This window comes from Silene latifolia, chromosome Y (assembly GCF_048544455.1).
Source record: "Silene latifolia isolate original U9 population chromosome Y, ASM4854445v1, whole genome shotgun sequence".
In the NCBI taxonomy this organism is placed as follows: Eukaryota; Viridiplantae; Streptophyta; class Magnoliopsida; order Caryophyllales; family Caryophyllaceae; genus Silene; species Silene latifolia.
The window spans coordinates 234,605,171-234,677,259 of record NC_133538.1 but is presented as its reverse complement, the minus strand read 5'-3'; the positions used below and the strand labels follow the sequence as shown (position 1 = coordinate 234,677,259).

Below are 72,089 nucleotides of genomic sequence, written 5' to 3'. Positions count from 1 at the left end.
ATTAGGAGTTAGATTAGTAAGACATTAAGGCTATTAATGTGGCTATGTTGGGGTTATGACTTAGGACCTATATATAAAGGTCACTAGTCATGTTGGAAAAGAAGTGAGTAGATGCTTAATATCCCGAGTTGAACATAGATTGAAATCTTAGTTAGTATCTAAGTGTTAGATGATTGAGATTGTATTATTGTTAGTGTTTGAATAATAATACAAGTTGGGTTGTGGGTTAACCCCATAACAAAATAGTGTGCCTTTGCATTTTATATTATTTGTATCAAAAACACCAACGAGGGGTAGGACAATTCATGAGTTCTTCCAAGCAAACACTTGGTAAACAACCTAATTTATTTGACAGAGATGCCTTTGATTTTAGGAGCTGTTCTTCAGTATTTGGATACTAAGCTGTCCTTCATAAGGGCACGCCTTTTACGGATTTTTACTTCCTTCAGGTTTTCTTTTATAGAGTGGGCATAATTGGAAGCAAAATGTGAGAATGTTTTTTTTTATTATTATTCTCATGCCCCTATAGGCTAGACCATGAACGCATTTATTAAGGTTTTTAGGTACAAAATTAAAACATAAACAATGAAAAAACGGAAGCAAAGAGGAAATGTCTTCAAGCACTCCATTAACCAGATGCTGACACATCTCGATTCCAGCAATTTGAAAGAGATTTTGGAGACAATCCGACGAAACATCGAGATGTAGCATTCTATGAGCGAAAGCCCAATCAAGAACTACGGATACCCTACTTTAGCTTGTAGAGCTGACTCCGCCCTGAATTTCCCCCCTCCTTAAAAAATAACATGACCTTCATTATCATAAACAACCCAACTTAGCAGCATCAAACTTATCGAATCGACTGGCATCAACCTTAATTCTTGTAGGATTACACGTATTGTCATTGCCGATCAGAAAAAAAGGATAACAACTTTTAATTTTGTCCCTAACAACATCTCTTAGATCAAATTCTTCACCAACTAAGCCCTCATGATTTTGTTTACTTTGTTGATCAACAGTAATAGCAAAGGAAACCGACTGAAATACAATCTTGTAGAAAACATCAGGGACAAACTGTGTTCCTTTGAAGATTATGTTGTTCCTAAAAATCCATATATGCCAAACTATAGCCAAGAAATGGACTATTCTGGTCTCAAAATCTTCTAACTTACCAAGATAATATATATATACAATTAGTAATTCATTAACCAATAATACCACACGAATTATTAGGCGTATAGATACCCAGAAAAGAACCAGCCCATATTTTAGAGACTAAGCAACAATCCCTAAACAAGTGGTCTAAGGATTCAATCTCCATACGGTCCTTGCTACAAAGATGACAAAAAGGGTCAACATTAATATTTCTTTTTACGAATTCGAAACCGACCGGTAGTAATTTGTAATAATCTTCCACACCAGGACTTTCCACACTTGAGGTTCAGGTAGATGCCAAAGCCTGGACTTAACACAATTTTTTGCAAATAGCATTAATTCTTGATTATCTTTTTTCACAGCCCTTTTAATAGCATTAAGATCCATATAGGATTTAATAGCAATACTATCACTTTTAATAGAATAATCACCAGTAGTATAATTCCAATAAATGACGTCCTTCTTGCGCGAAAAACAGATAGAGATTGCCAAAATTCTACAACGCCATTCCTCAGGTAAAATATCTTTATTCAAGTTATATATCATTCGATATCCCATTGCCATGACATAAGTTCCTAATTCTTAAGTTCATCAACTGAGTGCTGGTAGAATTCACAAAGGTATCTCTAGTACAAGGATTTTCACATTAACCCAATTTGAAGTCCATATGTTTAATTAAGAGTTAATACCAAGTTGTCATCCAAAGTTTTGTAAAAATAAGATTCATACCATGGATAATACTCATAAAACCTCATGACGACAAGTTACAACCCTTTTTTAAGGAAATCTCTTCGGATAAACAGTTTCGTCTTACAAGTTTATCCCTAAAAACTCGGCAAAAGACGAAATTGTGATTAGACACCAACTTCCTTGCATGCTTAGTGTAAGGAGCAGCATTTTAGCCGCAATTCAGCTTCATAATTCCTAAAATTGCGCGCGCGATTCGTTCACTTTAAACCCATTGATTTTTATTATGCACTTATGTATTTTCGTTTCTGTTTTTTTATTTTAGTAATACTCCAAGATTATTTCCCGTGTGTCGAGACCTTGGAGCTAGCTATTTAGTTTAAGATACGTTTTTAGACGTTTATAAAACATATAGCTATTATGCACAATCAATGTTTCATGCTATCAAACATGTAATATCAAATTTGCCTCTATGGGAGGTACTAGTCAATCAATCTTCTTCCCATCAAAAGCTTTCTTATTTACTCGTTGCTTGCATTCTTATGAACTGTTGCCTTCATTGAATTCAACTTCACCATAACCAAGTCACCAACATTGAATTCACGGGGTCTCCGGTTCTCATCTTCCCACTTCTTCATACGGCGGGATGCTTTCTCCAAGTAAGCTCGGGCAATGTCGGCATTCACGTTCCATTCTCTGGCAAACTCGTGTGCTTTCTTTGTTCTGCATGCACAAGTATCTGCAACAGTGGGAGGCAATAGCGACATTTGACCTGTAACAAACTCAAACGGGCTCTTATTGGAAGAGGAGCTCGTTTGGGCGTTAAAACAAAACTAGGCAACATCAAGGAGTCTGACCCACTCCATCTGAGTTGCACCCACAAAGTGTCACGGGTATTCCTCAAACATACTATTAAAGCGTTCTGTCTAGCCATCCGTTAGAGGATGATAGCTAGAGGATATCCAAAGATTCGACCGAAGCAGCTTGAACAACTCCCCTCCCCCCCCCCCCCAAATAATCCCGTGAAGCGAGCATCGCGATCACTGATTATACTCTAAGGTAGTCCCCAATACTTCACAACATGCCTGAGGAACATTGTAATTATTTCTTCGGTGCTAGAAGCCTTAGGTAAGGGAATGAACGTGGCATACTTCAAGAATCGATCCACGATGACAAGGATCACACTTAGCTTCCCTACCTACGGTAACCCACATATGAAGTCCATGAGATACTCTCCCATGGTCGTCTCGGTACTGGCAACGGATTTAGCTGTCCTCTCGACTTCTGTTTCCCCCCCTTCTCTTTTTGGAAAATGAGAGAAGTTTTTGTGTACTCCATCACATAATCCTTCATTTGTGGCTAATAGTATCTTCTCTTCAATAGGCATAAGGTTCTCTTCTATCCCGGATGATCCGCCCACAAGGTATCATGGCATTCTTGTAGGAGAATCTTTGGCAGTCCTGCCGTTTTCAGAACAAAGATTAGATGTCCCTTCATGAATAGATGTCCATCCTCCATCTAGAACTTGCGAGTCTTCCGTTTAATGGCCACTAGTCTCATATTACTCGTCGTGGGGCCTTAGTCAAGGTGTTCTTTCGCCTTAGCTCGAATATCTGTGGCCACAATGGTGGTGGATAGATGAGCAATCATATGCAGCACGGACAAATCGCACCTACGGCTTAGAGCATCAACGACCCTATTTGCCGCTCCCAGTCGGTCAATGAATTCCACATCGAATTCCGCCAACAATTTCTGCCATGTAGCTTGTCGTTTGTTGAGCTTGGGTTAAGTCAAGAAATGCGAGGTTGCGGTGTTGTCAGTCTTCACAACGAACTTCGACCCCAAGAGATAGTGTCTCCATTCCCGTAGGCACTAAACAATAACTAGAAGCTCCTTCTCTTGGATAGCATACCGAGTCTCGGCCCCATTCAACTTTCTGCTCTCAAAGGCCACTTGGTGACCCTCTTGAAGGAGTACCCCTCCAAGGGCATAATCAGATGTATCTGTCTCGACTTCAAAGGGTTTTGTGATATCTGGCAACGTTAAGACCAGTTCTTGTACCATCACTTCCTTGAGCCTCTGAAAGGCCCTTCTCTTATAGATGGACCACTCCCACTTCACATCCTTCTTCAACAAATTGCTTAGTGATGCGGCTATTTTTGAGTACTCTCGTATGAATCTTCGATAATAGTTTGCTAACACCAAGAAAGAGCAAAGCTCAGACACCTTTCTTGGGGTGCTCTAATCCTTGATCTTTGTGATCTTCTTCGGGTCCATTCTAATTCTCCCCTTCCCAACAATGTGACCGAGGAAATGGACTTTAGGTTAGACAAACTCACATTTCTCTCTTTTGACAAATAAGTGGTTGTCCCGAATTTTCACGAATACAAGCCTCAAGTGTTCTACATGTTCGGTTAAGAAGCGGCTATACACCACGATATCAACCAGGTATACCACCACAAACTTGTCCAAGTACTCATGAAACAGATGATTCATTAAGGTGCAGAAAGTTGCTAGTGTGTTAGTCAAGCCAAAAGGCATAACCAACCATTCAAAGGACCCATATCTCGTCACATAAGCTGTTTTTGGCTCATCTACTTCGGCAATTCGAACTTGATGATAACCAGATCTCAGATCTAAATTGGTGAAGTACATAGCACCTTGTAACTGATCAAACAAGCCATCTACCAAGGGAATAGGGTAGCGGTTTCTCACCATCAGCTTGTTCAATGCCCGATACTCGATACACAATCTAAGACTATTGTAATGTTTCTTTTGGAAACGTACCGAGCCTCCAAAGGGAGCTTTAGAAGGTGGAATATACCCTGAGCGGAGCAGATCATCTAGCTGCTTTCGAAGTTCCGCTAACTCTGGGGGTGCCATCCTGTAAGGCCCTCGAGCGGGAGGTCTGGTCTGTGGAAGTAACTCAATTTGATGATCTACCGAGCGACAGGGCGGCTGTTTCATAGGTAGATGATCAGGCATCAAGTATTTGTTATCCTCTAACATTTTCTTCACTTGTGGTTCCAACACCACTCCAACGGAGGTGTCGTCTTTCATAGACACGATACACAACTAAGTCGGTTCACACTTTTGAACTCCTTTCTTTAATTGCATCACCGACAAAAAAGGTCCCTTCATCTTGCGATCTCTTTCGACGACCTTCACTAAGCAAGGTTTCGAGCCGACCATCATAAGGGAACTATTATGGGGTACCAAGAATGTCGGTGTTCGCTTTAGAAAATCCATTCTGAGGACGATTTTGAAGCAACCATCGGTACGCTGGTGAAGTCAAGCTTTCCGCTTCATTCGCCCATCTTGATCGCCACATCTTTGGCTAAACCATGAATTAGCTTAGCACTAGAGTTGACAGCCTTCATACTTCCTCCTTCTCGGTTTGGCATCATCCCAAATCGCTTCGCCTCATCTGGTGTGACGAAACTATGTGAGGCCCCCATGTTATCATGACACGAGTTTAGATCGCGGTAATTCTCACTTCCACGTACATGAGGCTGTTTGACTTGGCTTCGGAATGGTCCTTGCCTTTTCCCATCGAATAGATCATATGTACCGTGCCCATGTGCACCACTTCTCCTTGCTATTTGGACTCCTCGTCGTCCCCCATGTCCGCTTCGCGGTCCATCCCTTCGAGGCTTGATTCAACTGACTTATTAGACAAGTTCTTCTTGAGGATGTTGAATTCCCCCTGGTGCGGACACTCGGACATTCGGTGTGATCTTTTACATAGGAAACACGTAAACGGCTTCCTAGTGGTAGACGCTTTTGATGTGCTCCGCTTCAAGGAGATTGGGGTGGAATTAGTTTGCCCCCACCTTCTATTATCTCCTCCTAGACGGAATATGCTGTTTCCCATAAGAAGAGTTTAAGCTTGGGAAGTGTTTCCTTCAAATTTGGGGTTTCCCTCACTCACTGCAGGAAATCCCTTCTTTTGAGCAGCTTTACGCTTGGCATAATAATCGACCAGTCTCTCGGCCGCGGTCACGACAACGGAGAAGGACTCGGGTCTCTGTCGCATGATCTCTCGTTGAGCCCACTCCTTTAAACCAACAATGAACTGGAACACACGATCTTTCTCGGTTATATCAGTTATCTCTAGCATACACGTCGAGTATACGTTTACATACTTTTGGATAGAACTCATATGCTTCAACCTCTTGAGTTTTATTCGAACTAAAAAGCCGGTGTTCTCCGGGTAGAATTGTTCCTTAAATAGTTGCTTGAAGTCATCCCATGACTCCAACACCACGGTCCCTGCTTCAATCTCGGTGTATTTAGAGCGCCACCATTATTTGGCAACATCGATCAGATACATACTCGCGGTAGTGGCTTTCAGCGTCTCGTCGAGCGCACTTGCTTGGAGGAATTGTTCCATGTCGAAGACGAAGTTATCAACTTCTTTCTAGTCTTTCGCCCCACTATACTTGTGGAGTGCAGACGGCTTCGCCTTCGGAGTCCCAGCAAAATTCTTGTCCATGGTCGTTTTCATCAATGTATTACACATGTTCTCGAGTTGTCCAAGTCTCTCGTGGACATAGCCAATCTCTTCCGCGAACTCACGTGGGATTAATGCCTTTACGGCTTCAAAGCGAGCCTCATACCCCTTTATCGTCTCGTTTATGGATTCAAAGCGAGCCTCATGCCCCTTTACCGTCTCGTCTACTGCTTGATGACTGCTCCCCAGACTCACCACGAGTCCTTCCAAATATGGATTTTTCTCATCGAGCAACTTCTCTACGGCCGACACCCTGGCCTCGTTCCTCCGTTTTTCCCACTCGGTTCTACGGTCTTTCCTATCATGGTATTCAGCAGTCCGTGGTGAAGACCGGGCTCTGATACCAAATGTCCAAATGTCACGTTCTGGTACTTTGAGCCAGAACGTGCCGCGCACCTTTGTCTAATTTCGCGAAAAGAGTGCAAGCGAGAGCGTCAGGCACTAGTGAGGGATCGCCCACTAGTGAATTCGTAATCGGTCTCGGTTTGCATGTGTGGGGATCCTAGTCTCGATCATCAACGGTCGACACACATATGCTTGTTATCTGGGCCTAAAGATGGATAGCGATTGACGTCAACCATGCCACAATGCTTTCCCATGTTTGTATCAAGGGCTTTCACTACTCGAGGAAATGGACTAGGAACCGACCTTACTCATGTTTGGCACGGACCTCTCCACAAACCCGGGATTGATTGCTTGGTATGGCAACGCACTTTTTAAACCAAAACCCCTATAAATGCACTCAGTAACCATTATAATGCCTGTATGAATGCTTGTATCATATGTGATCATCGTTTTGTAAATAAAACCAGTACGAAATTTTGTAAAATAAAATCCTTTTGAAAATGTAAACATTTTCAAAACATCGCAAAATAAGCCGAAACTCTGTCCAAATGTCAAGTTAAACTTCGGGCCTCAATCCCATTTCAAAAAAAAAACGTAAAAATAAAATACAAATAGAAATAAAAGCAAAAAAAAAGAAAAAGAGAAAAACGTTTTAATCAAAATATTTTCAAACCATGTAAATGTAAATGTGTAAATTCAATTGGGCTAAGTTAGAGTCAAAGTTCAAACCGACTATGTCCTAGTCAGAACTCTATCGAGTCATAAACCCGTATTCCTTTACACTTTGGGTCTTTTCAAATTCAAGTCAAGTCCTAAGGCGTCACGCCGTCATTTTGGACCCCCATACCCCAATTCAGTTAAGAAATCTCTTGGAAGGAATTCTTCTTGAGCAATATGACTCAACGATTTTTGCTTAGGCATATTGATAGGCAATACACATGGTTTGACCACTGTTTCAGACTTGTTCTCCCCATCAGACATGCAGGATTTCATCTTCTGTGATTGCTTTCGTCGATGATGGACATGTTCGAATGCTTGCCATAGTTATTTCTTTGTCTGCTTGCGAGTGACTAAGGTCCACCCTTCGTCATCATCATCTACATTCTTCTCATCTTGAGGACCTAATCCTGCTTTTGGGGATATCGATGAAGATGGCTTTTGAAACCATATAGCAACAGGTTCAAGGCTTCCGAATTTCAACATGCATACATCCCACCCATGATGCATCGTTGGCTCCTCGTGTTCCTTATGCTGCTTCAATACTACAGTAGTTTGATTTGTAGCTACTGTTTCATCCAAGTCAAGGATAATTTTATTTTTCCGTCTCTAGAGAGCTGCATAATTTTCTCTTTTAGTGTTATACACTTTTCAAGAGGATGACTTACCAGTCTGTGATAGCGACAATAGTTGGGATCACTTGTCTTGTTAGCCTGGTCAGGTCTCGTGGACTCTGGCAGTTGTATAACCTTTTTCTCTAGAAGGTCATCTAACAGTCCGGCTAAGTCAGAGTCTGGGAAAGGGTACTTCTTAGCTTATAACTCTTTTAATGTGGGTTTGTCCCGCTGATAATTGTAAGCATATGAATCCTTCTTCTTTTCATACTTAGGCTTTGATGAGATTTTAATGGGCGAGCCTCTGGTTTCGATGACCATTGCCTCCTTTCCTATCGACTTGAAGCCTTTATCTGTATTTGTGAACTCCTTCTTTTCACTTGGCGTCTTAGAAGAGGTTGATCGAGCTTTGCCACGCCCTTTGATTGTAATTTCCATGTCGTGAGCAAGGGTTGCCAATTCTGGAAAGCTTTTCGGCTTGATCCCTTTCATTATATAAAGAATATCACAGATCATCCCGTTAATGCACATTTCCACTGCCGAGGATTCACTTAAGCGATCTTTGCATTGCAGACTCAATGCACGCCATCGATCGATGTAGTCGACGACAGGTTCATCCTCCCATTGTGCAGTGTTTGTTAGTTCACTCATGCTGAAGATACGCCTAGTGATGTAGAACCTGTTAAGAAATTTGTCTTCCATGCGACCCCTACTGTCAATTGACTCAGAGTCCAAGTCTGTGTACCAATCAAAAGTAATTCCTTTAAGGGAACTTATGACTTGCTTGACTAGACGATACCAAGAGTTCCAGCATTGTTGCGTGTCTCGATGAAGTGGGCGATGTGTTGCTTTAGATTTCCCTTCCCGTCGAACTGTTGAAACTTTGGAGGCTGATAACCAAGAGGCATGCGTAGACTGTCAATCCTCTTAGTGTAAGGTTTGATATAGCGCCCACTGCTTGTCGAACTTTCACCTAGTTGACTGTTGATTGTCTTAGTTATCAACTCCTGGAGCTTCTCTTCAGTGACGGCACCAATTTCATTGCCAGAAGTCTTTCCATTATCATCTTTGTCATCGTCCTTATCAGTATCATCATCCTTGTCAGAGTCAGTGTGCTTACTCGAGATATTTTTCTCGCGAAGCTCCTCCACCTCCTTTTGAAGTTCATCAATCTTCTTGTTCTTTTCTTCATTCTCTTTCATAATCTTTTCAAGGAGCTTATTCATGCTTTGGACTTGCTCCTCAAGTGTAGAACCAGCAATCACCATAACTGAAGCGCTGATAGAAGTGGAGGCATCCTTCTTTTTTGGCGACGCCCTAGGTTTGCATGGGGAAGCATTTTTGTCGACCTTAGAACTCCGAGTCTCTTCACGCGAAGGAGTAAAGGCAGCAAGGATAGCTGTAGCAGCAGCAGCTATGGAGGCAACAAAGATCTTGCGCGGCCTGGTAGGGACATGTGCAGAGCGTAGGCTAGTAGCAGCAGTGCTGATAGCAGCTTTCTTCACCATTCCTCTAGTGCAGATGCCAACTGATTGCACAGCTGGGGAGGTAGCAGCAGTGGGAGTGCCTTGCAGGATAGCTGCGTAGGTCTTCTTGGAAGCGTTAGGCGATGCGTCTTGCTTGGTAGACATCCTTTTTTAGTAGACTTGGCTTGTAAAGTAGTAGAGATGAGAGGTAGAGATTTTCACGCCGGGTTCACCAAATTTGTAACGACAAATTTTGTATTGCGATAACTGAAATACAAAACAAGGAAACAAAATGAGTTTTTATTAATATCAGAAAATGTAACACCCCCATACTCCAAGTGCCTTACCAGGACCACTCAGGTATAAGGATACTACCATCTCGGTTGCCCGAGGTAATGAATATCATAAGACAATAAAGAAACGTACTTTAAAAGTAATTATAGTTTAAGTGATTACATGTTCAAAACCAAAACTGATAAAAGGAAATACAAGCTCTCAAAACTATCTACTATCAAAATACTATCAAGCGTCAGACACAGCGGAAGACTTCTAAACTGCAACGTGGTGACTCATCCCAGCTATCCCATACGCATCGTCTCATACCTGCTCAATAACTGCTCACCAACCCCAAATGGATCACCACAGTTTTTACAACATTTAAACGGGGTCAGCACTATTTACATAAATTATATAACCAATAGAACAGTAACCAATACAGCTCATACAATCATACACAATCAGGCACTCCACTCCATCTCCGTCACCGACTGTCCACTGGACCAGCCCTGCCAGTGGGGGACCGCAGCCGTTCCCACCTAAGCCCCGCTCATCATACCGAGCGATAACCCTGTCCCATTAATGTGCACATCCCCTTCCGTGGCGGGTTCCACGAAGGGCGAAACTAGGGCGTGAAGCCACTCCCGCAAGTGACTCCACTCAGCCGAGAACGCATCTCGAGAACCACAGACAAACAATCACAATCGCAATATCAACAATCGTCTGAATCAACCAATTACACTAACTACAACACAATCACCACACATTATGTAAGTAATACCGAGTAGGGAAACCCTACCTGGAACAGCAACACAATCAGACGGTCTCAACAGCTGTATCAAAATTCCTCTTCTACGAATCCTCCTCCTAACATATAATCATGCAATTGCTACCAATCAAGAAACATAACAAAAATCCCCAATCCCAAAATTAGGGTTTAACGAAACTTAACGAAATCCTATAAAATTGGTATGTAGATCTTACCCTCGATGCAAGGATCACAAAGGTATAAAGAACGATGGAATCCGACCTCTCAAGCTCCGGGATTTGTCAACAACACGGATGAATGCGAAGAACGTAACTTGAATCTCCCTTTTAATGTTATCAGGTTTGTAAAGGTGTATTATGAAAGTGATGGAAAGATTTATATATTAATCCGTGTTATTAACAAAACCCGTCGAATTATCACCCGCTAACCGAGCTACTCCATCGAGTAGCTGAGGTACTCGATCGAGTGCCCCCTTACTCGATCGAGTATCAAGGTTACTCGATCGAGTACCCAACAGGTCAGAAACTAAGTTAAAACGCAACACACCCTTACTCGACAGAGTAAGGCCTACTCGATAGAGTACCCAGAGACTCATAAAACCGTAGTATTACAGTCTTCCCTCCTTAAAAAGAACTTCGTCCCCGAAGTTCAACCCATACATAAAAACAAACATACTAACTCGGTCAAGATGCAGCAAAGCTACTAAGAACTCAAAACAAAACCCCAACTTCTAAAACATGAAACCATGAACTCTTAACACCAACTCTACCAACTGTTCCTACCTCCACACATCGCTCACGATGTCGTATCAACTATATCATAAACTCTCCCGACACTAACTCCATACATAACCAACTACATAAACATCAAATGTAATGTTACAGAAAAGTTCGTGTACAATCTCTAATAATCCTCTGATTCTAACTAAACAAATAGCGCACGCGTGCACGATCCACGTAAGGGGTGCGCGTGCGTTTTGCAGGGGGTGCACGTGTAGAGGGTGTATGCACTCTACGCGCGACGTTGACTTGTATTCTTGAGAGGGTCGAACGACTTGAGTCTCTCTTGAATGTTTGAATGTTTGAATATTCGAGTTTGAATGTTTGCGTTTTCTTGCGCAGGCGACACAAATTTGTTGTGCTTGTTGACTGCTGACGATGAATTTCACGAGTTTTTCAGAGAGAATTCCAAAGCTTTTCTTTTCTTCTTCTTTCCTCGAGTTTTTTATATCTTCCAGTTTTTCTTCCTTTTTTTGAAATGAATGAACTTTGCTCTATTTATAGAGAAAAAGTTGGGTTTTCTCCAGCTTAGGGTTGCGGGCCCATTTCTCGGCCCGTTTCCATGTTTAGTGCAATTTCACTTCTGTTTGGACCTGAATAACTCCGAATTACCCAAATTTGATTTAAAAGGGACAAAAATATTTAAATTGAGTAATTTATTTATTATTAACTCAAATTAATTAATTTCTGTATTTTCGACACTTAAATAAATTTTTAGTGCCTACAAAGGGTTTCAGATTTGATGAGTGTAACTCTTATGTTGTATGAGTTTTAAGAGTGTAACTTTGATTTTTTGAGGCGGTTTTGAATGCAAAAAATTTGAATTTATACAATTTTAACATTTTACAAGTGTAACTCTAACATTTTACGAATGTAACTTTGAAGTTTTTCGACTGTAATTTTGATTTTGTTGAGACGGAAATTTTGAATTTATATAATTTTAACATTTTACGAGGGTAACTTTGATGTTTTATGTGTGTAATTTTTTTCATGACGGAAAATTGAATTTATATAATTTTAACATTTTACGAGTGTAATTTTGATGTTTTACGAGTGTAAAGGTAATATTTTAAGAGTGTAAATTTGAGTTTTTAGGCAATTTATTATATAAAAATTTGAATTTATATAATCTTAACATGCTACGAGTGTAAATTTGATGCTTTACGAGTGTAAATGCAGTATTTTAAATGTAAATTGGAGGTTTACGAGTGTAAATTTGAAGGTTTATGAGTGTAAATTTGATGCTTTACAAGTGTAACTTTGGCCGTTTATGAGTGTAACTATAGTCCGACCACCGACAAACACCACCACCATCCTCCATCACCAACCCACCCTAAAAAAAGTAGATCTGAAAAGAAAAAAACAAGATCTGAATTGTAATTTTACTAAAATAGGAGTGTAACTTTAATACAGTAGAAGTGTAAATCTGAAAAATAAGTGTAATTTTAATAAAATACGAGTGTAACTTTAATAAAGTACAAATGTAAATATGAAAATGAGTCTAACTTTAATAAAATACGAGTGTAACTTTAATAGAGAACAAGTGGAAATCTGAAAAATGAGTGTAAATTTAATAAAATACGAGTGTAACTTTAATATAGTACAAGTGTAAATCTGAAAAATGATTGTAACTTTGAAGAAATACGAGTGTAACTTTAATATAGTACAAGTGTAAATCTGAAAAATGAGTGTAACTTTGAAGAAATACTAGATTAAATTTGAACAAATACGGTGTAAATACCGAAAAAAAAACGAACTCGAAAAAGAACTAAAAAACCCAAAAAAACATGAAAAAGAACCCAAAAACACCAGATCTAAAACATAAAAAATATAGAAAACAAGATGATATTTAAAATACGATATATGAAAAATAAAAAAATAAAAACAAAGGAGATCCAAAATACAAGATTTGCAAGAATATATAACAAGACAATATTTGAAATATAAATAAATAAACAAGACGAGAACTTAAATACCCCCACAATATTTGAATAAATTCTGAAAAAAAAAATACTTTAAATACCCGCACGTTCTATGTTTTGAAATAACACCACATCCTTTCCTTTTAGATTAAGTAGTTTAAAAAAAATAAAAATAAAAAAAATAAAAGCATATAACACCACCGCACCACCACATGTACACCACTAACACCTTTCCCTCCATCCCAGCCCCATCGCCTTTACCCCCCATCCTAGCCGACACCGCCGACACCCACGTCCCTGACCTCCCTCGCCTGCCTACCACCACCATCACCCTCCTCTGTTGACTCCAAGCCACCACTACAACAACGAAACGAAATGAGATCTGATTGCGGTGGTCAGAGGAAGAGGAAAACCAGTTGGTGTGGTGATCAGAGGCGTCTAACGCCGTGCTGGTGGTGGCTTTTGGTGGCAAACAACCACGCCCCATGCCCCCACACATGACAACCACCTCACCGGAGTCCTTTGGCTTTTGAATTTATACTTTTTTTTTTAGATATACGTTTTAAATTAGTAGATTTGAGTTTTTTTTTAAAAAAAAGAGTTGAAGGTATTTGTTGGTGGTTGTTGATGGCGCTGTTGATGGAGAGGTTAGGTGGTGTTATTGTGGGTGGTGGCAGCCATGTGTGGGTGGTGGTGAGAGAGAAGGGTAGGCGGCAGTAGTGGGGGTGCGGTGGTGAGATTGGTGGTGGAAGGTGCGAAAGAGAGGTGGTCGTGTTGTTGTCGTGGAGTTGTTGAGGTGGTGTTGTTATTGTTGTTGTCGAGGTTTCTCCCTTCTTTTTTCAGATCTGGAGTGCGGTGGTGGGGAAGTTGTAGTGCGGTTCTGTGGAGGTTGTGTACGGTGGTGGGGAGGTTGTTGTGGGAGTAGATCTGGAGTGGTGGCGAGTTATGAGAAAAGAGGGAGGCGAGTGGTGTCTGTGTTGTTGTCACTGAGTGAGGAAGAGGGTCTGGTGGGATGGTGGTGGTGGGCAGGAAGATTTTTTATTGGGGGTTTTGAATTATTTTGATTTATTTGGTTTTTGATTTTATTGGTTTTTTTGAGGGAGAAAGTGAATGATTTTTGTGAGATGAGATAGAAGTGAGTATGAAAATAAACTATATATAGTAAATTAGTTTTTAATTAGTGATTAATTGTGTGATTATGAGAAAGAGTGTTAAAACACTCACTAATGACCATGAGTGTAAGTGTCATCTAAGCCCTCCGTCTTCCTCATCCAAGGGCTCTAGAGAGGACTTATCGACTCAGCAAAAAGAGGTGGACTCATATGATCTCAATATATATATATATATATATATATATATATATATATATAGAGAGAGAGAGAGAGAGAGAGAGAGAGAGAGAGAGTCCGGATCCGGTGAGGCCGTTAATTATGGAGAGGCGGCCGGACTCACCAAAATGATACATGTTGAGTGGACTGTGATATATTGCGCGCTAGTGGGCTTAGATCAAAATTGACCCAATTACATTATTACAAACAACGTTCTTTCTTCATCATCAAAACTCCTCTCAGCCATCTTTCCCAAATCAATCTCCATAACCTAATCAATTAAAGCAATTGTTCGTAGATTGCAGCGATTTTCCGATCAATTGTAGCGATTTCCCAATCAGTTTGATCTATTCCAGAGTTTTTTCAATCAATTTGATCAATTCCGGCGTTTTTTCGATCAATTTGATCAATTGAGCGATTTTCAGATCAATTGTAGTGATTTTCCAATTGCATCAATTCAACAACCACCAAATCGCCATCGCCTCTCGCCTCTCGCCGCCGTTGTTACACAATACACACCAGGGTTTACTCTGCCTTTGTTCCCTCCTCTTTGCTCACGACGCCTCTGCGGCTCTGCCCCCGTTTCTCTGCTCTTGACGCATTCATCGAGTAATAGCTAGAACATTAAATGTGCGCTTTACTACTTATCGACATATAGCATCTATAAGTTTTGTCTATTGCTTTTCTATATTATCAATTTCAGTAATATGTTGTCCATTTGGATATTCATCTCATACCGACTTCCCTAATTTTAAGATACTACAGTAGAATAGTTGAATTTTTGTGAACCATTTTGTTGCTATTTGAGTAGTTAAGCAGATTTTAGTGACCATTTTGGGTCTTACGCTGCTGCTGTTGTTATTGTATTCTACAAAAATGTTTTTATTTTAGGTTTTGGAATATGAAAATTGTTGGTTGCATGATAGGGTCGTTAATTGTGTATACATTTTGTTGTTGCCAATTGGGCATTTTGAGATTGGTTAATTTGTTGTTAGGTTATGCTAATGGTTTTGACAGGAATTGGGGATTACACGAGTATATTGTAAACCGATTAAATTTTATGATTGTGGTTGACTTTACTTTTGATATACTTTCTTTCTCTTAAACGGTGTTCAGCTTTGACTATTTGTTTTCCCAAGTATATAAACAGATACATTGTGGAATGCTTCATGGTTGATTTTTATTTTCATATTGTGCGTCTCTTTTTTGCACCACCAAATGCGCCAATATTGCTTCGATTCAAGATTAGGATGTGTTCATCGTTTTTAGTTAGATTTCTGTAGTGATAGTTGAGGAAGAGTTTACATGTCAGGAAGCTAGTTAGATTTCTATAGTAATAGTTGAGGAGGCTATTTAGTTTGTCAATGATTGCCATATTGGATTGTTATGTGTTGTGATATTTAAACCTTGTCGTAATTACTGTTAATATCATCTGTTGAGTGGAAATCTACTGACCAAAATTCGTCTATTAGCTCAAATTGCTAGAGCATTATGAGATTTCTGTAATGATCCTTAACATATAATGAATTCAAATGTACATCCTAGAGTCTTACACTTCAATTGATTGTCAAGTGTCAAGTGTCAACATAAACCTACATTTGAAGATTAAAACATGAAATTTCTTATACTCTGGTATTGTCAGTCTGTCACTTGAAGATTAGTTTGAGTACATAATTATGCATGGGATTGCTTTCTTCAGTATTCGGAAGTCGTTTAGGCAAGTTTGAGTAGAATGAAATCCTGTTACTCTGGCACTATATTTTGATCTTGGGCAATGTAATAGGTGTACCAATGTTGTCATCTTTCAAATTGGAGCGGAACACGTAACATTTGTGTTTCCATAATAATAAAGCAAAACTGAAAAAGCTGCTAATTTGGTCATATTCGGACAAACAAAGTGGTTGTTGATTATCGATTTAATTATGAATCCGTTTGGTTTTAATTTATCAAATTTTCAGGTTTACTTCTATTGATAAAATTTTGTTAAAAGTGATAAGAGATAACCTGTTTTGCTCTTCTCCTGATTTATTTTGTGAATCTCGGTCCTTATGTTGTGAATCCTATAGCTTGTTTTGTGAACCTGTAAGATAATTTTCTAAAACTTGGTCATTATAGGTGTTAGGAATAACCTATTTTGTTCTTTGCCTTATTTTGTGAATCTCAGTCCTTATTTTGTAAATCTCATACCTTATTCAGTGAATCTTAAGGCTTGTTTTGTGAAACTTGATCATCATAAGTGGTTAAAATCACCTATTTTGCTCTTTTCTTTATTAGGTGAATCTCAGACTTTGTTTTGTGAATCTCAGACCTTGTTCGGTGAATCTTAGAACTTGTTTTGTAAAACTTGGTCATCATAAGTGGTTAAAATCACGTTTTTTTGCTCTTTTCCTTATTTGGTGAATCTCATACCTTATTTTGTGAATCTCATACCTTATTCAGTGAATCTTAAGACTTGTTTTGTGAAACTTGATCATCATAAGTGGTTAAAATAACCTATTTTGCTCTTTTCTTTATTAGGTGAATCTCAGACTTTGTTTTGTGAATCTCAGACCTTGTTCAGTGAATCTTAGAGCTTATTTTGTGAAACATGGTCATCATAAGTGGTTAAAATCACTTTTTTTGCTCTTTTCCTTATTTGGTGAATCTCAGACTTTATTTTGTGAATCTCATACCTTATTCAGTGGATCTTAAGGCTTGTTTTGTGAAACTTGATCATCATAAGTGGTTAAAATCACCTATTTTGCTCTTTTCTTTATTAGGTGAATCTCAGACTTTGTTTTGTGAATCTCAGACCTTGTTCAATGAATCTTAGAACTTGTTTTGTGAAACTTGGTCATCATAAGTGGTTAAAATCACATTTTTTGCTCTTTTCCTTATTTTATGAATCTCATACCTTATTTTGTGAATCTCATACCTTATTCAGTGAATCTTAAGACTTGTTTTGTGAAACTTGATCATCATAAGTGGTTAAAATAACCTATTTTGCTCTTTTCTTTATTAGGTGAATCTCAGACTTTGTTTTGTGAATCTCAGACCTTGTTCAGTGAATCTTAGAGCTTGTTTTGTGAAACTTGGTCATCATAAGTGGTTAAAATCACGTTTTTTGATCTGTTCCTTATTTGGTGAATCTCAGACCTTATTTTGTGAATCTCATACCTTATTCAGTGAATTTTAAGGCTTGTTTTGTGAAACTTGATCATCATAAGTGGTTAAAATCACCTATTTTGCTCTTTTCTTTATTAGGTGAATCTCAGACTTTGTTTTGTGAAACTTGATCATCATAAGTGGTTAAAATAAATGGGGGTATGATTTTCTTTCACATTCTTTCAAGATGGAATGAACTAAAGCAGCACATATTCAAAAAAACCGCAATTAATTTTGTTCCTCAACATGAACGTGGAAAAAGATCAAAAGCTATATACACAACTATACTAGTACAAAGCAAAATACCAAAGTGACAACTATTTCTTTTCAGCGTTGCAGTTAACCAAAAAAGGGAAAGTTCCAAGGTAAGGACTAGAGCACACCTCGAGAATCAATTTCTTCAGTCGTTCCTCTAATGGCAGGGGGAGCAGAGATAAGGGAACAACTCACTTGATGAAAACTAGTGGAATGATTTAATTATTTTAAACCAATTAGCTCAAATGGCAGAGCGTTGTGCAATGCACAAGGTGTGGGTTCGATTCCCATGTTGGTTATTGACTGCTACTGTTACTTCAAAGCCTAATTGGTATTTCTCTAGTGGACTTTTGGGTTTTGGTCTTTTCTGTCATGTCCAATTGCACCCAATTTAGATAATTTCTAACATTGACTTTACAAAGGACTCAAAATTGTAATCCTTTGCTCCTTTAGTGGCTCTGCACGACGTTTTGGCTTATACACGCCGTTTGTGCGCATCTAAGTTTGAGCTTCTTCTACTCATCCTCAATTTTGCACATCTGAGTATGGATTTGGCTAACTCATCCTCAATGTTATTTTTATTTAAGTTTAATACACTAGATTCTTAAATTAACTAGGCTATATGAGATTCGAACTCATACCTTTGTGCAAGATTTGCACATTACTCTACCATTTGAGCTAAAAGCCGTTAAGATATACGAGTACATAACAAAGATTAAATAAGGGGAACCTTAAGCTAATAGCCTTTAGATATGCAACAATGAAAAGCCTAACCTGCGATTGATTGTCAATGTGATGAACAACCCTAGATTCATTACCATATGACTCCGTGATTGTAGAACGGGCATCAGAACGAACTTTCCGAAAGTCTCACATGAACAGCCCTAGATTCACATAATCTAGTCTAAGCTTCACAAAATCAAGTCCAGGTTTCACAAATCAGGTCTATGTTTGCCAAAATTGCAAAGTACCAAACCCACCACCTACATTGCTCAAACAAATATATCAAAAGCCACTTAACGACCATTAATGTAATCCTTGTTGCGATAACTCCCATACCTAAAGACACTACGCACCAGCAAAAACAAATTAGGAAGTTCTAACCATCATTAATGTTATGTTCTCGGAGCTGGACTGTTAGTCTGTTACAGCTCAGACATATATTAAACACCTAAAAATAAAATAAAACCAACTCCAGATCTCATCAAATTCCACTACACCTCTCTATAACCAGTTCATGCAATCACAATCCAATATAAGTTACGCTTAATGACCGTTGGTATAATTCTTGGCACGATGATCTCTGATACTTAAGAACACCAATATCAATCCAATACCACTAAACACAAACTGCGCAACTCTCGCCATCTTGAGCATTACGAGTATTATTCAAGCTTAACCATCTCACAGCTCAAACATACACTCATTTCCTAAAATATAAACTCAAGATCTCATCAAATTCCACTACAACTCTCTATAACCAGCTCATGCAATCACAACTCACTGTCATTACCGCCATAACTTGCTTAATTCCTCTGGATCACTACCTTCAAATCCGCTAGTCCACTAAACCACACAACAATCATTCGCATAATCACTCGCATTACACACGAATCCGAATTCCAAACCCTAGATCATTCCGATATTACACAACAACTCAAATAAACACACAATTCACAAAGATAACACAGCAATTAACAGTAACTACGGCTTAAAATATCAATCTAATGCCAGAATCATATCCTAAATTAAACTAATGAGCTCCTCTGGGCAGCAGAATTCAAAAAGTAAAACAGAATCCTAGAATTGGATGTAAACAACGCTAGTCATTGTAAGTACAACAAGAAGCAATAAAAAATAAAAATTAACATGAAGAAAATACAAGAGCATCATGATCGCATTAGACAGGTGTAAGGTAAGCTTTACATTGAATTTGGACAAAAATGCTTACATCGAACATTAGTGGATCGAAATTACCTAACTTTAGGATGATAATGGAGATCGAAAAGCTCGATGATAATGGTGGACTAAGCTCGGTGAGAAATGGCGAAAAATGGGTCAAGAGAGGGAAATTGAACGGAGTAAACGCGATTGAGTAAATGAATAAGGGGAAATCAACAGTTTGTTGGGTTATATAAAGGGACACGTGTCAACATCTGAGGCACTTGTAGTTGTTTAATCCAATGGTTTAGGATTCTGACCAAGTTTCACAATATAAGGCCTAGGATTCACGAAATAACGTCTATGATTCACAAAATAATAAAAAGAGCAAAATAGGTGATTTCGACCATTTTGTGACCAAATTTCACAATATTACCTTCTATTTTCACAAAACAAGCTCTAAGATTCACAAAATAAGGTATAAGATTCACAAAATAATAAAAGGAGCAAAATAGGTGATTTTGACCATTTATGACCAAGTTTCACAATATAAGGCCTAAGATTCACGAAACAAGGTCTATGATTCACAAAATAAGAAAAAGAGCAAAATAGGTGATTTCGACCATTTTATGACCAAATTTCACAATATTACCTTCTAGTTTCACAAAACAAGCTCTAAGATTCACAAAATAAGGTATATGATTCACAAAATAAGAAAAAGAGGAAAATAGGCGATTTTGACCATTTATGGACAAGTTTCACAATATAAAGTCTAGGATTCACGAAACAAGGTCTATGATTCACAAAATAATAAAAGGAGCAAAATAGGTGATTTCGACCATTTTATGACCAAATTTTACAATATTACCTTCTATTTTCACAAAACAAGTTCTAAGATTCACAAAATAAGCTATAAGATTCACAAAATAATAAAAGGAGCAAAATAGGTGATTTTGACCATTTATGACCAAGTTTCACAATATAAGGCCTACGATTCACGAAACAAGGTCTATGATTCACAAAATAAGAAAAAGAGCAAAATAGGTGATTTCGACCATTTTATGACCAAATTTCACAATATTACCTTTTAGTTTCACAAAACAAGCTCTAAGATTCACAAAATAAGGTATATGATTCACAAAATAAGAAAAAGAGGAAAATAGGCGATTTTGACCATTTATGACCAAGTTTCACAATATAAGGTCTAGGGTTCACGAAACAAGGTCTATGATTCACAAAATAATAAAAAGAGCAAAATAGGTGATTTCGACCATTTTGTGACCAAATTTCACAATATTACCTTCTATTTTCACAAAACAAGTTCTAAGATTCACATAATAAGGTATAGGATTCACAAAATAATAAAAGGAGCAAAATAGGTGATTTTGACCATTTATGACCAAGTTTCACAATATAAGGCCTAGGATTCACGAAACAAGGTTTATGATTCACAAAATAAGAAAAAGAGCAAAATAGGTGATTTCGACCATTTTATGATCAAATTTCACAATATTACCTTCTAGTTTCACAAAACAAGCTCTAAAATTCACAAAATAAGGTATATGATTCACAAAATAAGAAAAAGAGAAAAATAGGCGATTTTGACCATTTGTGACCAAGTTTCACAATATAAGGCCTTGGATTCACGAAACAAGGTCTATGATTCACAAAATAAGAAAAAGAGCAAAATAGGTGATTTCGACCATTTTATGACCAAATTTCACAATATTACCTTCTAGTTTCACAAAACAAGGTCTAAAATTCACAAAATAAGGTATAGGATTCACAAAATAATAAAAGGAGCAAAATAGGTGATTTTGACCATTTATGACCAAGTTTCACAATATAAGGCCTAGGATTCACGAAACAAGGACTATGATTCACAAAATAATAAAAAGAGCAAAATAGGTGATTTCGACCATTTTGTGACCAAATTTCACAATATTACCTTCTATTTTCACAAAACAAGCTCCAAGATTCACAAAATAAGGTATAAGATTCACAAAATAATAAAAGGAGCAAAATAGGTGATTTTGACCATTTATGACCAAGTTGCACAATATAAGGCTTAGGATTTACGAAACAAGGTCTATGATTCACAAAATAAGAAAAAGAGCAAAATAGGTGATTTCGACCATTTTATGACCAAATTTCACAATATTACCTTCTAGTTTCACAAAACAAGTTCTAAGATTCACAAAATAAGGTATATGATTCACAAAATAAGAAAAAGAGGAGCGGATAACCATTTTGAAAGCTCTTCCGCCTGTTTGTGGACAATAGTCTGAATTTGGTTCAGAAAAGTCATAACTGTAGACATAATCTCTTGCATCTGGTCCTTTTGGGACATGTTGCTCAATTGATTGCTAACTGATCTCAATCCCACATCCAGGCTAGTTTTCATCTCTTCTTGTCCTCGTTTCTGGTCATAGTTATTAACATCTTAAAACAAAGTTCTGTTCAAATGCTAATACTTCAAAGATGAGCAAAAAAACGCAGAAAAAACATAGAAAGCTAAATAATTTTCACCTGCAAGTGAAAGCTCTTTTGTTCCTTTATTGACTTGCATGACATTAGACTGAACAGAATCCAAGATCATGCCCAACCTGCTGACCAATGTTTCCATTGTCGCGAATTTATGTTCAAGTTCATCATTAAGTTGACCTGCAAGAGCCAACGGTTTAGATTCTTCCAACCACACGAATGAAAAAATTACACTACTACACTTCATATAAATCCACACATCTGAAGAACCAACTATTTACATACTTACAAACACATGTAAGAAAGAATTACACTACTACTCTATGCCACACTTCAGATTAGATATACCAAAAGCTTGTGGAGATAACAATGAGAACGCAAATAAGACTGATACTGATTTGCATTTAAAATAGGAAGGGGTAAACATACATTTCTGTTCAGGTAAAGAAGAGCTCCATCTGCGTGTTAAATTTGCGTACGACCGGATATCGGCAAGAATCGGCTTTCATCACGAGGGTAAGAGCTGGAGGCAAGGCAAGACAATCTTTTCACCGAGTTATCTTTCTCTTGTGAGCTAAATCTCTGCAAAATGTTACTCCGTATTATTTATCTGTGGAACTGTGGCAAGCACACAATTTCATTGTTCAACAATCAACTATAAAATAGGAAAGCATATTCCAAACTCTGACCAAATCAAAGACTAGTTTTCATTGCAGAATTTCATTGCAGAAAAACCAGAACTTGTTATGCACGTAAGACTATGAGAAATTCAGGACTATATTGGACCATACAACAAAATGAAGTTGCCTTATATGCAGAACAATCTGAATGAGATTGTCATATCCAACTTTAGGCCATGGCAAGAGGAACAATAAACTCATTCTCATGAAAGGATAGGCCTGACCGCCTGAAGAATTCATGGCACGTAACTTTGTTTTTTTTCGAACATCAAGGAGTCAAGGACTGACAAGTGATGAGTGAAGTTTAGAAATACATTTCCTGAACGTGTAAAAGAATATAATTACAGAATACTCTCCTCGAATCATAGAAATATTATGTTCTTTTCACCAGAATTAAGCAAGGGTAACAGTTTCTGTTTTGCATAATTACTTTCATCGCCTATTACATTCATAGCAGAATTTCATCGCTGCATCAAATTTCAGCGGGGTTCAACTGTAAAAAAATCACTATTCCATGAATAAACTAAGCCTCTACCTACTAGTTCATCAAATAGTGATAACCTTGGGCATGCAATTTCTAGCTTGTAACTCCAGTAAATTCAGATAACAATTGTCCGTATCAAAATTCTAACAGTATAGTCCAACTTCTGTCAAATAATTTAACAATAACTTTCGTCAACTATTCCACAAGCACATACTGAAATTCAAGCATTTTCTAGGTCGACGAATCTAGGTCGGATCTTCAGGTTCATTCCATTTATCCGCATGATCATCCATAAGCATCATGACAGCGCAGCGCAAAACACAAATTTGAACTAGTATATACAAAATCAAATTTACGCACTTCTACAACAACATATCATTGATTCACGGGTCAATCAATCAACAGCTTCCCCTAGCCGACTCACAAATTAGTAAATTAAATAAGTAATTAAACTAGTTGAGCTTTAATTTGGCAAATTAAATAAGTAGATCGAAAATTAGTGTGATGGATACGGATGAAAGCAGGATGAATCGAAATGAAGATAAGTTGATCGAAGTTACCTAATTTCAGGATGACAATGGCGGTCGGAAAGCTCAGTGATAATGGCGGTCGAAAAGTTCGTTGATACTGGCGAACGTGGAGCTCAAGATGGAGGAGCTCGGTTGAAGATGAATTGTAGAGAGAGAAAGTGGACGAAGTAAATGAATTGAGTAAATGAACGAAAAATGTGTGAGTTAGTTAATTAGAATTATATAGGGGACACGTGGCATTATCTGGTGAGTCAATCATTTTTAGATCTAATGGTTTAGGATGGATACAGCTGCCTCACCCTAAGAAGGGTGTCTCACATGATTCAATTTCTATATATATATATATGTGTGTGTGTGTGTGTGTGTGTGTGTGTGTGTGTGTGTGTGTGTGTGTGTGTGTGTGTGTGTGTGTGTGTGTGTGTGTGTGTGTGTGAGTGTGTGTTTGTGTGTGTGTGTGTGTGTGAGAGACAGAGAGAGAGTGTGTGTGTATGTGTGTAGGGTTGGGATCCCGTGCGAACTGAGTTACGGTGCGAACCGTACGAACTATTTAGATACACATATAAATACAGCTAGATACACGTATCAATATTACCAGATGCACAAATCATACATCTATCCAGATACAGTACTTCTTGTATCCACCCCCAAACTTTGAACTACCACCGCCGACGACTAATATCACCACCACACCACCACCGACTAACACCACACCACACCGGAATAAATGTCGGAAATAAAAGAACCACCAATAAGATCTCTCGTATCCATGCCGACAACAACAACCAACACCTTCTCCGACCACCGTCGGAGCTCGCCGACTCACCAACATCGGCAACGTTTCTCGACCTCTTGTACTAGATTATGCGCCACAATAACACGACAAACACCCCCACCTACACCCGTCGACCTCCCTGCCTAGCCATCACATCAATCCCATTACCCTTCACTGGCGAGGCTCGACATGAGCAAATACCCACGCAAAGAGAGTCGAACACCATGGTCATGCTCTGGTTGTGACACTCAGCGATACACGTATCAATATTACCAGATGCACAAATCATACATCTATCCAGATACAGTACTTCTTGTATCCACCCCCAAACTTTGAACTACCACCGCCGACGACTAATATCACCACCACACCACCACCGACTAACACCACACCACACCGGAATAAATGTCGGAAATCAAAGAACCACCAATAAGATCTCTCGTATCCATGCCGACAACAACAACAACCAACACCTTCTCCGACCACCGTCGGAGCTCGCCGACTCACCAACATCGGCAACGTTTCTCGACCTGTTGTACTAGATTATGCGCCACAATAACACGACAAACACCCCCACCTACACCCGTCGACCTCCCTGCCTAGCCATCACATCAATCCCATTACCCTTCACTGGCGAGGCTCGACATGAGCAGATACCCACGCAAAGAGAGTCGAACACCATGGTCATGCTCTGGTTGTGACACTCAGCGATAATCCGGAAAATATAACTAATAAATTTAAGCGAAAAATATGAAATTTTTATAAACTTTTTATTACTAGTTAAAGTTTAACATGCAGGAGTTACTAATAAAATGAAACAAGTGCAACGATAAGCAAACTTAGGTTATTACAAACCAAGTTTAGCAAAAAAAAAAGGGGGAAAAGATATCCCACGAATAACAAGTTTAAAAGGTGAGTCTAAGCATACCGATAGACAAAAATCCAACGGTCAAGGTACTCGCTAGCTCACACATGTCTTCACCCCAAATAAGTACCGATCTTTAACATGTTCATTCATTAAAAATGAATGCCACAGTCAGTGAGGAGTAACTCATGGTTCTCCCAGCCATATTTTATCAAAATGAACATAACAAAGAACTCAAATATAGCAAGGTATAAAAAATACGGGATACAATTCACTTGAACAAATAATCATGGGATCATTAATGTTAGAATAATAAGAGAAAGCGAGAGAGGATAGCAAATGAGCATGTCATAGGCATATTTAAATAAGTGAAGTAAAGGAAAGAACATAGATACAGTTAGTTAATCACAAGCACAAATTCCAATGAAATAGGACATATGCAACTATCCAAATTACATAAAACTAGTACTTAAGTCATGTGAGATAGATAAACGAGTAGTCAATCATCGCAATACATATAGTTAAAAACCATAGCCATTACTTTGGAAATCTTCCAACAAAACATTGCACTGGACGTGGCTTTTAACGTCACATGCGCACTCATGGCTTGCATCTCACCATGAGAACGGATGGGAGCATCAATCCCGACGATCATATCGCAACTAGAAGGCACGCATCTCACCTCTTGTGTCCGATAGGACCAAGACTCTTACATTCAACTCAACCACATAAGACGTAAACTGTCGTGAGAAATACATATGCCAATGACCATAACCAAGCAAGACATTTACTACTCTTAGACTAAATTTTCCCCATAAAAGACTAAGATAAAACTCACTTGCCAGAACAGCACAAGTGACCAAAACCGTACATGCCAGAACAGCACAAGTAGCCAAAATTGTACTTGCCAGAACATCACAAGTAGCCAAAACCGTACTTGCCAGAACAGCACAAGTAGCCAAAACCGTACTTGCCAGAACAGCACAAGTAGGCCAAACCCATACTTGCCAAAACAGCACAAGTAGGGTGCAAATATAAGTCAAGCAAGAAGGCATAGCATTATGGCATTTTCACAAGAGTACGACTCATTACCAGTAGTTACTTAGAATAAATCACTCATACTTGAAATATGATGAAAACATGAAAAAGAACAAGTAATAACCCATAAATGAAATATACTAAGTCATTTCATACTTGTATAACATGGCTAAACATTTTATTTCATATTTACAAGTTACTTGAGCTTAAAATAGAACAAGTGATAACAAATGAATTAAGTGATACGAAATACGAGGCAAAACGTAAATAAACAAATGAGAACTCAAATATGAAGTATATAACGTCATTTAATACTTTTCTAACATGAATAAACATTATACTCCATATTTACATGTTAATTAAACATAGTATAAATAAATGATAACAAATGAATTAAGCAATGCGAAACGCTAGGAAAAATGTAAACGAACCCAAACCGAACCACATTTAAGCTTAACAACCAAAACCGATGTTTAACATGTGAATGAGACATATTCAAGGGGCTCCAATGATAAAAAGGTATCAGCACACCATACACAAGTATTAGAACCAAGGTTAAGATGCATACCCAACAAGAAACGTATAACCCAATTTATAACAACAAGTTTAGTACTCGACTACAATAAGGATCAACGTCAAACGATTATAACTTGCATTCTAGACATGAAAATAAGGTGAAACCAAATGGAAGTGATAGTTTATCCTCTTACGGTTCTAACGGTAGGTCATAAGCTCAAAACAAACAGGTAACAAAGGAGTTATGTCCATTTTACGAAAACTGGTCAGGCTGAAAGCCGCACTGCGGGCTGCTTCCCATGACTCAAACAAGGCATGAACTTCATTCCCAATTCAATTTTATGATAAATTCACAACCCCAAATTAATCATATAACCAAATATCATCGTAACTACGACATACCCACCATATCTCAACAATAAACACCCACAACATGTAGCAAAGATCGCCGCAAACTACAAGATACATACAATATCTAAACAACACCTCATTCCTCACAAACCAACTTTACCCAAGTGATATTATTTGCAATAAGTTATCTCAATAATATAAAAATACATTTAAAATATCATCTAACATTAATAATCCAACAAATTCATCAATAACATTAAAGGTAGTAACTTTACTAGCTAAAGACTAAACTTTAACAATTAAAGCACATAATTTGATATAATACCGAGTAACCCATCACCGTTACCTTTTAGCTCTTCAAGGACACGATTCCGACTCAATACTACTCCGAAATACTAAAGCTTCCACCTAGAGATAAGTTTACAACTAAAAGGGTTAGAAAACTCATCTCACAAAAAGATGGATTTTCTAAAAGGTTCAAAAGGTAACATTTTTCTTACATAGAATGAAGAAGGATTTTCTAAAAGGTTCAAAAGGTAACATTTTTCTGGTGTTTTTTATTTTAAATAAAGAATGGCTTATACACGCAACTTTAATTTTTTTTGCTGGTTATTAAATATTTTATCATTTATAAAAATAAAATAAATATTTTAATTATTTTTTTAATAAATTAATTAATGACAAAAAGTTGATCAATCATAAATATCATATACTAAAGACAAATTAATTTGATTGATTTTTTTTGTTGTTGAAGTAACTTGATTATTTTCTACTAAGTATAATGTTCAATGAAGATTTATTTTAGAAAAAATGAAAGTAAAAGCTTCTGAAAAAAAAAGGAACTATCGAGTTTGTATTAATTTTCTGTATAATTTTCCATTTATTTCATCTTTAGTGTAAGATTGAATATATTTAATTTTTTTTTATCATAATCTTTTTAACATATGAATATAAATATATTAATAAGATTAATCAGAATAGAAACTGCGTTAATGAGAGGAGATGAGAGGAGAGGAAAGAGAGTAATTAAATGTTGTATAAATCATGGGGATCATGGGGGGTCCCATATGCAGCCAATTCTCACAAATCCATCAGCCAATCAGAAGTCAAAGAAAAACCCAACTTTTATACCATGTAGATATTGGTTAATTGCTTCGGTTGTTGATAGTACGTAATATAGTAATCATGGGTTGTTTAAGTGTATAACATACTAGTTATTTGGTCGTTCATCATTTTTTATTTAGTTTATTAATTAGTGAGTTAATTAATTAGATAGTTAATAATTAATGTATATTATAATTGTATGTGGTATGCTTTTTATGTAGGTTCGGGTTTTGATAAGGACCGTTGTTACTTATACCTTGCTTATTGGATTTGCGACCATTTCAGGTAGAAATTACCTACTCAATCTATGTTACTATTGTTGGATGATTGTTTTATATCATGCTGAAACAACTTTATACGCTAGTATTGATGTTTTATGGTTAGTTGAGATACTTTACTGTGTTGATATTATGTTATTGTGTTGTGCATGAGTTACGATGGGAGTCAGGGCATGTGATGTTGTAACGTTGGAAGTCAGGGTATATGGTGTTGTTAGGGTGCCAGTCAGGGTTATGTTGTGATGGATGTTATTCGGTGTCATTCGGGTTTGATGAAGGAGATGGCGCCGTGACACGCTAGGCGTGGCCGTGGTCCTTACTGTATAGTGTGCATGCTCTTTCTGTTGTGCTTTCTGCTATAGGTGTTAATATAATGTATTATTGCATTGTGTAAATAATTTCTACTCAACCTTTGGTCAATATTATTTGTGTCTTGTGTCAATTGTCACCCAATCTTTTTACTACTGTGGCCTATGATGATCCTTTTGTTATTTCCGTTCAAATAGGGAGCAGTTAATATAGCAGGTAATAAAGATTGAGCTAGATGCGGGGATGCGTGGCTTGGGGCATGTGGCACAGGGGAAACAGACCCAGTCTAGCTAACTGAGTGATGTGCTCATTGGAAATATACGGGTCAAAGACATGGCACTCAATCGAGTGCAAGGGGCCACTCAGCCGAGTGTCACCAGGTCAGAATGTTTTTGCTTCCAAAATCGTTTCTAATACATCTCTATTCTATCATTTTAACATAAATACTCCCAATGGTGATTAGTACACCACCCAACAATCAATTTTTCAATCAATGCTGCTTAGTTGATCAACTATTGCTGTAGAAAAAAGTCGATCGACCATGCTGCTTAGTTGATCAACTATTGCTGAGTTTGTATTCAGTCGATCAACTGATATTTTGGACGATCGACTGGTTTTCAGAACAGGTCGTGTTTGTTTAGTTTTATTTCGGCCCATTAGTTGCTTGATTAATAATTTTAACACATTATTATTTAAGGGGAACTCAGAACTTTATTAGGTTATCTCTTATTTTTGCAAAAACTCTCATACGTTGCTTGACTCTAGTATTTTTTGGATCTGAAACTTGTAATCACTCCCTTTTCAATCGGTAATTTAATTAACCTTCGTTCTTCAATTATTGTTTACTCTTATTTGTTTACTCTTCCTTTTTCTTCTTTATTTTATGTTTAATTGTTATTCTCATATTTACATCAAGTCGAATCTTATTATTGAATTAATCGTTATGGCTATCGTTTGTTTGAACATGCGTAGCTAAATTTCCCATGCTAGGATGTAGGGAAGCCATGTTTATAAGACGATCATAATTTGTTTATTAGGTCTTGCATTAATATTTATCGGTGTTGTTAATTGTAGCATCTAATAGCTTTTAGTTGGTTAAGTCGATGTAATTGATTATTTGACCCGGGAAACTTCGACCTAGATCGAGAGATTGGAAGAAGTTAGACATGCTACAAACAATAGACCATCCTAATTAGAGCAAAAGCTAGATTAGTACTCTAGGGCGAATAGCGGACCGGAAGGACCTTTTTATTACCCCTCAGACCGTTTTTATACCGACCGTTGACCTTACCTTGATCGTTGTTGACCGTGGTGACCCGAAATCCTAGCCTTTTCTCTTAATTGAAATTCTTTTCCTTAATTTAATTTCCTTTGCTTGCTACTTTAGTTAATAGACAAAACCAATCAACCCCCGAATTTCGTGACTCAGACAGACTTAAAATTGCAAATAGAATACTTCTGTCTCCTTGTGGATACGATCCCGACTTCCTTTACTGCATTAGTTTAGGCCAGTTGGTTTATCTTTGATAGGAGTGCGATTTAGCCTGTCATACCCCAATTTGATGGGTTTACATCGTAGGCTCTAAAAACACCCGAGTCATCACCCATATCGGTTCAATAACTTGGGTGGTGGGGAGGTTTCACACCTTGCCTTATTGCCGCTTTATGGGCACTCCTCAATACAAGGTCAATGTTTAAGCGGTAGGTGTGGTCCACCAAGTGGTAGCTATGGTCAAAAGTGGATTTGTATTTGGCGGTGTAAAGTGGAGGCGGCACATGCATAGAATAAGGAGGTGGTACATGCATCAAGGGAGATGGTTCTTGTATAGTTGAGGCTCGAGGTGGTGAAGGAGTAGGAGCTCGGGTTTCATTCTCATCATTAAACACAAAAAAATGATCGTGGGGAATAACATAACTTTGTGGCAAAGGATGGGATGGATCCACCTCTCTAAGGTGATCGGTATCGTGCAAGTTCCCTCCCGCGGGAAGTCTCATGTACAAATCCCGGTCTACCTTCCAAGCATATTCCCCTCCTCTCATATCCTTAAACCAATATATTCTTTTCATATAAGTTATGTCATTGTACAACACTTGGGTTGACAAAGGTTTATCCACCGTCCCGGTTCATAGTCCAATAACTTCTTAGCCAAGTGGGTCACAAGGGCACCCCAATCTAAAGAACACTTCTCTGGCAAGGTAATCCTTTCAAAAGCTAGGCATACCATGGACACGGCGTTAAAATAAAAGGGCTCCTCTCGGTATGGGTTCTAGTAAGAACTCAAAAGGAACACTTCCGACGAGTTTAGCTTACTCATATCGCCCCTTCCCTATAGGATATGGGTCATACGGCGTAAGAAGATCCTCTAAACCGGGTGTTCAACATCGTTTTCTCTCATGGCGCTCACTATGGTGTGGGCGTTACCCGTGTACAAGTCTATGAATTTGGTGGCTCTCATGCTTTTCTTTACCTTATCATGTTCAATGTCATTCCTCCTAGACACTTCCAAGTAATCCTCAAGATCATCACAAGTCATGTGGAAAGAGGTGTTCTTAAGCCTAAACCTCACAGTATGGTTCTCTTTATCATATGCAAAAGAGCATAAAAACTTTAAGGTTAAGTTGCGGTAAAACACCTTGTCTAGGTTCTACAACCCCTCAAGTCCAAGAATATCGAAGATATCATGCATCTCCTCCGCTATCCTCAACTCTCTCAATGCACCAACCGACACACACCTTGTCGGGTCCATGGGTCTAAGGGCTAGGGTGAGGAAGGCGTTCTCTTGGGGCTCACTTTCGAACTCAATGCCCAGAAATCTAGGGGCTTCAATCACGGGAGGTACTACGGGCTCTTGGCGAGCTTGCCTTGCACAGTTGCTTTGGGAGTTTCTTGATGGCCTTGACATGCTACAAAATCGATTCATATGACAAGTTTCTGGGCATAAAAGATAAGAATTTAAGACAAATTTGGGACAAATAAGGAAGTGATACGAAAATTACCCGAATTTTTGAAAGTAGCGGAAGCAATAATAATAATGTGAAAAAGAACGAACAAAAGGGGATATTTGCTCAAAACAGACCTATGCTTTGAACAATGGTGACCGATGTAGCAAAGCGCGTGCTAGTCGATTTAGTTTAAGCCTGAAAGCGCGTCAGACAGAAACCGTTTTGAAACGAAAACGCGTCGATCCGAGATAACAATTGGAAGGCAAAAGCTTAGGTTTTTTTTTATAACTTGAATGAATCAAATAACAATGCATATGACCCTTATTTATAGTCCTAAAAACCGACCTAAGGCCAGCTCCTACATGCCTAAAACAAGCTGAATTCTCAGCAACAATCTTTCCTAAAATTGACTTTCCTAAAACTGTTCTAATTGCCTTGCCTTATTCTGTAAATAACATAAACTAATTACGACACATGCTAATTATAACAATAAAATAATATAAGCTAAATTATTCGACTCCGAGCTGTACTAGGAGAACACGAGCTGAACTTGTGTTCGAACCCAAATAGACGAGCTGATTGGCGTGAACCTGTGTTGCTATCCCGTCCACCATTCCCTTAACATTGAGTACCACTTCGTCATTTTCATTTAAGCTGACCATTTTTGTATCATCCCCTCCTCCTTTGAAAGGAATTGTCCTCAATTCCGCAATCCCGTCATCATCGAGATAGGGCGATAAATCACCTACATTGAATGTCGCATGTACGCCATAATCTCCTGGAAGCTCGACCTTGTAAGCATTGTCATTCACCTTGGCTATGATCTTGTATGGTCCCTCGGCCCTTGGCATAAGCTTGTTCTTTCGCTTGCTCGGAAATCTTTCCTTCCGCAAATGCAACCAAACCAAGTCCCCTGGTTCGAACAACTTTGGTCTTCTATGCTTGTTCGATTTCCTTTTATAAGCTTCATTCACAGACTTGATTCGATCTCGCACCTGCTCATGTAACTTAACCATCGACTTCAGTTTAGACTCTGCATCCTTATGCACCAACTCGTCTTTAGGCAAAGGAATGAGGTCCAAAGGCAAATATGGATTCAGGCCGTACACAACTTCAAATGGAGAGTGCGTAGTAGCGAAGGTAGGAGAACGATTATAAGCAAACTCGGCATGTGCAAGCTTTAAGTCCCAATATTTCTGAGTTTTGCTTACCAATCCACGCAATATAGTACCCAAGATACGATTTGTTACTTCTGTTTGTCCATCGGTTTGAGGGTGATGCGATGTACTAAACAAAAGCTTGGTTCCCACCTTTCTCCATAATGTATTCCAGAAATAGCTTAGGAACTTCGAGTCACGATCAGAAACAATCGTTTTGGGCACTCCATGTAATCGAACTATTTCGCGGTAATATAAATCAGCCACATTACTCGCATCATCGGTCTTATGACAAGCCACAAAATGCGCCATTTTTGAAAATCGATCAACGACCACCATAATAGCATCCTTACCTCGTTGAGTGCGAGGCAAAGCAACGATAAAATCCATCGACACATCCTCCCAAGGCCTGCTTGGTATTGGTAACGGAATATACTCGCCTAGTTTAAAAGTACTTTTTGCAAGGTGACAAGTGATACACTTACTCACGACATTATGCACATCGCCTTGCATCTTCGGCCAATAGAAATGCTCTCGGAAAACATCAAATGTCTTCTGAACACCGAAATGGCCAGCCAAGCCTCCTCCATGTGCTTCTCTAACTAACAATTCTCGAACCGAATGCTTAGGAACACAAAGACAATTACCTTTAAATAGAAAGCCATCTTGCAACACGAAATCTTTGAATGCACCCGTCTTGCACTCGGCATATATCTTATGAAAATCCCCGTCTTCCACATAATAATCCTTCAAAGTTTCGAAACCAAGCAACCGAATATCGAGTGTATAAATCAAAGAATAACGGCGAGATAGAGCATCAGCAACAACGTTACTCTTACCATCCTTATACTTTGAAGAAAAATGAAACGATTGCAAAAACTCAACCCATTTAGCATGCCTCGGGTTTAACTTCTGCTGCCCGTTTATATGTTTCAAAGATTCATGGTCCAAATGTAAAATAAAATGACTCGGACGAAGATAATGACTCCAATGATCAAAAGCTCTCACAATAGTATAGAATTCCTTATCGTAAGTTGAATAATTAAGTCTCGCTCCTCCCAACTTTTCAGAAAAGTAAGCAATGGGGCGTTTACCTTGTATAAGCACGGCTCCAATTCCAACACCGCTACCATCACATTCAACTTCAAAAGGTTGTGTAAAATCAGGTAAGGCCAATACAGGAGCCTCACAAAGCCGCTTCTTGATCTCCTCAAATGCTCTTTGGGCTGCTTCACTCCAAACTAACGCTCATTTCTTCAAACACTCCGTGATAGGACTGGTTATGGTGCAAAAATCCCGAATAAACCTTCGATAAAATGAAGCAAGACCATGAAATGATCTAACCTCAGTCACGGACTTAGGACATGGCCAAGACTTGATTGCTTCGATCTTACATTGATCGACTGAAACTCCTTCTTTTGAAACGACATAGCCAAGAAATACCACGCTATCCACCAAAAACGTACACTTCTCCATTTTCCCGTAGAGTTGATGTGCTCTAAGGGTCTCGAATACTTGTCTAAGATGGACAAGATGATCCTCCAAGCTTCTACTGTAAATAAGAATGTCATCTAGATAAACAACAACGAACCTGCCCAAGAATGGTTTAAGCACCTCGTTCATTAACCTCATAAAAGTACTCGGAGCATTTGTAAGACCGAAAGGCATGGCGGTCCATTCATATAATCCATGCTTAGTCTTAAAAGCCGTTTTCCATTCATCACCTTCCCTCATTCGAATCTGATGGTAACCGCTTCTTAAATCAATCTTTGAGAAAATAACGGACCCATGGAGCTCATCTAACATGTCGTCCAGCCTCGGAATTGGGAATCGATACTTGATTGTATGTTATTCATGACCCTACTATCGATGGACATTCTCCAAGTCCCGTCTTTCTTTGGCACAAGTAATGCCGGAACAGCATATGGGCTTAAACTTTCACGAACATAGCCCCGACTCATGAGCTCATCAATTTGTCTTTGCAACTCCTTTGTCTCCTCGGGATTACTCCTATAGGCTGCTCTATTAGGAAGCGACGCACCTGGAATTAAATCGATTTGGTGTTCGATTCCTCGGATTGGCGGCAACCCTGGTGGCAAATCATCGGGAAATACATCTTTGAACTCGTGCAATAACTCTTTGACGGGTCCTTCATTTACAATTGTTGCAGTGACATCTTTTTTCTCATCAGCAATTAACGCATACACGGGCTCACCATCGTCTAGAGCTTGCTCAATTTCTCGTTCATTAGCAAAAACAGATAAGCTAGGTTTCTTAGCTCGCTTAGCACTCATAGCTCGAACATCTTTAGGTGACATTTGTCGTAGCACAATCTTCTTACCTTTGTCATGTAGCTCATACTCGTTACTCCGACCATGGTGCACAACATCTCGATCAAACTGCCACGGACGCCCCAAAAGGATATGGCACGCGTCCATTGGAATAACATCGCAAATAACATCGTCACTGTATGAACCCATTGCCAACCCAACTCGGGCCTGTCTGGTTACTTTCACTTTATTACCGTCATCGAGCCAATGCAAAGAATAAGGCTTATGATGATCCATTGTCTCTAACCCAAGCTTAGTAACCATCTCTGTTGATGCGACATTCGTACAGCTACCACCGTCAATAATCAAGCTACACCACTTGTCTTTCACCTGGCACTTAGTGTGGAATATTTGATCTCGCTGTTCCGTCACAATTGGTTCGGATTTAGCTTGCAAGGAACGAAGTACCAATGTGTCATAAATAGGAGCATCATAGGACTCAACGTCCCTTTCTTCTTCGTCTTGTATACTGAGATTAAACACGCCTCCCAACGTCCCATCTTCCTGCTCAAATAACTCGTCCCTAACAGCCATGGCCTCTACTAAGGTTATGTTTCGTTTATTCGGACAAGAATTCTGAAGGTGGCCAAATCCTTGGCATTTAAAACAACGAACCCTAGAAAGGCTTGTTTCCCTTGGAGGTGGAGTAGCCTTAGGAGCCACGGTTGTTGCAGGGGTGTTCTCGGCCGTCACCACCGTATTAGAATTTGATCCTGACACCATAGATTTGGATGGATCAGACTTACTCCAATTACTCGACCTACTTACTTCACTCGCCCCATACATGTTCTTTCCCTGCGCCTCAAGTTTCCAACACAAGCCACATAATGTATCGAAATCAGCATACGGATACATCTCAACGGAACTAGCAATACTTCGATTCAAGCCACGAAAAAATCGTGCCATCTTTTGCTCCTGATTTTATTCTATCTCTCCCATTAAAGAAAGCTTCTCAAATTCGTCAATATATTCATTAACACTCATCCTACCTTGCAACAAATCAGCAATTTTCTTGTATAAGGTAAGTCTATGCGTTGCCGGTACATATCTCTTCCTTAGCTTTCGTTTCAACGTATCCCAAGAAGCAAGTTTCTCCTTTCCAGCCCGTGCTCTTTGAGCCTTCAAATTATCATACCACAATGAAGCCCCTCGAGCAAGTTTGAGAATTGCATACTTACAACGTTTATTGTCATCAAGATCCTTGAAATCGAACAGCCTATCAATCTTTCGTTCCCATTCCAAGTAATCTTCAGGATCGGTCCCACCAACAAATTCCGGCAACTCCGTGATTTTGAAATCATCCACGGGTTTCTGTCTCGGCCCACTTCTGGGTCCCGTTGGCCTATTACGTAGGTAATCTCGTACTTCAGCCAGTATGGTGTCATCATCTAGCTCAGCCATCGCGATAGAAATAGAATATGTAACCTGATGCTCTGATTACCACTAATGATACGAAAATTACCCGAATTTTTGAAAGTAGCGGAAGCAATAATAATAATGTGAACAAGAACGAACAAAAGGGGATATTTGCTCAAAACAGACCTATGCTTTGAACAATGGTGATCGATGTAGCAAAGCGCGTGCTAGTCGATCTAGTTTAAGCCTGATAGCGCGTCAGACAGAAACCATTTTGGAACGAAAACGCATCGATCCGAGATAACAATTGCAAGGCAAAAGCTTAGGTTTTTTTTTTATAACTTGAATGAATCAAATAACAATGCATATGACCCTTATTTATAGTCCTAAAAACCGACCTAAGGCCAGCTCCTACATGCCGAAAACAAGCTGAATTCTCAGCAACAATCTTTCCTAAAATCGACTTTCCTAAAACTGTTCTAATTGCCTTGCCTTATTCTGTAAATAACATAAACTAATTACGACACATGCTAATTATAACAATAAAATAATATAAGCTAAATTATTGGACTCCGAGCTATACTAGGAGAACACTAGCTGAACTTGTGTTCGAACCCAAATAGACGAGCTGATTGGCGTGAACCTATGTTGCTATCCCGTCCACCATTCCCTTAACATTGAGTACCACTTCGTCATTTTCATTTGAGCTGACCATTTTTGTATCAGGAAGTTTCCCAACACTTCTAGCTTACGAACAACAATATGAGTAGAAAATTTGACATGGTTTTCCTTGAATTTAATCAAACCGAAAGCTTATTCAATACACAAATTTTCCGGAAAAATGAAATTCTTGTGAAATTAAAATAACATTTTAAATCCCAACTCAAGACAATGCACAATATTTTTTAGTAGTTATCAACTTTTGACATAATTAAATCCAAATGAAGCATAGAAGGTGAAAATTAAACCATGTTTTAAACAAGGATTGAAGCTCTATGACACAATTAAACCATGTTCTAAATACAAAAATCAAAATTTGGGCACATATGCTAGGAGTTTCGGAATTTTAATAAAAAATTTTAAGACAAGATTTCAAATGTAGGCAGGATTTAACATTACTAACAAAGATTAGAGCCTTTTTGGACGATTAAACTAAGTATTAAACATAAAAAACAAATTTTCCACCAACATGAAACGTAATTTCGTATTTCTCCAATTTGGGGCAAAATTCTGTGGGTCAATATCCGTATACTACCCTTTAATTGTAGGACTATAACGCAAATTTCATATGTAATTTTTAGTCATAAAACAAAATAACAAGGAAACGGTAAAGATTAGAAATCAACCTCGGGTCCTTTGATGCACGGCGTAAAGAACAGAAATCAAACGAGATTCCCTCCTAATTGTTGCACCCAAGACCTTGTCCGAGATATGCCCTTGTGCTAGAACGTGTTCTCCGATTGCCTTGCAATATTGGGAGAACTTGTTGTGAGTTTTGTTGGATGAGAGATCCGAGTTCTGAGAGGCACAATTCCCAAAACCCTAGTTTTGTTTCAAATGAATCAGTTAGGTCAAAAGGAGAGAATAGCTCTCCTTTTGTTGAGCTCGGCCAAACCGTGGGTTTGCTTAGGGAGGGAGTGGGCTTTCCACTTCCTCCTTATTAAACTCGTGGTCCGACTCATCTCGCTAAGTGTATATGACGCGGTCGATTATAAATCGTTATCGGTTATCGGAAATTAAGGCATCGCCTAATAATACGGGTTAGCTGAATTATTAATACGTGTCCGACAAAAAAAAGATTGTATAATTATATTCAATATACATTTAATTAAATATAAATTGTTTATATTTAACTTTATTAATTAACTGGTTAATTCACCTTAGCCCATGATATTTAATCCGTATTAAATATAATATCTCAACATCACATTTTGACTAATTACTAGTCAAATAACTCGGACTAACTGGTTAGTCAATTTTGGCATCTACATAACAGTATTTTCATACTGTCACGTCTCTCAAACGTATCCTATAGGTGTGACTTTTAGGGACCAGTTGATCACCGCCATCTGTATGACAATAACGTCAAACTTATCTAGCAAGCCAACCGTTATTGATAAACGTGGATCAACTGATAATAATACCAAAGTATGCCCTTTGATCCTTTTAGAGGTTTATAAGTCCTTGCACTAACTGTTAAGGACACCAACCCCAACAAGCTCCCACTTGTCCGTACAAGTGTATGTGCAATGACGTTATCCGCACTAACTGGAGGACACAAGCTCCAACAAACTCCCACTTGTCCGTACAAGTGTATGTGCGATAACCGATTCTCATATTCATTTAAAATTTCTCCCACTCAATGTAAAACAATTTGCAGATCTGGATCCACAAAGGTCGTATTTTACAATCGATCTATATCTAGAGTGGTTTCCCCGACTAGAGAGTAACTTAACTGATAAAAACGAATCCGTATCCGAGCATGGCCATGCATTTCAGTTACAGCTCCTCGAGTGGCCCTGAGAAATATCGAGTACCTGATAGAGGCTGAAAATTTCCTTCAACTCGAACTCCTTCCGTTCTAAGCACAGCATGAAATGACCCAGAAAAAATCTACTTGGCCCCCTGTTACGGATGACCGTGAGAAAGAAACCAAAGTCACCCAAAATCTGCCTTAGTCTCAAGAGACAGTCGATAGTCAAAAGAATCGACTCTTAGGATCACCATGGAAGTCCTATACACGACCGGGCAACGAATGTTATAAAACATTTAGGACTCCACGTCGATGTCACAATTGTGTCCTACGAAATATCCGTATAAATCGCCTCTGTGATTGGTCAGTCAACCGGTTGACTTATGGCTCGTTGAACCCACCATCAACCAACGTCACAAAATAATTGCCAGAGTTATCAGCTCAGGTGGGCAATTAAGGACTAAAAAGATATGATGTTTGTTCAGTTCACTTTGTGGTGTTCAAAATTGTCGTACAATTCCACATGAAAAACAAAATATATATTTATATAAAATATCAAAACGATGATGTTGTATAGAGTACAAAAGCGAATGAATCTAATCCATAAAAGAGTACTACAACTTAGGAACACGTTTAATTCCCATGGAATTTACATGCCCTTCATGCTTATCTTGTCGTAATGGTTTAGTGAGAGGATCTCCTATGTTATCATCAGTAGCAATCTTTTCTATCACTACTTCCTTTTGCTCCACGTAATCTCGGATTAGATGAGCTTTCCGTTGTACATGTCTAGACTTGTTGCTAGACTTTGGCTCCTTAGCTTGGAAGATGGCACCATTATTGTCGCAATAGATGGTGATCGGGTCATTCGAACTAGGCACTACAGATAGCCCATGTAAGAATTGACGCATCCATATCGCTTCCTTTGTAGCTTCAGACGCGGCATAGTACTCGGACTCGGTCGTAGAATCTCATTAAACAGTTTGTTTCGAACTCTTCCACCGATCGCAGCGCCATTAAGAGTAAAAACGAATCCAGATCGAGATTTCGAGTCATCTCGATCCGTTTGGAAGCTAGCATCTCAGAATCGGTTGCGCATAGCTTTGCTTTGAGAGCCTCCATAAGTCAATGCCCAATCTTTAGTCCTCCGTAGGTACTTAAGAATGTTCTTGACACCCAGCCAATGTGGTTCACCTGGATCTTTGTTGGAATCGAATTGTCATACTCAATGCATATGCCACGTCCGGACGTGTGCATATCATGGCATACATGATTGATCCTATAGCCAAGGCATAAGGAATCCGTGTCATGCGCTCTTTCTCTTCCGGTGTCTCGGTGCCCGAGATCGGCTCAAATGCACCGGAGCCATAGGAAGGAACCCCTTCTTGGAGTTAGTCATCCTGAATCTCTCTAGGACTTTGTCTATGTAAGACTCTGATCGAGAGATAACATCCGTCGTGATCTATCTCGATAGATACGGATGCCTAGAATTCTTTGTGCCTCTCCCAGATCTTTCATCTGGAAATGGTTTTCAACCATACTTTCACCGAAGTTAAGAGAGGTATGTCATTCCCAATCAGGAGTATGTCGTCAACATACAATATTAGGAAGACAATCTTGCTCCCACTCGACTTGATATATAGACATGGTTCCTTGACCGATCGAGTAAATCCATTGTCTTTTATCACTTGGTCGAAGCGATGATTCCAACTCCTTGATGCTTGCTTAAGTCCATAAATGGAACGCTTAAGCTTGCACACTTTCTTAGGATGTACTGGATCGATGAAACCTTCGGGTTGTACCATGTACAACTCTTCCTCCAAAAAGCCGTTTAAGAAGGCGGTTTTCACGTCCATTTGCCAAATTTCATAGTCATGAAAAGCGGCAATCGCTAAGATAATCCGAATGGAACGCAGCATGACTACGGGTGCAAAAATCTCATCGTAGTGCAAACCTGGCACTTGGGTGAAGCCTTTAGCAACTAGTCGTGCTTTGTAGATATCTTGCTGACCTTCCACAGAATGCTTTATCTTGTAAAGCCATTTGCATTGAAGGGGACGAACCTTAGCAGGTAAGTCAACAAGATCCCACACGTTGTTCTCATACATGGAGTCCATCTCGGATTGCATGGCCTCAAGCCATAGCTTTGAGTCGAAACTAGTCATGGCACCTTTATAGGTTGCGGGTTCACTACTCGTTAAGAGTAGAACGTCATCTATGTCGTGTTCCTCGACCATACCAATGTATCTGTCCGGAGGAATAGAGACTCTTCCCGACCTCCTAGGTTCCTCAGGAATATTCACCGCAGCCGGGATTGAAGGAACAGGTTCCTCCAATGGTTGCTCGGTGTTTGGTTCTGGAATCTCCGACAGGTCGAAGGTTCTATCACTCTTTGCATTCTCGAGAAATTCCTTCTCTAAGAATGTCGCACTAGCCGCAACAAAAACGCGTTGTTCGGTTGGCGAATAGAAGTAATGACCAAGTGTTCCTTTAGGATAACCTATAAAGTATGTCTTGACCGATCGCGGGCCGAGCTTATCCTCGTGTCTCCACTTGACATAAGCCTCGCAGCCCCAAACCCGTATAAAGGACAAGTTAGGGACCGTTCCCTTCCATAATTCATATGGAGTCTTGTCAACAACTTTAGACGGACTTCGGTTAAGTATTAGAGCGGCTGACATAAGAGCATAACCCCATAATGAATCAGGTAATATCGTGTGACTCATCATGGATCGAACCATATCAAGTAGTGTTCGATTTCTCCGTTCGGACACACCATTCAATTGAGGTGTTCCAGGTGGAGTTAACTGTAAGGCAATCCCACAGTCTTTGAGGTGTTGATCAAACTCGTGAGAAAGATACTCGCCACCACGATCTGAACGTAGTGTTTTAATCTTTCTACCTAATAGGTTCTGTACCCTATTTTGGTATTCCTTGAATTTCTCAAAGGATTCACTTTTGTGCTTCATTAAGTAGACATAGCCATATCTACTCAAATCGTCCGTGAAAGTGATGAAATATCTATAGCCTTCTCGTGCGGTGATTGACATAGGGCCACATACATCCGTGTGTACGAGTCCTAATAGGTCAGCAGCGCGCATTCCAACACCTTTGAAGGAAATACGAGTCATCTTACCGATGAGACATGATTCACACGTGCCAAATGATTGAAAATCAAAGGCCGAGATAGCTCCATGTTTGATGAGCTGTTTTACGCGTTTCTCATTGATGTGTCCCATACGGCAGTGCCATAGATACGTTTGATCTTTGTCACCAACCTTTAACCTTTTATTCATTACGTGTAATATTTCCGTGGTCTGATCTAAAACATAAATTCCGTTCATGGAGGCGCCTTGCAGTAAATCATATCGTGTAATGAGAAAATGCAAGTATTATTTTCTATTACAAATGAAAAACCAAGTTTATCAAGTGCGTAAACCGAAATAATGTTTTTCGAAAGACTAGGAACATAATAGCAATCATATAAAGACAACTCAAATCCGCTGGGAAGCTGGATCACATATGTCCCCTTTGAGATGGCAGCCACTCTTGCTCCATTCCCAACACGCAGTTCCACCTCACCCTTTACGAGGGGTTCGATGTTTTTGAGCCCCCGCACATGATTACACAGATGAGAACCACAACAAAGTATCAAGTACCCAAGTTCCGTAACTTGCGTGGTTAATCTCAATCATATGAATAAAAGTAGAAGAAGAGGAAGACATACCAACAGTTTAACACGACCGCCTTTAAGTCCTCATGATAAACAGGACATGTGCGTCTCCAATGCCCAGTCTTGTGGCAATGATGGCATTCCATGTTTTCATTCTTGCTCTTTGTCACGCCTGATGAGGTGCTCGACTCACCAGGCCCACTCTTACCTGAACCCGACTTCTTGAACTTCGCCTTACCTACTCGCTAGGTTTGCTCGAGCTTTGCCCTTACCCTTTCCTTTATTTGACACAACGAGAACATCCTGTTTCATGCTCCCACTGAACTTCATGTCCTTCTCGGTCTGTACGAGGAGGGAGTGCAGTTCATGTGGAGTTTTCTTCAAATCATTCATATAGTAATTCGCTCTAAATTGCGAATAACCATCGTGGAGTGAGTGAAGAATACGGTCGATAACAATATTCTCGCTGATGTTACAGTTAAAGGTCTCCAGTTTCTCGACATTCTCAATCATGCTGAGAATGTGTGGGCTAACCGGTTGGCCCTTCTGGAGTCTCGCATCAAAGAAGCGAGTGGTATGCTCATAGGTCACGATTCTCGGTGCTTTCGAGAATTCCTTAGTGAGCGTGGTGAAAATCTTGTTTGCACCATGGGCTATGAAGCGCTTCTGCAAATTGGGTTCCATTGCAAAAATGAGTACATTTTTAATCGCACCCGCTTCCATACAGAAATCATTAAACTTGGTGATTTCAGCAGCTCTAGCCGTGGGACCTGGGTTTGCCGGGATGGGCTCCAAGAGATATTTGAGCTTCCCGTCAGCAGCAGCAGCATTCCGTAATGCCGCCTCCCAGTCCGCGAAGTTGGATCCATCATTCTTCAGTCGAGTAGACTGATTCATCTGATTCATGAAGATCCGAAGCCAGGACTCACGGTCCAATGTGGCACTTGGCATTGGGTTTTCAGTAGAACCAGCCATTTGATGTTTAGCAGTTTAAAATACGTGATCTACGCTGAAAAAGAAAGAAAAACAAAAACGAAATAAGCAACTCATCGAGGTGATTTAAGTCTATTTTAAAATTCATTTTAAACATGTAGACTCTCGCACTTGCATAATTGATCTCCCTCAAGAAAGATACAAGTGATCCCAAGACTCAATTTCTGTAAATTGATAAGCCAACTGTTTAGCTCATTCTTCCGTAAGAACTCTCGGTCGATAGATTTCTGTAAATCCTATCTATAGTCCACCATGATCACAGGATCGTACGAGTGACCATAGTGTTGAGATAAAATAGGTCAATCGGTTCCAACTTACCCGACGTAGAAGGGGTCATATTATGCCTACCGACGAAGAAGGGACTCATTGGAGTTTGACATATAAAGACCGTTCTCAATTTTAGTTTATACGAGGAAGATCCCATCAACAAAATTATAATTCATTTTAAGTGAACGAATAACTAGCGTCTGTCGTGAATGAATTTATTTGGATGATGGCTTTGAAACGTGTGACATGAGAATGTCAATGAAAACTAACTCGTGACCTCTATATGTGTCAGTTTTCATGCAATAAATAGGTGGTTTGGTTTTTAGGCGGAATATGATGCATATTATCGTTGCGAAAAAAAATAAATGAATGCAATACGTAAATAAAAATTCCTAGTGTGGCCTATCCTAGTAAAACAAAACATAAAACAACTTTGGAATCCACCGTTGGACCCGAGAAGCTTGTCTTGATGTTCCATCTTGATCCAAGTAGCGGGAGTGAGCATCCGGTCTCAATCTTTGGTCTTCTCAAAATTACAATTTTAAAAATACAAAATATAAACCTATTTACATTCTAATTTAAAACTGTAATTACAAGTGAAAAATCCCAAAACGGAGATACGAGATCTCAAAATACAACCAAGACCGTGTTCCATCATTACGGTAACACGTTCTACTAAGGCCACACTAAGTTACAACCGTTTGCAAAATAAAATAAAATAAATACGTAATAAAAGGCATTCACAAGCATTTAAAATCAACGATACGTAATAAAAATGCATCAACTAAAAACAAATTCATTCGTGACATAATTCCGTAATTATGTTAAATTTATCCAAACCACCTTTTAATGATTAAAATTCATGTGATAAAACCGCTTCTATCATTTAATTTTAATCCAATACAGTCCGTTACTTTAAATACACGATAAAATAACTTAATGGTACGTGTGTGAACCGTTTCACAATCATAGCGAGTGTACAATATCCGTATAAAGTACATATTATAGCCAAAAGAAAATTTAAAGCAAAAGGAATAAATTTTCAAAGCTGTTAAAACAAAATCCTTCGATCCAGGGACATAAGTGCTCGATCGAGGGACAAAAGGGCTCGATCGACTGAACTGCAAGTCGATCGAGAGGGTTGCCAAACAGAAAATACTCGATCGACTAAACTGGTGGTCGATCGAGTACCTTTATCAGCGAATCTACTCGATCGAGTACGAGGACAACTCGATCGAGCAGAGAGGTTTTGAAAGGGGTCGATCGAGTACAACAGGGACTCGATCGAACAAAACAAGACAGAAATAGCACTCGATCGAGTAGAAATACGCTCGATCGAATGCAAACATGGCTGAAACTTCAAAACCCTCGTGAAAACAGTTTGTCGAGACAAAATCAATTGCAATTTTGATCAAAACGCATCAAAACAAATTTATCAATTGACAAAAACTTGACATGTTGCTATAATCTCCGTATAAAATAACAACATGTAAAAACAATATGAAAATTGAAACAAAAAAAAGTGTAAAACATGAAACGCACGGTTTTCAAGACAAAACGACAACAAGAGCAACCGTGTAAACAGGACACGGTTCCCAATGCAACCAAAAACGCAGCAACAACAAAAAAAAAAAAATTTCTGCCGTGTAAAAAATTGGCTGCCGAGACAAAATTTTTAAACAAAAATCATCGATTCATTTCGTTTAATGAAAATTACATAGAAAAATTACGTGGCCTCTCTCTGATACCACTTGTGGGTCAATATCCGTATACTACCCTTTAATTGTAGGACTATAACGCAAATTTCATATGTAATTTTTAGTCATAAAACAAAATAACAAGGAAACGGTAAAGATTAGAAATCAACCTCGGGTCCTTTGATGCACGGCGAAAGAATGTAAATCAAACGAGATTCCCTCCTAATTGTTGCACCCAAGACCTTGTCCGAGATATGCCCTTGTGCTAGAACGTGTTCTCCGATTGCCTTGCAATATTGGGAGAACTTGTTGTGAGTTTTGTTGGATGAGAGATCCGAGTTCTGAGAGGCACAATTCCCAAAACCCTAGTTTTGTTTCAAATGAATCGCTTAGGTCAAAAGGAGAGAATAGCTCTCCTTTTGTTGAGCTCGGCCAAACCGTGGGTTTGCTTAGGGAGGGAGTGGGCTTTCCACTTCCTCCTTATTAAACTCGTGGTCCGACTCATCTCGCTAAGTGTATATGACGCGGTCTCGATTATAAATCGTTATCGGTTATCGGAAATTAAGGCATCGCCTAATAATACGGGTTAGTGAATTATTAATACGTGTCCGACAAAACAGTATTGTATAATTATATTCAATATACATTTAATTAAATATAAATTGTTTATATTTAACTTTACGAATTAATGGTTAATTCGCTTAGCCCATGATATTTAATCCGTATTAAATATAATATCTCAACATCACATTTTGACTAATTACTAGTCAAATAACTCGGACTAATCCGGTTAGTCAATTTTGGCATCTACATAACAAAGTATTTTCATACTGTCACGTCTCTCAAACGTATCCTATAGGTGTGACTTTTAGGGACCAGTTGATCACCGCCATCCGTATGACAATAACGTCAAACTTATCTAGCAAGCCAACCGTTATTGATAAACGTGGATCAACCGATAATAATACCAAAAGTATGCCCTTTGATCCTTTTAGAGGTTTATAAGTCCTTGCACTAATTGTTAAGGACACCAACCCCAACAAGCTCCCACTTGTCCGTACAAGTGTATGTGCAATGACGTTATCCGCACTAACCGGAGGACACAAGCTCCAACAAACTCCCACTTGTCCGTACAAGTGTATGTGCGATAATCGATTCTCATATTCATTTAAAATTTCTCCCACTCAATGTAAAACAATTTGCAGATCCGGATCCACAAAGGTCGTATTTTACAATCGATCCGTATCTAGAGTGGTTTCCCCGACTAGAGAGTAACTTAACTGATAAAAACGAATCCGTATCCGAGCATGGCCATGCATTTCGATTCTGACTCCTCGAGTGGCCCCGAGAAATATCGAGTACCGATAGAGGCTGAAAATTTCCTTCAACTCGAACTCCTTCCGTTCTAAGCACAGCATGAAATGACCCAGAAAAAATCTACTTGGCCCCCTCTTACGGATGACCGTGAGAAAGAAACCAAAGTCACCCAAAATCGCCTTTAGTCTCAAGAGACAATCGATAGTCAAAAGAATCGACTCTTAGGATCACCATGGAAGTCCTATCCACGACCAGGCAACGAATGTTATAAAACATTTAGGACTCCACGTCGATGTCACAATTGTGTCCTACGAAATATCCGTATAAATCGCTCCGTGATTGGTCAGTCAACTGGTTGACTTATGGCTCGTTGAACCCACCATCAACCAACGTCACAAAATAATTGCCGAGTTATCACTCGGGTGGGCAATTAAGGACTAAAAAGATATGATGTTTGTTCGGTTCACTTTGTGGTGTTCAAAATTGTCGTACAATTCCACATGAAAAACAAAATATATATTTATATAAAATATCAAAACGATGATGTTGTATAGAGTACAAAAGCGAATGAATCTAATCCATAAAAGAGTACTACAACTTAGGAACACGTTTAATTCCCATGGAATTTACATGCCCTTCATGCTTATCTTGTCGTAATGGTTTAGTGAGAGGATCTCCTATGTTATCATCAGTAGCAATCTTTTCTATCACTACTTCCTTTTGCTCCACGTAATCTCGGATTAGATGAGCTTTCCGTTGTACATGTCTAGACTTGTTGCTAGACTTTGGCTCCTTAGCTTGGAAGATGGCACCATTATTGTCGCAATAGATGGTGATCGGGTCATTCGAACTAGGCACTACAGATAGCCCATGTAAGAATTGACGCATCCATATCGCTTCCTTTGTAGCTTCAGACGCGGCATAGTACTCGGACTCGATCGTAGAAGAATCTGAATAACAGTTTGTTTCGAACTCTTCCAGCTGATGCAGCGCCATTAAGAGTAAAACGAATCCAGACCGAGATTTCGAGTCATCTCGATCCGTTTGGAAGCTAGCATCTGCAGAATCGGGTTGCGCATAGCTTTGGAGAGCCTCCATAAGTCAATGCCCAATCTTTAGTCCTCCGTAGGTACTTAAGAATGTTCTTGACAGCCAGCCAATGTGGTTCACCTGGATGCTGTTGGAATCGACTTGTCATACTCAATGCATATGCCACGTCCGGACGTGTGCATATCATGGCATACATGATTGATCCTATAGCCGAAGCATAAGGAATCCGTGTCATGCGCTCTTTCTCTTCCGGTGTCTCTCGGTGCCCGAGATCGGCTCAAATGCACCCCGGAGCCATAGGAAGGAACCCCTTCTTGGAGTTAGTCATATTGAATCTCTCTAGGACTTTGTCTATGTAAGACTCCGATCGAGAGATAACATCCGTCGTGATCTATCTCGATAGATACGGATGCCTAGAATTCTTTGTGCCTCTCCCGCATCTTTCATCCGGAAATGGTTTTCAACCATACTTTCACCGGTTAAGAGAGGTATGTCATTCCCAATCAGGAGTATGTCGTCAACATACAATATTAGGAAGACAATCTTGCTCCCACTCGACTTGATATATAGACATGGTTCCTTGACCGATCGAGTAAATCCATTGTCTTTTATCACTTGGTCGAAGCGATGATTCCAACTCCTTGATGCTTGCTTAAGTCCATAAATGGAACGCTTAAGCTTGCACACTTTCTTAGGATGTACTGGATCGATGAAACCTTCGGGTTGTACCATGTACAACTCTTCCTCCAAAAAGCCGTTTAAGAAGGCGGTTTTCACGTCCATTTGCCAAATTTCATAGTCATGAAAAGCGGCAATCGCTAAGATAATCCGAATGGAACGCAGCATGACTACGGGTGCAAAAATCTCATCGTAGTGCAAACCTGGCACTTGGGTGAAGCCTTTAGCAACTAGTCATGCTTTGTAGATATCTTGTCGACCTTCCACTGAATGCTTTATCTTGTAAAGCCATTTGCATTGAAGGGGACGAACCTTAGCAGGTAAGTCAACAAGATCCCACACGTTGTTCTCATACATGGAGTCCATCTCGGATTGCATGGCCTCAAGCCATAGCTTTGAGTCAGAACTAGTCATGGCACCTTTATAGGTTGCGGGTTCACTACTCGTTAAGAGTAGAACGTCATCTATGTCGTGTTCCTCGACCATACCAATGTATCTGTCCGGAGGAATAGAGACTCTTCCCGACCTCCTAGGTTCCTCAGGAATATTCACCGCAGCCGGGATTGAAGGAACAGTTCCTCCAATGGTTGCTCGGTGTTTGGTTCTGGAATCTCCGACAGTTCGAAGGTTCTATCACTCTTTGCATTCTCGAGAAATTCCTTCTCTAAGAATGTCGCACTAGCCGCAACAAAAACGCGTTGTTCGGTTGGCGAATAGAAGTAATGACCAAGTGTTCCTTTAGGATAACCTATAAAGTATGTCTTGACCGATCGCGGGCCGAGCTTATCCTCGTGTCTCCACTTGACATAAGCCTCGCAGCCCCAAACCCGTATAAAGGACAAGTTAGGGACCGTTCCCTTCCATAATTCATATGGAGTCTTGTCAATGACTTTAGACGGACTTCGGTTAAGTATTAGAGCGGCCGACATAAGAGCATAACCCCATAATGAATCAGGTAATATCGTGTGACTCATCATGGATCGAACCATATCAAGTAGTGTTCGATTTCTCCGTTCGGACACACCATTCATTGAGGTGTTCCGGTGGAGTTAATCGTAAGGCAATCCACAGTCTTTGAGGTGTTGATCAAACTCGTGAGAAAGATACTCGCCACCACGATCTGAACGTAGTGTTTTAATCTTTCTACCTAATAGGTTCTGTACCCTATTTTGGTATTCCTTGAATTTCTCAAAGGATTCACTTTTGTGCTTCATTAAGTAGACATAGCCATATCTACTCAAATCGTCCGTGAAAGTGATGAAATATCTATAGCCTTCTCGTGCGGTGATTGACATAGGGCCACATACATCCGTGTGTACGAGTCCTAATAGGTCAGCAGCGCGCATTCCAACACCTTTGAAGGAAATACGAGTCATCTTACCGATGAGACATGATTCACACGTGCCAAATGATTGAAAATCAAAGGCCGAGATAGCTCCATGTTTGATGAGCTGTTTTACGCGTTTCTCATTGATGTGTCCCATACGGCAGTGCCATAGATACGTTTGATCTTTGTCACCAACCTTTAACCTTTTATTCATTACGTGTAAAATTTTCATTTTTGACATCAATAAGGTTGTATAAAGTCAATTAGTACTATAAATTAAATAAAAACATGCAAATAAGTGGTGAAAATTGAAGGAATTAGTCTAGATCTAAGAAAATTAAATTAAGGAAAAACAAGAGGAAAGAGAAAGTTACTTAATTTGTTTAATTAGTAAAGATTAGAAAGAAAGAACGGGGTAGAAAGCTTGAATTTTTCCAAGAAAATACAATAATGGAGTTTTGGAAATGTTTCTAGAGAGATTTTGGTATTTTGGGTATGAAGAATGAAGATGAATGAAGAAGATAAGAAGGGGATATGAAATAGATTTCCTGACAATTGCCTATCCAGAAAATGCACTCGATCGAGTACGGAGTCCACTCGGTCGAGTACCGAGTCCACTCGGTCATGTACGGTGCACTCGGGTCAAGTGCCCCAGTTCACTCGGTCGAGTGTCCCATGATCAGAAATTTTCCAGATTCCTGGAAAATGATCCATTCGGTCAAGTTTCTGGTACTCGGCCTAATGCTCACTTGCACTTGGCAGAGTGCTACCTTATGGCTTGCAATTTCCGACTAGATAAGAAAGGTATTGTCCTTGCAACAAACGAGTAAGATTCAGAAGTTCACCGGCAATTCATGACTCTCTCCGAGTTAGATTACATGCCATTATACTTACCGTCTCCAATACACTACTTCTAAACTAACAACTAGTCTACTAGTATCAACTATCACATTGTAATCCAATGATAGTACTAACACGATCCACACACACACACACACACACACACACACACACACACACACACACACACACACACACACACACACACACAGATATATATATATATATATATATATATATATATATATATATATATATATATATATATATATATATATATATATATATATATATATACGGCATTAGGATGCCCAAAAGAATGAATCTGATGCTCATCATATACCGACTTCTAATATCCACTCCTTAAAACACATTTCATATACCACATCCTTCATCTAACTTTACATATTAACACACAACGCATCATAAATGACCATATTATGCAAGGAATCAACAACTCACCATATCACACATGTAACCACATCATGTTTCACATAGCGTTCACCCATACTCATAGCCACCCCATAGTGTGCCGGTTCAGACAGTGGGATATAGATTTGATGAGGGCACCTACTAATCAAAAGCCGACCTCCTATTTTAGTCATGTCGGGTTCATTTTACTAGACACTCCTAGGTTCATTTTGGTTCAGGTTCCAAAATCATCGCTCTGATACCACTTTGTAACAATCTCTCTTACCCGGCCAAGGTAATCGCGAATGTCACCATCTCGGTTTCCCGTGGCAGTGAATCAGAACTTCAATTAAGTAACATTTTATATAAATAACATGTTTAATGAATTACATAAATGAATAAATGAATAATTCAAGTCTTATCCTACTACAACCATTCTAATAAACTACATTTTTGCCCCAGGATCTTACACCTTCCTCATTTATATTCTACTACAACCATTCTACTACAACCAGTCTATCAACCGTCACCCAAACAAGTGTGATTACATCAGACATTTAGTTATAATAGCATTTGAGTTAGTGAGTAAAACCAGAACCCAAGCTTAAATGTTCTCACTTTCAAACAATGAGAGATTCTAAGAGATGTAATTCGTATATGCAGTACATAAATTTCATGATAAGACAAAATAGAATAATGTTTACACACATGATTCATGAGTCTTCGTAGAACTCCCTTTTTTTTATTTGCTTTCAGATTCTAGTTTTTGTCAGGTAGATTGTTGCACTATGAAGCATATAATATTAGTCTTGAGTTTACCAACAAATATTAGGACATATATCTCTACCACTTATTATGATAATTATGATAATCTCACGTTGCAATCACAACAAACCAAAAAAACATTAGGAGATGAGACTATTGAACAAGAGATATATATACCTACAACTAACTCAAAGGGTTAATCTTTCAGTGGTTCAACAAGACGATGATCTTATTCTTTGTAGTAAGATAATAATTCATGAATTACTTAACCTAAAATCATTTTGGACGAGGAAACAAATATAAAAATAAATCACAGAAAGTGGAAGTAAAGCTAGGAGGTTTGTAAGTGCTAATGAATAAGTAAAGTATTTTTCAAGACAAAATCACTACCCTGTCTCATTTGTCCTCTCCATTACCAGGGAACAAAGACACAACCATACGAGGAGGTTTGTAAGGGATAATAAATAAGTAGAGTATTCTTGAAGTCTCTTATGAACATAAAAGTAGGATTCCAAAATAATAATTGAAATACGGCCATGAACAAAGAATTGCAATGCACCAATGATTGACAAACCAATGATTGACAAACTTAATATTGCTTTTGCAAGTACATTGATTGATTTAATACTTCATATTTCATGAAGATACTATTTTTATGTATGGAGCAAATTGCTCATGACCGTCAAACTAACACGAGTTTACCACAAGGAGATTAACAATTATTCACTTTGGAGTTTGCGGGATTACGTAGTTAATGACTACAAAAATTTCAGTACAAAATGATGAATTTGAACCCACAAAAGCAAGTTAATGATAAAGAGAACTAGATCAACTAGAAGGCTGCCCTACTAAATAGAAAAGCTATAAAAGTAAATAATATGCAAGATTGAACTATAAAAATGAACAGATGAAAATAATTGATACTCCCTCCGTCCCAATCATTTGTTTACCTTTGATTAAAATAATACTCACAGAGAATAAAAAAAGGTAAAAAAAAATGAATGGGGCGGAGGGAGTATTTTTTCTTAAATATGAGATATGAGATACTAGAAAGTACTCCGTACCATATAAAATTAGAAATCTCGTAATGGAAAAGTTAGAAATCCCAGAAGTTATTTTGTTCAAGACCATGCTACGTAAAGGAAAGACGTTGCAAGCTTTCAAGGTTTTGGAGTACAAAATTACTTTATTTTACGTCTCCATCTCAATCAGTTGTTTATGTTTGCCCCAAATTAAAAGCAACGTAAACTAAGAATTCTATAAGAGTAATAAAAGTGTCAGAGGTAACTTGATACTTCTCTAATCTATGACGTGATGACAAGTATGCAAAGGAATATAGATAATACAATGGTGAAGCAACCAACATTTAGCACTAGCTAGTTCCTTGAGTCACAAAATATAACAATTACAAGCCAGCATAATGAATATTAAAAAACTAGCTCGACCTAACAACATGTTTGATATTTAAGAGGCCATACAAATATCCAATGTTAGAAGTAAGAGAAATGCTTACCAACACTTTGATCAGTATAGCTGATAGCAACATGCTTGAAAACAGCCCTCCAATCAGGCATATTAAAATGTGTGTTGACCCTAGTCCCAGAGACAATATCCATGCCATTTTTTAGCATTACGTAAGGACTGAAATAGAGTTCGGATAAAAATGCATATGGAGGTTAATGGTACAAAAATAGAGTTCAGATAAAAATGCATCTACACATCAAATTTAGGTTCTAGGCATATAAATTTTTTGTTTAGATATAGTCATACCATGGTTTATAAATATATCACAATTAAAGAAGTGTGCACAAGATTTGTCAACATTCAACATACTTACCAAGAGACTGAAACAAATACTTTCAATTACATCCGTTCATTGTAAAAAAATACTCTCTCTGTCCCTATCATTCGTTTACCTATGATTAAAATATTTCTCACAAAGAATAGAAAGGGTAAACAAATGAAATGGATAGAGGGAGTAGTAGTGTCACTCAAGTTTTCATTGAAATATAGTAACAAAGAGTTCAGCAAACTTAATTCAAAGTTTAACAACTTACGACAGTAAACTAAGTACGCAACACAGAATCAAAACTATTATCAAGTTGAAGCAACATGTGAAAGGTCACATAATAACTATAATTTGGCGAAATACATGTAAATAACCTCATTCTTAAATACATATTCCTACATAACAACATTTCCCATTAGTTTCGAGGATATACCCAACTATTTCAAAGTAATAGAGAAAACTAGATGGAGAATAAATTTTATAGATATGAAATTAACTTACATAACAAATAGAATAAAACCAAGGAATTATAGAGGAAGAACGATTAATAACATAAAACATGAAAACACTTCCAAATCAAACAAGATTTGGTACCTTATAAATCAACTAACTGTATAAAATAGTGAATAAAACTTGTCGTCGAAAGGTCTCAAATTTAATACCAAAAACGCCTAGAAATTCAGTAAAATAAAGATAAAAGCCATGAAATCAATGAATAAACCGCAGGATTGAAGAAGATTACCTTATTTTACAAATACTTATGTAAACAACAGATCTAGAAAGCCTCATCAACAATGGATCTGCAGTAATAATATCTACAAAATAGGGGGATAAAGCATAATTCAAATAATAATAATAATTAAACAAATAGTTGTGGAAGAGATAGACAGCCTTGCCAAAATAAAGTTTTGAGAATCTTTCATTTAGAGATCGACAAGCTTCATGGCTGATTCTAGAAATGAGAGAGTGAGATAATGAGGGAGGAAAGACGGAAAACTCTATAACAAGAGATAGGGTTTTTGAAAGTGGGGAGTTGTTTGAGTTGGGAGGTAATTGGAAATTGGGACGAGTATGACTAAAAAGAGGTCGTTTGACTGCAATTTTTCTTAATTTTAATGTGTGCGCGTTATTTGGGGAGTATTCATGATTTGACGCTTGTGTCAAGCGTCGACCTCCAAATGTCAAAAAATGACGGGATTTGTAGTAGTGACTCGACCGAGTTCTACTTACTCGGTCCACTGCACACCCACTCGGTCTAGTATAGGTCACACTCGGTCTAGTGTGTCCCTCCTTACTCATGATTATGACTCTTCTCAAGTTTAAGGGTCCACTCTATATTTCTCAAAGCGTCTTATAAAAGTCTTGAAAGATCTGCGTATTACATGAATTGGCTATAAGAATTGGGAAGGATGATCAATATACTACATCAAATGAGGAGGTCCAAAAGTTTGTAGAGGCGGCGGCGGCTTTTTGGAAACAAAGAGCTAAAAATCTAAAATTAGATGGATGATTGAAGGAGATAAGTGTACTAAATACTTTTTTATTCGCGAAAGTTGTAATTACGCCCCTTAACTCTGATCAATTATGAAATTAGGCCCCATAACTTTTATTTGGAGCAATTAAGCCCCTTAAGTTTCATCAAAAGTTAAATTCAACCCATTTTTTAAATTTACACAAGAATTTTAATTAAAAAAAATTTATATTGGTATTAAACAATTTATTAAATAACTAAAAATTACTAATTGCAACTTTACGAATTTTTACATAATTTATTAATCATTGAAGAACACTTTTACATACATATTTAGTAAATTGTTTATAATTAATATAACATTCATACATATATAATAAATTGTCTATATATTATAAAATTCAAAATAAAATAATTCTCAATATTTAATATAAATATAAAAGTTCTAAAATTATAAAAAAAATATTTTATATTTGATAAATTGTATTAAAAGTGATATTAATATAAGAATTTGGTGAAAATTATGAAAATGGGGTTGAATTTCACTTTTGGTGAAACTTAAGGGGTTTGATTGCTCCAAATAAAACTTATGGGGGCTAATTTCATAATTGAAGAGAGTTAAGGGGCCTGATTACCACTTTCGCGTTTTTTTATTTGGGTTAAGGGGCGTGTCGGTAGGAATTTTATTCTTGAAATAAAAGGGGGAAATGATTCTTGGATTTTTGATCCTAAAAAGAGGTGAGTAATTTATTTTATAAAGCTTTATCTGATTTGTACAATCCGATTAGTGTTGGCTTGAAGTTTGACTCGTCTGAGGTGGAAATCGATTATGGGGATCTTTTTCATTAAAATGGATCCTCTCCATTTCTTTCTCTCCATTTCCTCTCCATTTCCTCTTTTAAACTCATTTAATAATATTTTTCCCACCAAATCTCATTATTCCTTTATTTTTACCCATAAATTTTGAGCCGTTCGATGATACCAGAATACGATCTGGACCACCTAAAAGAAATGGCCTCTCCATTTGTTTTTAGGAAATGAAGAGAAACTCTCCTCCTTTTTTCATTGCCTTAAGAATAGGATTAATAATGATGATGTGGGTTATCTAGCTAAGCCTTTTACGACAAAAGAGGTACAACGCGCTACCTTCTAAATGAGTGCCCTCAAAACACCTGGTTCTGACGGTATCCCAACAGTTTTCTTTTGGGGATTGATAATGCCACAACCCTTTTTGTTAATGCGACACCAATACAAGGCAAATCTAAGAGATTGTTACTATTCAGCGTCTCACAAAAACGAGTGGCATTAGTAATTTTGTTGTGGCATTATGTCTTCCCTTTTCTTTTAAAAGTGTTGGTTTATGATTAAAAAGGATATCACATGGGCGGTCCTTTTTGTGTTGAAATCGGGATGTGTTTTAAAGGAATTAAACATAAGTTTTATTACTCTTATTCCCAAATGTGATCATCCGAAGGAAGTTATATTAGAGATATTGGTTAGTATAAGATATTATGAAAGATATTATTATGGGTATCATAATAATATCCTACAGAATATTAGGAATATTCTTGGATTTGAAGGAAATGTAGATTCATATACATACTAACATACTCATATATGTCGAAATTAATTTGTCATAAAATTAAATACGGATTTTATGCATGCAAACAATATACTAAAATAGAGAAGAAATCATATCCTTACATTGAAATTACGGTTCAAATGGGCACAAAAGAAATCTCCTTTTCTTTTGTTCTTGAGCTTTCCTTTAATGGAAGAACAAGATCCAAGTGTAGGATCTCTCCTTAGGATTTATACCCAAAGCTTAACTCTTAATCTAATTAATATTATAAGTACTAGTATAATATTAATCTAGTAGAAAAAGAACCAAAAATATTTTGGTTTTGCTCCTAAAACCGGGTAGGAGAATAGATGAGGAAGGATGTAATTTTTATCTCTCTAAAATTATTATTAAGTAAGAATGAATAATTATCTAACCACACACTACATATGGTGAATGATAAAGATAATAAGTAAAAGAACTCCTTGTTCTTTCCAAGGGAGAACCGGGTAGGGTGGTAGGAAATGGCCTATGCATGGCCTTTGTGCTCTTACACAAAAGGCACTAGGTATGCATGCCTATATTAGAGTAATTATCATTATGCTTACCACTAACTTAAACAAACATAATATTTGTTTAAACAACCTCCCATTTTCGGCACATATGATAATATGAGATCCATATTATTTTTGTCAAATGTCAATATGTCACATGTCATATGTGACATAAATTTGTTATGTAATTTTTAACATGTTAAAAATCAACGTATTAATAAAAATACATCACATACAAAAATCGACTTAGTAATTTCATAATTACTTGTGCCAAAATATTTTACCAATTCATAAATCGTATTTATAATAATTCATTCAAATTTAATTGTTTCTGTAAACAATAATTTCATCCGAGTAATGATACAATTCGATTACTCAGACCGTATCTCATTTAATCACATTTCAATTTGATACGTAAATTTTACTTCCAAAATCGTCCGTCAATTTTTCAAGTAATTTAATTAACTCGTAACATTATACGATTAATTAAATGATCAATTAAGAGTATTGCCCTATAGGTATGACCTAGGGGGTCAACTGATCACCACCGTCACACGACAGTAATGTCAAACTCTAGTCAGCCAATCATTACCGATATATGTTGACCAGTTGACAGTAACAATATTACTTCCCAATTGTATTCTTTATAATGAGATTTAAACGTGTGATCATCATGATCAACAGTCGTGATCGCATTATTGTCGGAGGACACATATTCAAACAATCTTCCACTTGTCCTCGACAAGTGTGCGTCACCAATTCTCTTGTCTTATTACTATCTCCCACTCAATGCAAGGTGTCTTTCAGGTCGTACTTGCAAGTGATCATATCAAGAGTGGTTTCCTCGATCTGGAGAATAACTGATTGACCGGACTTATCTATCATAGATATTTCCGAGCGTGGCCACGCATTTCCAGTTCATTACTCCTCGAGTGGCCCTGAGATATTGTTTTAACCCTGACAAGGGGATGGACAATTCCTATCGCACTCATTCCCTTCGACTAGCCACAGCCATCATAACCCAAAATATGCCCATTTGACCCCATTTACGAAGGTCGTAGTAACACAAATCAAAGTTAATCTGAAACTGAGCCATCTTAGGTGAATAGTCTTTAGTCAAAAGAATCGACTCATTTGAATACTATAGCAGCTCTCGCCACGACCAGGCTATATAAATTTGCCAGAACTCTATAAGCGGTCATTAGGCCCGACAAAATGTTCCTAACAATCTGCCTATGTGATCGACTAGTCATCTCACATGACTCTATGGCACTTGAACTTGCCATCAATCGCATCACACTCTAGTCACTTCGAGACGTCACCTCATACAAGTGACTATGGGCGAATACTATGTTAATCCGTGTTCACTTTAACGGGGTTCAATTGTCTCTACAACCCGTTTGGATGTAACAAAGTATAATAAAAGAGTTTTAAAGTAAAACTCGAACGACAAATGCTATTATCACATATGAATAGTCAATGCCTGATTACTATTTCATGTTCTATAATCTAATTTGATCTTGTACGTAGTTGTTCATTTCAATTCAATTGAAATGACATGACTCATCATGTTTAGCCTTTGAGAAGGCTATGGTTAGTAGGTTTTATCAATTTCTTGTACCTTACTCAACCTCACTACATACTCGTTTTCCTTTGTAATGTATACATTTGCATTACAAAACTTTCTGAGTACGTGTCGAGATCCAATCAAGACATAAGCCCTCTAGCCTAAGAATAGCTCCCACTGTTTTTACAGTGTGCGGGACTCATCCTTCTTGCACATCTCATGATCGCAAGTGTACTCAATTTCCGTTATAAATATCTCTCATTGTTCTTTATTGCCTAGAACGATTCTAGAAAATCTACTTCTTAATTAACATTGCCACAATGGTATCTTAACCATCCTAATGTGTTTTGATTATGGTTTTGTCGGAAACCATGCGCAATCTCAATTGTCAATTGTCACTTGTGTAACATCCTTACACAATATTGCATCATAAACACTTTGCCAAGCTCTTAAGGGTAATCTTTATAGCTTATTTGGTAAAGATTACTTAAATTCGATTTTGAAAACAATTCATCATATTCAAGGCATATGAAGTGTTATACATCATTTCTTTTTAATTGATTCGGCAGCGGAAGCAAATGAAATCAATCAAATATGTTCAATTTAGTTGAACTAGTCATGAATCTTATCAACATAAGACTTGACGCTAATATCATGTGGATTTATCTTCATAAATCCGGATATTCAAGATGTATTATAATACTCCAAAAGTCTCAAATCATTCCTAATGATCAATATGTCATCCACATATCGGACTAATTAAAATTTCCGTAACTCCCACTAAACTTCATGTATAAACACAACTTCTCGACTTATCGAGAAATGTTTTATCACATGATCAAAATGTTGATTCTAACTCATTGATGTCCTACTTAAGACCCTCTCTTAAGTTTCACATTATCTTAGGATTGCAAGAATCTACTAAACTCAAGACATGTATTGAATACATTCCTTCTATTGAAGAAGTGGGTTTTAGATTCACTCGCTATGTATTTCATAACCTCATAATGAAACACAATCCCTAAGAAGATCCAAATAGACATAAGCATTTCAATTAGTGCAAGACCATTTGTCACTAATCAACCAATCTTGCTTTGAAATATCTATTTATTAGTGCAAAACCCTTTGTCACTAATCAAGCCTTTTATTTCGGATTTTCATGGCTCTAAGCCTTGTATTGAGTTGTGACTTAAACACTCTTATGTAAGTCATATATTCATTACTTTCTAGAAGTAATCAATTTGAATCAAACGATTTCTCTTGTAAGTTATAAGCTCTTTGCTTTCTTAAAAGTAGCATGAATTCATCATTTTCAACAAGTGACGAACTTTAACCTCCTAGGTTTTAAAGAAACAATGTCTTACACAAAACATCTCATGTAGCCAAGAAAGACCAGTTTCTTGCGACATAACATCTTTGTGGCTCTTTGAATAATTTCTCCCACTCTGTCTTCTAGAAATAAACTTGTATTTTAGAAAGACAGCTTCATGAGCCGCAAACCCGTCGTACTCGTGACAATTGAAAGGGAAAAATGAGCATTTGTTTCTTGTGAAAACTTACAAATATGGCACATTAACATTTCATATCTCATATGATTTAGTGGAAAATAAATTAGACAAAAATGATAAATTCCCCAAAAGGATCAAGTAACTCAAAGTAACTTGATTGAAGTCCAAACGATATCGAATAGCGTTTGAATTCACATCCAACCACACATTATTCCATAATGCGTGTTAAGAGAGATTAACTTGTGATACTATATCACATTTCCTTTGGCTTATATCAAAGTCTTCACTTTGATAATCCCATCACGACTTAAATCGTGATTCCTTGAACTCTTTGAAATTCTTCAAAGATTTCTCTATTTACCTTATTAAGTGAACATATTAGCGTCAACTTAAATCGTTGGTAAAAGAAAATGATCAACCTATTTTGGATCGATGATTTACAAACTCGATCTCCTTTTCAACGAAAAGGCACGAGACATCTTGCTTTGAATACAAGATACGCATATACCATTAACAATCTAATGGTTTCAAGAGTACTCGATAACTCTTTGCGTTCATCATTCCAAAATTTAAGGTTTAATCTTGGGTTACCAATTTGAGTCTTGCATCATCTTCATGATATATCATTCTAGCTTGGTTTAGAATATAATCACCTTGATGATGGGCTAGCCATACATCAAATCATGGTGTATAGGGTCACAAAAGTGAAACCTCTTTTGTATCTTAACAAATTTGTATTCTTATTTAGAGTTTATGTACTTAATAGTCACAATTAAGTACAACTCCAAACCCGAAAACTAGATTGAGTACACAATGACTCTATCTCTCGACATCATTGATGCTAGTCGTCATATTCAAATCATTCTATGTATCAAGTACAACGATGTAAACCACCACCGGTTTCAAATATTGACGAAGTGGTACTAGCAAAATTTATGTCAATCATATAAACATTTAAAGAAGAAGATCCTATTAGATGTCCCACAACTAATTTGTTGATTCTTCAATAATTTGGGGTAGTTTCCTTTCTTGTGTCCAACATTTAAGACAATGGAAACTTTATCGGTCGGGATTGATAGGTTTAGTATCGCTATTCTCAACAACTTTACTTTTAACATTACCTTATATCAATTCCATTATAATCCTTACTTCTTGAACCTCGTTCTCATCTTAACGGTTTAAGAGAATGCTCCCACTCATTTCAATGAGTCTTTGCTTTGAGAAGCAAAAATTGAATTCATGAAGATTACTCTTCATTTGTTCGTTTTAGTCTTAAAACTTTCATTGAAGTGGTTGCGTTATTTTGGTTAATTACGAATTCTGAAAATCTAATCACCAAAACAATTTATCGCTTCAAGGTACTTAATTCAATTAAGTATATGAAAAACAATCCATTGTAAGTAGATGTGTTAGTCAAGAATCAAAAACCAGTTTGATAATGAATAACTTTAATCTATACTCTTTACAAGAGATCCTTAGCAATGGTTAATTTGAGGTCTTAAGAAGAAAATTCAAATTTTGTCTTTGGTTACGATGTTTTAATGGAGATTTGAATCAAAAACGAAATGATATCGTATATGAATAGTGGTAAAGAAATAGAACAATATGATAACGGAATAGTGGAAAACAAAACATTCATCGTTATATTAATACTTGTAAACAAGTATAGCATTTACATAGTCACCTCTACCCAACTATGATAAATGATTCCAAGATCCAAATTCATATTAACTTGGGCACGGGGTAGCCGATGAAACCCTTATCAATATAACTCGGTGGATTAACTCTTTAATCGATTCTACTTTTAGAACTCTCGGTCGATAAAATTACTCTAATATTTATCTATAGCCCAAAACACATCAACAAGGGCACGGGGTAGCCGATGAAACCCTTATCAATTACTTTTGTTGAGTTCAATCCAAATTTCGAATAAATGTGTCCATTATCCAAACCCACATTAACTTAGGCACGGGGTAGCCGATGAAACCCTCATCAACATGAATTCGGTGGATTAGACATTTATCACCCACTTCCCCTACGTAACAAGGTTTGTACCCCGGGGTAGCCGAGTGCACTCCCTCGCGAAATAGGTTTTCATGGTTTCTACTATTTGGTAAGGCTATGTCTCAATTAATTGTTTTAGCGAGAGGTCATGTCAATTGATTATCTATCACGTTTTAAGTGAACTAGAGCGGTGAACTACGATAATTCTAATTGACACGGTCGATGAACTCGATAAAATGACAATGCATGTTTAGTTATGGCGATTTAACAATGCATGTGACATAAAATAAAATGCAAGCATAAAGATAAATAAATCCTAGTATGGCCTTTCCTAAAATAGAAAAACTATTTAACTATTACATATTCGGAAACCAACTCCATTGGTCCCTTGAACTTCGGTTGTGGCACGCATCTCGAGGTAACACCGTCTTTATGTATCGCCATTCTTGAAGAAATCCGTCTTTGGGAACTCCGGAATGAATAAAATTACATAACAAATTACATAATTTCCTATTATACATTTGTAACTAAAATAAAATAAATCTATTAAATTACAAAACGGTGATACGGGATCACAATAAAAAAAAAATTACAACCGAATCGGTATTCCCATACATTTCGGGAAATACCAATTAAAATCTAAGGCCATACTAAGTAAAATTACATAATTCAAAAATTACATAAATTAAAATTATGACAATCATAAAGAAAATGCAGCATTATAATATGTATGAACATGCTCAATTTTATGCTAAATCGCCTTTAATTAGCCAATATCGTATATTACTCGGTTTTTACGGATTTGCGTGATTTCAACATTTTTATAATCACAAAAATACATAAACTCATATTTATGCATAAGTTAATTACCCTAACCTCTTAGGACTCAAAATATAGTCTTCACTAATAATTTGACCATAATTAACCCATATTTTATAAAATTGTTCATAAATGGACTAAAAAAATACAAAATAAGCTATTAAACTTCAAATAAATCACAAAATTTCAAATAAATTCAAAATTTGAAATTTAAACTCATGAACATTCTGGAAAAATTCCATGACACTCATAATGTTCAAAAACTTAGGTTAAAAATTTCGAAAATTTACCGGAAAAACAATGTTGCGGTTTATCGATTTTTAATAAAATAATCATAAAAACATGGAAAAATTATTTTCACTAACTTTTCAATTTTAGATCTGAAAAAGATAATAAAATGCAACATTAGACGTTTTTCCTAAGTCATAGATTATGTTTTATTAATTTTCACTAATAATGTCACTATTTATGCTATTTTTCTTCAAAAATTCATAAATCATGCAAAAAGACTTCTTTATAGCCAATTATTTTACACACATCTTGTAAAATTGCATGTGAGAACATATTAATTTTCTATGACCAGATTCGAAATTTAACTCATATTAACCTATTTTTCACTTAAATCCGAATTTAATAATGAGAAATTCATTTTTCGAGCATAACAAGTCCAAAAATTATGAAAATTTACAGGTTATCTCAAAATAATATATGTGACAACATATCCAAAAATCAATGAAAAATTCGAAGTATAGCTAATTTTAGACCAAAAATGACATTTTTACTCATAAAATCACATTTAAATGCCATTATTGTAAAATATGAACAATAAAAATCCGAAAAATTAACCAAAATATCCTAAAACATTTTAGGACCAGAAATATTAACATGCATGGATTGATTTCGTGATATCTCATAATAACACAAATTTTACAAGTTTTATATGTTATTCTTATAACTCGGAAAAACTTTTAACCGATTTGCATGCAAACAACCGTGGCTCTTGATACCGATTGAAGGAAATGTAGATTCATATACATACTAACATACTCATATATGTCGAAATTAATTTGTCATAAAATTAAATACGGATTTTATGCATGCAAACAATATACTAAAATAGAGAAGAAATCATATCCTTACATTGAAATTACGGTTCAAATGGGCACAAAAGAAATCTCCTTTTCTTTTGTTCTTGAGCTTTCCTTTAATGGAAGAACAAGATCCAAGTGTAGGATCTCTCCTTAGGATTTATACCCAAAGCTTAACTCTTAATCTAATTAATATTATAAGTACTAGTATAATATTAATCTAGTAGAAAAAGAACCAAAAATATTTTGGTTTTGCTCCTAAAACCGGGTAGGAGAATAGATGAGGAAGGATGTAATTTTTATCTCTCTAAAATTATTATTAAGTAAGAATGAATAATTATCTAACCACACACTACATATGGTGAATGATAAAGATAATAAGTAAAAGAACTCCTTGTTCTTTCCAAGGAGAACTAGGGTAGGGTGGTAGGAAATGGCCTATGCATGGCCTTTGTGCTCTTACACAAAAGGCACTAGGTATGCATGCCTATATTAGAGTAATTATCATTATGCTTACCACTAACTTAAACAAACATAATATTTGTTTAAACAACCTCCCATTTTCGGCACATATGATAATATGAGATCCATATTATTTTTGTCAAATGTCAATATGTCACATGTCATATGTGACATAAATTTGTTATGTAATTTTTAACATGTTAAAAATCAACGTATTAATAAAAATACATCACATACAAAAATCGACTTAGTAATTTCATAATTACTTGTGCCAAAATATTTTACCAATTCATAAATCGTATTTATAATAATTCATTCAAATTTAATTGTTTCTGTAAACAATAATTTCATCCGAGTAATGATACAATTCGATTACTCAGACCGTATCTCATTTAATCACATTTCAATTTGATACGTAAATTTTACTTCCAAAATCGTCCGTCAATTTTTCAAGTAATTTAATTAACTCGTAACATTATACGATTAATTAAATGATCAATTAAGAGTATTGCCCTATAGGTATGACCTAGGGGGTCAACTGATCACCACCGTCACACGACAGTAATGTCAAACTCTAGTAAGCCAATCATTACCGATATATGTTGACCAGCTTGTTGTGAATAATATTACTTCCCAATTGTATTCTTTATAATGAGATTTAAACGTGTGATCATCATGATCAACAGTCGTGATCGCATTATTGTCGGAGGACACATATTCCAACAGGATTATCCTCCAAGACGGTTTACTATATAATGTAACCGATTCATTAATAATAATCACCTCATTGAGTTATACTCCCTTCTATTATTAACATGGTATCAGCCTAAATTCGATCCACTCAAAAACTCTTCCACTTGCTACAATCTTATGTGTTAATCGCCAGCCGGAGATGGTCGTCTTATACCATCTCTGGCGAGTATCCCGTTAAAAATATAGATCTATTCATCCTTATCTTGTAGCTTTATTACTTTACTGTTAAATAATAAAGTCTTGGCCCCACCCACAAACATACATGCCCAGTACCCTTTGTTTCCCAAATTCCCCACCCCGTAACCCTATTCCCTTACCCCACGTCCCCACCCTAAGCCTACCACCTAGCCACCACCTTTCCTCCTGTCCATCGCCGTCCCTGATCTTTCACCATATCCGCCGCCAGCCTGTCCACACCTACCTCCCACAACCGCTGCCGCCCTCGCCACATGCCCCGACTGCCTTCGTCTAACCCGACAAACCCAAATCAGACCCCACACCTTCCACCACCAACAATATCCGACCGACTACCGCCATCTACCCATGCCTTTACCCTCACTCCTATGCCTAAGATTTTAATATTAGAGTATATTAAATAAATTTCTCCACCCTTCTCCCGTTGTTTCTCAATCCGGTTACTGCCGATGATAGTCGCCTTGTTGTTCCGTCCATGCTTAGACTGCTGATGAGTCGTATTTTGGTTACATTTTGCCCCGCATTTATACCTAATTCCGACTCGATTTTGTGTGCTTATTTGTCTAATAAGCTCAATTAATTACTAATTTATAATAATTAGTCAGATTAGTTTATAAATAATAATTAATTGTATTTATGTATAATATTAGTATAATTATTATTATATTAATTTAATGTGCAGGCAAGACGGAAATGTGAGGCGGAAGAGCAAGACAGGATTATGAGAAGAAATGGCGGAGGTGAAAATTGGCTAAATGATGGAAAAATAAACTAAGTAAAGGAGCAGCTGTTAATTTTAGACGGTCTTTGCTGAGCTCTTACTACCACCTCCGGCCACCGTGGCAGCCACCACTCACCACCAATAACCACCCTACACTTCCAACATCACATCCCAACCACCCACGACCACCATGGACCACCTCAACAGCCACCACGAACACTTCTTCCACCCCTAGCCACAAACATGCAATTACAACCATTTCATGCGACCATCTTTCAACCACCACCAAAGCCACCTCCAGCCACCGTGGGAGCTACCTATCACCACCACTAATATCCTCCCACTTCCAACTTCACAACATAACCTCCCATAACCACCATCGACCACCGTGTAGGCCACCACGACCTTCCCTATACCCCCTGTCCATCGTCGTCAACAAACAACAACCATAAATCAACCCATCTTTAACTCCACCTTCTAACCACCTCCGGCCACCGTGGACATCACCTACGACCACCACATCAGCCCATTATCACCTGCCCATAACCTCCATCCACCTACAACCACCACGGCGGCACCAAACCACTACAGCAGCCCATGTTTCCCTCCTCTGTGTAGCACGCAAATGCGCCTTCAATGTTGTTCCATGCCGGTGCCCCGGCAGTCGACATCCCAACCGGCAGCACACACACTCAACTTTCAACCTTTTTACTCAATGTCTCGCTACCGGCATAGGCACTGGCAGCCGGGCTACCGGCACGCAACACGCAATTCAACATCTCGCATCAATTCGCGTTCTCTCTACCGGCAAACCGTCTGCCGGTGTACCGGCTCCCACACACGCCTCCTTTAATTCTTCCCTTTGCTCCATGGTCTCGCTACCGGTGCCCAGGCCGGCGGCCGGCTGGCTGGCGGCCGGCTGGCCGGCAGGGTCCCCTGCTCTACTTTTTCCCTGTTTTCGATCGTTCGATGTTGTGGCCTTTTGTTTTCACGATTGATTTTGGTGTAGCAGTAGTATTAGTTATTAGGATTATTATATTATTGATTATTATTATTATTATTATTATTAATTTAATAGTATTATTATTCTTATTATTAGTTTATTATTAGTAGTATCAATTAGCCTAGTATAAAAGGAACACTACCACATTAGAATACAACTACACACTACCTCTAAATTAGATAAGAATTAGTCCCTCCATTATTTTCCTCTCTTATTATTGTAAGACAAAAACATCTCCAATTAATTTCCCCTTTCATCAAATTTGTAATCTTTACTAAATATTAGTGTAATTGTTCTTTTGTTCATTCAAGCTCTTCTCTTTTCATTAGTTTACAATTAGTAATTTTGGGTTGTATTTGGAGAATTGAAGAATCCGTCCATATTTCAATCCAAGTTCCTTTCTTTGCTATTGAGTTGGTATAATTTCTCTTCCTAATTTCATTTGTTTACATTTGTTTTTCTTTCAAGTTTTATCTTAATTGTTTATGTTAGAATTCCTACCTTTGTTGTTAGATTGTTGTTATTTTCTCTCTTTTTCATCTTTTTTCTATCTTTGTTGTTTCTATTGCTCTTAGCACCATGATTAGTGAGTAGTCTTTTACTAGGACTCGGTTTGACCCGACATGAGTAGTTTCACTAATTGATTCTCATATGGGGCTAATTGTTTGGGGAAATTGGTGAGGGTAGTTTAGAGGAATTACATGGTTTAAGGATCGATTTTGGGTAGTGTCGACTTGTAACCCTTGTCCACCAAAGAGAGTTGGTTAGGTTGTAAATTGGATACCCGGAATTTGACCTTGTCACCAACCAAGGTTGAGACCGAAAGGAAGAACCGGGGGAGGGTGCCTCTAGACTAGCGTTTGAAATTGACCCTTGAGAAAGGGAGTGGGATGACCCGGAAAACGATGAGGGCTTAATGACCTTAGCCATTACTAAGCCACCTTGGGAAAATGCATGTTCTTAGGGTAGCCGGGTATTAGGTTAGGGATTCCGACCTTCGAACCCGAGAGGAGGGTTGGTGGGTAGTTCTAGTGTCCTATTTCGAACCCGAGAGAGGGGTTTTAGGCGAATTAGAGCCATCTCCTCCTTGCCCGTTTACCTAAACGATTAGCCTAGGGAATTAGTATGTGGAATTACGAATTGTTGTGGGAGAACCGAGTTCTAGGCATTTTAATCATTTGAATTACAACTTGTCCTTCTTTCTTGCTCATTTACCTTTCTTTTGTTAAGTTTGCATTTTATTTTGTTTTAAGTAGCATTAGTATAACAACCTCATGTTTTATTGTCGACTTAGTTAAGCATAAGAATTTAAACAATTAGTAATCACCCTTGCTCCTTTTGGTTCGACCTCGACTACCCTACTACATTAGTTGAGTAAATTGTTTGATCGGGTACGACGACCTCTACCCCACTATCAACTGCTCTCCGACTTGCTGATGTCCTCTGTTGCTTCGGCAACCCTATCTGCCTTGTTGCTTCGTCAACCGCCACCGTCATCGCATTCCGCTGTGATGCCCTATCTAAACCACCGCCACGTTTCCTCATCATCTTGCTGTTGTCCGCCTCGGGTTCGCCCAACGGTCCCAGAAACTACCACTGCCTAACGGGCCGGTTGGTATAACTTCGTCGACCATTTCCTTTGGTCAATTTTGGACATGTACCTTGTTTTTGTTTAGCAATATTGTTTTATTTTGTTTAATCTTTGTTTGTACGGTTGATTAGTTTGCTTCGGCCCTCACTGTACCGGTATTTCACGAGTTTGCTTCGGTCCTCGTCCACCTTGATGTTTTAGTTATGTGTCTCAGGAGTAGTTTCAACGCTCGTGCACAATTAGTTTCTATTAGTGTTAATTATGCGTGGCTCTACTATTGGCATGATCCAGACAAGCGCAAGCTACTATATCTGGTTCTAGCGTCGACAACGATCAACCCGGCTCCTCTACGTGGCATCGTCAACTATTCTTTTTTAGTCCAGTCAAAGTGTCTGTTACCTACCGCTTTGACTGAGGGGTGTATTAGAGATATTGGTTAGTATAAGATAGTAGGTAAGATATTATTATGGGTATCATTATAATATCCTACAGAATATTAGGAATATTCTTGGATTATCCTCCAAGACGGTTTACAATATAATATAACCGATTCATTAATAATAATCACCCCATTCAGTTATACTCCCTTCTATTATGAACATATATTAGGAACATTCGTGGATTATCCTCCAAGACGGTTTACTATATAATGTAACCGATTCATTAATAAATTAATATGTTGGACCTTTAGTCCTAATTAATTGTTTTGATAATGACAGTAATGATTTGTATGTGGACTTAACATTATAAACATATGCGTGGAATTGTGTGCTTAAGTCTTAATTTAGAAAGGAACAATTACAATGACGCAAGCTTGAAGTATTGGACCAAGGAGGTTTTACTTCAAAGACATTTGATCGTAATGTTCAAGATCAAGACCAAATAACAACCACGAGACTCAAGATGAGAAACGTGTGAAGAGACGATTCGTTTACTGAAGATCTACTGAAGATTAGATAGTATAGGTCGTCATCCGGTAATGGTTTTACTTTGTTTGATTTAAAGGTTAGTGAAGTTATGACCTCATAGCCATAACTTCATTGCTAGACAAAAATGATGCGTTAATTTTTGGAAAATATATTTTTAATGATTTATAAAATTAAGAGAGTATTTATTTAATTGGAATTAATTAATAAGAATTTAAGTTGAATAAACTATTGGTTTGTAACACGATATTTATGTCGTCATGCAACCTAGGGTTTTAACTGAATTCTATCTCGATTTGTTGTGGACTATGGAGGCCGATTGGACCGAATGGGCCGGTCGAACCCTAGTGGCCGAAACCCTAGGAGGCCGAAACTCCACCTCCTTGCCTCCTACTTGTTGTTGAAGTCATTTAGGGTTTTATACATTCCAGAACATTCCTAAACCCTAATTCTCTGCAACTATAAATACCTCTCTTCATTCAACAATTTAAAAAGTGACACACATCTACACTTTTAGAGAGAAAAATATTTTAAGCAAAATTCTTTGAGCTTTAATTCTTATTTTACAATTTGCTTATACAAAAGTTGCGTATCAATTTTGTCAATCACTCGAAGAAAAATCGTTATAGGATACTAAGTACACAAAGATATTATACTCACTCGCATAACGTGAGATTAGTATTTATCGTTGTACTTTTCTTATTAACGTAAGAGAAACCTAGAGTATTTAGCGATAATCAATCTGAGTTATAATCATATAGTTGATAATACGAGTGGATTGATAATTTTTGTAATCCGTAGAAATGTACTAAAAATTATTAATCGAGAATAGTGGATGTAGGTTTCGACTTGTGAAACTGAACCACTTCAAAATCCTGTGTGTCTCTCTTTCTCTCTCTCTTTATTTTTGTTATTTCGATTTTGCGCTTATTAGTATAATTAATTAGTTGATTTTAATCAATAAAATCAAATAATTATTTTTACATCATATATTTCAAAAAAGCGGTCATCGTTTTTAATACTCAATTCACCCCCCCCCCCCCCTCCTCTTTCGTATACGATCAATAGACTCCTCAATTGGTATCAGAGCCTCGTGCTCTTGATAAGCCTAACGGCTAGAGTCTGATCTATCTTTTTTTTGAGTCTATTTATCTTTTTCCGCTGCATTTATTTTTTATCAAATGGATTCCAAACACCTTAAGTGTCCTATATTCAATGGGAAGAACAATGGTTTATGGAAAAATATGATGACCCATTTCATTAAAGGAAACGACTGGGAGTGTTGGTTGATTATCAAGAATGGTCCGAATAAGATCTTACTTGCAACCAATAATGGCACTACCATCGAAAAGAAAGAAGAAGATTATATTGAGGCGGGTTATAAAAAGGCTGAGAAGAATTCAAAAGCAATAAGCTTATTGCAAAACGGTATGATTGCTACTGAATTCGATCGTTTCTCAACCAGTTCATCTGCCAAGGAAATATGGGATGGTCTAGAATTAGCCTATGAGGGAACCACTGTTGTCAAAAAGCAACGT

At 37.7% G+C, this 72,089-nt stretch overlaps 1 long non-coding RNA gene across 1 annotated transcript; it reads right to left on the bottom strand.

Moving 5' to 3' along the window:
* Positions 1-21,955: 21,955 nt before the first annotated feature.
* LOC141627289 (uncharacterized) lies at positions 21,956-55,301 on the bottom strand. The gene is made up of 5 exons (XR_012536854.1): positions 55,071-55,301; positions 54,053-54,180; positions 22,765-22,917; positions 22,381-22,515; positions 21,956-22,273 (listed from the first exon to the last, which is right to left on the bottom strand). It is a non-coding gene; the product is annotated as an uncharacterized LOC141627289 (long non-coding RNA).
* Between the last annotated feature and the right edge of the window lie 16,788 nt (positions 55,302-72,089).